The 72,089-nt window shown below is 43.4% G+C and overlaps 2 protein-coding genes and 1 pseudogene across 2 annotated transcripts; 2 read left to right on the forward strand and 1 right to left on the reverse strand.

Moving 5' to 3' along the window:
* Positions 1-3,877: 3,877 nt before the first annotated feature.
* On the reverse strand, positions 3,878-54,052 carry C10H20orf78 (chromosome 10 C20orf78 homolog). The gene is given in 6 exon segments (XM_025398151.1): positions 3,878-4,362; positions 28,972-29,656; positions 29,658-29,736; positions 43,366-43,389; positions 49,323-49,381; positions 54,020-54,052. Coding segments are annotated over 6 exon segments (1,365 nt in total).
* SCP2D1 (SCP2 sterol binding domain containing 1) lies at positions 33,345-34,003 on the forward strand. Its single transcript, XM_025399869.1, has one exon. It carries the CDS (start codon positions 33,428-33,430, stop codon positions 33,896-33,898), a length of 471 nt encoding a protein of 156 aa, XP_025255654.1. The 5' UTR covers positions 33,345-33,427; the 3' UTR covers positions 33,899-34,003.
* Positions 54,053-60,567: 6,515 nt separating the features above from the next.
* Positions 60,568-61,739, forward strand: LOC112633469 (annotated as a pseudogene).
* Positions 61,740-72,089: the final 10,350 nt, after the last annotated feature.

Genomic DNA, 72,089 nt, shown 5'->3' on the forward strand with positions numbered 1-72,089 from the left:
CTCAAGGAAATGGTCAGTGGGGATTGCTTGGTGCATGAAGTGGGAAACTTTATGCCCCAGAGCTCAGCATGACCAGAACCAGGTCTGGCTTCCATCCTGTGCAAGTTACTAGAGGCCTGACCCTTTCAAGTCATTTGACCTCTGCATCTCTCATATTTGTACGGCAGCCCTGCCTCCCTCATTAGGTTGCTGTGAGGCTTCAAGACAATAATTCCTGTGAACAGGAACAGTGAGATACCAGCTGCTTCGCTGACGCTGTCACAGTGGAGGGAAGCAGGGGGCTGGAAGTGGACGACTGTGCTCGCTATGGCTGTGTTCTCTCCAAACCCTTGACTCCAGATATGGGTTTCACTAGCCATGGGCTGAGGTCAGATCAGGAGTGAGAGAGCATGAGAGGGGCCTGCTGGGACTCCCTGGCTATGCGACTCTATTCAGTTTTTGGTTTTCTTTCTGGCACACATCGATGCAAGTGTTGCTGCTCAACAAGGAAACAGAAATGCCTCGTGGAGAACTCGTGGCAAATAATGTTCTCGTGGCAAATAATGCTCTCCCCACATTTCCAAATAATGTTCTCGTGGCAAATAATGTTCTCATGGCACATTTCCTACTACTTCCTGAAGAGGGCTGCTTCTGCATGAGGACATGGAAAGAGGAAGCCCTCCCTGCCTAAAGGTGGATCCCAGAGGGAGCCAAGCAGTGGCTGTGCTTTGATTGGAGAGTGACGATCCTGGGCATAATCATGATCCCCCCAACTCCGGCACCCATTTGGCTCCACCTAGAGTGGGGTCAGTTTCCTTACACAGGCTGCTTCAGATGCCCCTCTCTCCTCAAGGTGATGATCGCCCATTTTAGCAAACTCACCACTCTGAAAATCAGTCTGTATTAACAAGAATAACAGACTGGATTTTGGCATTTTGGGGTCAACAATATGGAGAAGATTAAAAATAAGGAGAAAAATCTCTGGATATCTAGGAATGTAGGATTACAAACTACTATGATAAATGACTCAAAAGTTTACTTTAAAGCTTTTCATTTGAAAACAATTTCGAACTTGCAGAAAAGTTTCAAGAATAGTACAAAATATATCCCATGTACTTTATTCAGATTTACCTGTTGCTAACATTTTCCTCCATTTGTTATTTCTTTCCACCCCCTTTGCATATATACATTTTTTCCTGAACCCATTCAAGGATAAATTACCTTCATACTTGAGAGTAATTTACATATCTAATGGTTACTCACCTCTAAATACCTTAATGTGTATTTCCTAAGATTAGGGACCTCTTTTTACTTAACTACTGCATGATTGTCAACTTTAGGAAGTTCTGTTCTGTAATTTATTGTCTATAAGGTGTGTAAGAACAGTAAAGTGTGTGTGTGTGTGGTTTTTTTTTTGGTTTTTTTTTTTTTTAGTAAAAGGTTATATGAAGGCATGGGAATGTAAATTTTTGCTGAGGCTTAAAGGATTGTTTTAAGTTAGATAAAGCTTAAGGTTCAAAAAAGTTGTGGAAAAATAGTGAAAATTAAATTTGCAGAAGAGGTTCTCTGTGAGAATATGTTGACTAAATTCAAAAAGGTTATAAGGGTTTTGCTTCTTTAAAATTTCTGAGTCATGATTTTGGCAAAAAAAAATAACTTGTGGTCATCTGGAATTCTCAAAATCAAACTTCAGTTTCAAAATTGTCTTCCCCGGCACCTGACTTTTCAAATACTTCAGAAGGCCCCTGAAATGTCCAGAAAAGAGAGGTAAACAGGATTGACATGTTTAGGTACCTGGGACTGCCAAAATGATGCTCAATCTTCTTTAGGTTACATTTTTGTGAATAACACTAATATATATTCTGAAATTTTATAGGATTTCTAAAATTCTAATGTCTAAGTATATGTTACCAATCACAATTATAGTTACGTTAGTTATTGTAAACCACAGAAATAACCAAAGGGCGTACGCCGTATATGACTTTGTAACTTTACTTCATCCTCTTCATTTACATAGGGTGTGCCCCAAGTAGAGGGTATGTAAACTCACAAAAGCTCTGTAACAGGGCCTTTGAGCCCCTGCGCTCAGGCCTGCTCCCACACTGTGGAGTGTACTTTCATTTTTAATAAAACCCTTCATTCCTTCCTTTCTTTGTTTGTGCATTGTGTCCAATTCTTTGTTGAAGATGCCAAGAACCTGGACATCCTCCACCATTAACATATTGACTGTTTCTTGCAGCTGGAGTCCATTTCCACTCCAGTTTGCCCTGCACAATGCATATACACACCCCAGCCCTGCACATGATGCTGCCGCCGCTACCAGTGTTTCATAGCTGCTGTGTCCTGTGCTCCATTTCTTTCCTCATCAATTGATTGGCTAATTTAGTGGCTTAAAATACAACCATTAATTATTTCTCACATTTCTGTGGGTTGGCAATCTTGGTAGTTTCTCTGCTGGTCTCATCTGGGTACACACACATGACTGTTATCATCTTATGATTAAGCTAGGCTGAAGAGTCCAAGATGCCCTCACTCACACATCTGGCTGTTTGCAGGACACCTCAGTTCTCTAAATGGCCTCTAATCGTCCGGGAGGCCAGCATGGGCTTCCTCACAGCATGGCGGTCTCAGGGTTCCAAGAAGTTGAAGATGGAAGCTGCAACAAGGTCTCTTAAGGCCTAGACTCATGAAACCACACACATCACTTCCACGATATTTTATTGGTTAAAATAATAGACAAAGCCAGCTCATATGCAGGGAGGTACAGAAATAAACTCCAAGGGTGAAGTCTTGATGGGAGGGAGAGCAATGCCACATCGTAAAGGGGCATGGACTCATAAGGGGCCATTATGATAATGATCTACCATACCCCATGATCCGGTGAGCAAGAATTAACCAAAACATACCCCAATAGGAAAAAACAAGGCTCTCTCAACTACAGCACTGGCATGCCAGCGAGTGATCTTTGGTGGCAAACAACAGAAACAGACTGTAGCAACTTAAACAGAACAGCCACCCATGAGACGGGCGTCAGAAAGCTCACAGGCTTGGTGGAGGAGTTTTGCAATGAGACTTCAAGAGCATCAGGAACAGGGCAGCTCTAGGGGTGGGGGGCAGTCTCTGAAGTAGGGATGGATGGACAGTCATTTGAGGGGACTACCATGGGAACCATTTTATTTTTGCTGACTTTGTTGTTGTTGTTGTTGTTCTTTGTGTCATTTGGCTCAAGATTCAGATTTCTTGGGGAGCACTGGCCTGACTTGGGACATGTTCCCAGGGCTTCGGTGGGTAAGTGGGCAGAAACTTGATTGATAGGACCACATGGGGTGGCGAGAAGGGAGCACCCCAAAGGAGAAGATAGACACTGTGGCAAAAAGTGGAGGAGGTGCCAGGCAGGCAACAATGCCCACTGTCCCCTGATGTCCAACTGGTTCCTAGGGGAGCTCACTTGGCTTTCTGGGGTCTGACAGTGATTTAGGAGTGATCACTTAACTCTAACTCAATGCCTCTGCTTTTACCCAATGAATGAAAACAACCATTAAAAAACATTGTTCCCTCCTACATGCAAAATGTAATTTTAGGTTAATTTTGTCACCCTGGACCTTTTTGTCCTCATTCAACACTGTTTTCACGGGTCTCAAAATCCTGTGACAGACGTTTGGTCATATTGATTCTGATTAATAAGAACTGATGTTAAAAACTGATAACTTCAAAAAACTGTCACACACACAAACACAAATGGTCCACAAAACATTCTCCTTTCCTTCTGGAGGTTTTATGATGCATTTATTGTTCACCAGTCTTGTACTGTTAACTTAAATGTCGAATTGAAACAAACAGTTCTAAGACTGTTTCCACCACTGATTAAGACTTGGGTGGCATGTATTAGGGCTAATATTCATTTGGCCTTCTGAGATTTCTGGGCAGACTTGTTGGCCTTGCCAGCTCCTGCAGGCTTCTTGTCCACTGCTTTAATGACATCCACAGCAACTGTCTGTATCACATTGTCAACAGCAAAGGGACCCAGAAGAAGATGGTCAGAGAAGCTTTCTACACACAGAACTATATCAACAAAGGCAACATCACCCGATTTGAAGAATCTGGGTTCATCTTCCACCTTCCCACAAGAATGGTGACCAACCTTCTCCATCAGCTCAGCAAACTTGCAAGCAATATGAGCCATGTGACAATCCAGCATGGAGGCACAGCCAGTACTGATTTGGCCTTGATGGTTCAGGGTAATCACCTGAGCGGTGAAGCCAGCTGCTTCCATTGATGGGTGATTTTTGCTGTCACCAACCAGGTTGCCACAATAAGCATCTTTGACAGACATGTTGTTGACATTGAAGCCCACGTTGTCCCCAGGAAGAGCTCCACTCAAAGCTTAATGGTGCATTTCAGCAGACTTCAGTTGTGATGTTGACTTGAGCAAAGGTGCGGTACCCATTCTAGGCTTGAGAGCACCAGTCTCCATTTGGCCCACAGGGGCAGTATCGATACCACCAATACTGTGGACATCCCTGAGGGGCAGACTCAAGGGCTTGTTAGTTGGACAAGTTGGTGGTAGAATGCAATCCAGAGCTTCCAGCAGTAAGGTTCCACAGGCATGGCCATCTTTACAGGTGATCTTTACAGGTGACTCATCCCTTGAGCCACGGCACGTGAGCATCTGGGTGCAGCCTTCTGTCACCATTCCCACTGATAATTGGCACAAACACTTCTGTGTCTGAGCTGTAGCCAATTTCTTAATGTAGGTGCTGACTTCTAATATAGGTGCTGAAAAATGACCTGAGCCATTTTGCACTCCCACCAGCACTGTAGTTCAAGCTGCTTTGTGTTCTTGCCAGCAGGTACTTTGTCAGCATGTTATTGATGTTGGTAAGAGGAACAATGCAATTAAAAAAATGTTTCAATATCATGGTGTGACTTTGGGTGTGGGGCAAAATAGTAACACACCTTTCTATTCCTCTATCACTATTTTTACTATTAAAAAGAGCACACTTAATTTCAGCCTAATGCCTCCCATTTGTTGACCCATATAGTCACAAGTGGAGAATTTGGGGAAGTCTACCCCTTGAAATATTGTTTCATTGAAACCAGAGAAATGTCTGAAAATGTATAGACACAGCTTCTCCAATTGTTCCTGTCCTCTCTGCAGGGTGTGAGTGCATGGTGGGCAGAGCTGTCCCACCACTGGTCCAGGGTAAATCGCTTCATCTCCCTGGGTTGTCCTATGAATGGGAAGGAGACTACGAATAAAGTGAATCAGGTATAGCAGTTCAGCTTCAGGATCAGTCTGGAATTTAGTTGTCATTTTCATGTTGGATTAGGAAGCACATTCAAAGACAAGAGGCATATGGTTAGTAGCTAATTAATGGCCTTGATAGAATTCTTAACAATTCAGGATTTTGTGCTGATAAGATGTGCTCTGTGCCCCCTCATCTCTGACTCCCAGAGTCTGCTGCAGAGTTAGATAAGGATTTTAGCCTGCATGCCCATCAGGACCCAACTTGCTGGGGCTGGATCTGATCTCAGGATCCCCAACTTCAGTTTTTCATCTACAGGAAGTTTTTCTTGTCTTACCTTCCACGGCAATTATCTCAGCACATGATCCCTGACATCCAGAGAAATCCTTGTTATCAGTGTCAGGGTCTTTTAATAAGAGACTGGGCCCAATTTGTGCTCACTGGTGTGTGAGAAGAAGACAGAGAGCAAGGTGGGTGGAGGGGAGGCAGTAGAGCGGTGGTGAGCTCACTCATTCCAAAGAACCAAATAAATGATTCTGGATAATCCACCCTTTCAGTATTACCTTTTCTCCCCTCTTTGGTGCAGATGGCATGGGACTGTACTGATCAGGTGGTGGGAGCAGGACAAGTACCTGCTGAGCTGCTCAGGCTGAAACATCTCATCCCCTCTGCCTCTTTAAAAGTAAACCTAGGAATTGCATTCACTCTATTGTAATCCATTTTTGAAGCTTCTAGAAATATGAAATTTGTTGCCAAGCCTCAGTGGAAGTAATTCCTTTCCCTAACAATCAGGAAGGAATTAAAACAACATGCAATGGGGCTGGTGAAGTGTGTCCTTGTAAAATATTAGACTCGGCTTGTTGTCTGTTTTTAACTAATAAGCCAAACTATAGGTGTGGATATAACTTATTCCTGAATTCCGTCATGGTCATTTTATTGCATGTTTTCTCATTTGTGTATCTGAATTCCGAAGTGACAGAGACTCAATTTCCCTTTGATTCTCCTCCCCACCCAAGGTTTGACCCAGTGTATCAGTTAGCTTCTGCTATGTAATGAGCCACTCCAAAAGTCAGTAGCTTAGAATGACATACATTTTTAAAAATAGACTTTATTTTTTAGAGAAGTTTTAAGTTCATGGAAAAATAGTGCAGAAAGTAAAAAGAGCTCTTACACATCCTCTACCCCAACACATATGCAGCCTCCCTGACTAACATCCAACACCAAAGTCATACATTTGTTACGATTGATAAACCTACGTTGATACACCAAGATCAACCAAGATCTACAGTTTACCATAGGGCTCACTCTTGGTGTCCTATATTCTATGTGGTTGGGGCAAATGTACAATGACTTGTATTCACCATTATAGTATCATGTAGATTGGTTCACTGCCCTAAAATTCCTCTGCTCTCCCTGTTCATCCTTCCCTCTTTCTAACCCCTGATAGCCACTGATGATTTTACTTGTCCCCCAATTTTGTCTCTTACAGAATATCATATATTTGGAATCCTACAGTATGTAGCCTTTTCAGACTGGTTTCTTTCACTTAGTAATATGCAGTTAAGGTTCTTCCATAGCTTGACAGCTCATTTTTTTTAAGCATTGAATATTCCATTATCTGAATGTACCATGATTTATCCACCTACTGAAGGATATCTTGGTTGCTTCCAGGTTTGGCAATTATGAATAAAGCTGTATTAGTCCATTTTCATGTTGCTGATAAAGAAAGACATACCCAAGACTGGGCAATTTACAAAAGAAAGAGGTTTAACCGGACTTACAGTTCCACATGGCTGGAGAGGCCTCACAATCATGGCGGAAGGCAGGAGGAGCAAGTCACATGTTAGATGAATGGTGGCAGGCAAAATAAAAGAGTTTGTGCAGAGAAACTCCTGTTTTTAAAACCATCAGATCTCATGAGACTCATTCACTATCACGAGAACAGCATGGGAAAGACCCATCCCCATGACTCAATAATCTCCTACTGGGTACCTCCCACATGTGAACAAGATGAGATTTGGGTGGGGAAACAGAGTCAAACCATATCATTCTACCCCGCCCCCTCCCAAATCTCATATCTTCACATTTCAAAACCAATCATGCCTTCCCAACAGTCCCCCAAAGTCTCAACTCATTTCATCATTAACTCAAAAGTCCACAGTTCAACGTCTCACCTGAGACAAGGCAAGTCCCTTCTGCCTATGAACCCGTAAAATCAAAACCAAGTTAGTTACTTCCTAGATACAATGGGGGTACAGGCATTAGGTAAATACAGCCATTCCAAATGGGAGAAATTGGCCAAAACAAAGGGGCTACAGGCCCCATGCAAGTCCAAAATCCAACAGGGCAGTCAAATCTTAAAGTTCCAAAATGATCTCCTTTGACTCCATGTCTCACATGCAGGTCATGCTGAGGTAAGAGGTGAATTTCCATGGTTTTGGGTAGCTTTGCCCCTGTGGCTTTGCAGGGTACAGCCTCCCTTCTGGTTGCTTTTATGGGCTGGTGCTGAGTGTCTGCATCTTTTCCAGGTGCATGGTGCAAGCTGTTGGTGGATCTACCATTCCGGAATCTGGAGGACGGTGGCCCTCTTCTCACAGTTCCACTAGGCAGTTCCCCAGTGGGGACTCTGTGTGGGAGCCGCCACCCTACATTTCCCTTCTGCACTGTCCTAGCAGAGGTTTTCCATGGGTACCTCACCCTGTAGCAGACTCCTGACTGGACATCCAGGCATTTCCATACATCTTCTGAAACCTAGGTGGAGGTTCCCAAACCTCAATTCTTGACTTCTCTACACTCACAGGTTCAACACCATGTGGAAGCTGCCAAGGCTTGGGGCTTGCACCCTCTGAAGCCATGGCTGGAACGGCTGAGAGGCAGGGCACCAAGTCCTTAGGCTGCACACAGAATGGGAACCCTGGGCCTGGCCCAGGAAACCATTTTTTTCCTCCTAGGCCTCTGGGCCTTTGCTGGAAGAAGCTGCTGTGAAGACCTCTGACATGCCCTGGAGACATTTTCCCCATTGTCTTGGGGATTAACATTTGGCTCCTCGTTTATTAGGCAAATTTCTGGAGCTGGCTTGAATTTTTCCGTAGAAAATGGGATTTTATTTTCTATTGCATTGCCAGACTGTAAATTTCTCAAACTTTTATGCTGTTTCTCTTTTGAAACTGAGTGCCTTTAACAGCACACAAGTCACCTCGTGAATGCTTTGCTGCTTAGAAATTTCCTCCGCCAGATACCCTAAATCATCTCTCTCAAGTTCAAAGTTCCACAAATCTCTAGGGCAGGAGCAAAATGCTGCCAGTCTCTTTTTCTAAAACATAACAAGAATCACCTTTACTCCAGTTCCCAAGAAGTTCCTCATCTCCATCTGGGACCACCTCAGCCTGGTCCTTATTGTTCATATCACTATCAGCAGTTTGGGCAAAGCCGTTCAACAGGTCTCTAGGAAGTTCCAAACTTTCCCACATTTTCCTGTCTTCTTCTGAGCCCTCCAAACTGTTCCAACCTCTGCCTGTTACCCAGTTCCAAAGTTACTTCCACATTTTTGAGGATATTTTCAGCAACACCCCACTCTACTGGTACCAATTTACTGTGTTAGTCCATATTTATGCTGCTGATAAAGACATATCCAAGACTGGGCAATTTACAAAATAAAGAGATTTAATTGGATTTACAGTTCCACATGGTTGGGGAGGCCTCACAATCATGGTAGAAGGCAAGGAGGAGCAAGTCACATCTTATGTGGATGGCAGCAGGCAAAATAAAAGAGCTTGTGCAGAGAAATTCCTGTCCTTTAAAACCATCAGATCTCGTGAGACCCACTCACTATCACAAGAACAGCATGGGAAAGACCCACCCCCATGATTCAATCGTCTCCCACCAGGTCCCTCCCACAACATGTGGGAATTATGGGAGCTACAAGATGAGATTTCTGTGGGGACACAGAACTAAACCATATCAAAAGCTGCTATAAATATCCACGTGCAGGTTTTTGTGTGTACATAAGTTTTCAACTCTTTTGGGTAAGTGCTAAGGAGAAAAATTTCTAGATCTTATAATAATAGTATATTTAGTGTTGTAAGAAACAGCCAAACTGTTTTCCAAAGTAGCTGCACTATTTTGCATTTTCATCTTCAGTAAGTGAGAGTTCCTGTTGCTCCACATCCTCACCAGCATTTGTTGTTGTCAGTGTCTTAGATTTCTGCCATTCTAATAGATGTGTAGTGGTAACACTCATTTTTTACTTTTTAAGATTCTGTGGGCTGTTCAAGTGGCCCTCCTCATCTGAACTTCTCAGGTGGGATGCCATGGTCTTGGATGATCTTAATTCTATTACTGGGGCTTTGGCTGGAATGGTTGTGGCCTCACTCCATGCGATCTCTTATCCTCCAGCAGGCTAGACCAGGCTTCTTCACATGACGGTGGAAGGGTTCCCTATAGCAAAAGGGTATGTCCAAGTAGAAAGCATTTTTCAAGCTGCTTTTTGGCTTGTTTGCTACATGAAAAAAAAAATGCAAGTCACATGTCTAGGCCCAAATTGAAGAGAGGGAGAAGAGCTGGATTTTATTTCTTCATAGAAGGATTTGCTCTATTTTCCCCTTCGATAGCAATTGGTGACTGTGATGTCTAATTCAGCACAGAGATAACCTCTGACATTACATCAAATCACTCTAAATCCCCATCTAAGGGGGCACCCATAACATTAGAGATTACTTGGTGGGTACAACGTATGATACTTAAGTGATGGGTACACTGACAACCCTGACTTCACCACTATGCAGTCCATGCATGTAACAAAATTACACTTGTATCCCATAAATTCATACAAATACAAATTAAAATAGATAAATAAAAACAGCTTCATTAGTTAGTACAGGGAAATATTATAGAAAGGAGATTAATTAATTTTGCTTTTCTATTTATTCAGTTGGTCTTGTTCCAAGGAGGCAGTCATCATCCCCTAAATCCCCAGCTGTAGGAGCTCACAACCTTTGGTCTTAATGTTCCATAAAATAAAAGCAATACATTTACTCTTGCCTGCATTCCTTAACTGCTAAACAAGAAGTTTTTGAGGTTTAAGGGGTGACAATTAATTGTACTTCTTTGCCTTCCATCTTTAGAATCAGTTGAGAAATAGATACAAGCGATGGGAGTTTAACATCAAAATCATACCTCTATTGCTGACAGCATTGGTCCAGAGAATGCAGCTTGGGGTACAGCCAGACGGGGCTCCTGCTTCTTCCCATAAGGACAGACTTGGGGTGCTCCTTGGGAGAAGAGCCTGGGTCTCCAGAGCAGGTCCACTGGCCTGGCCAGACAAAAGGAAAGCTGTTGCTTCTCACCTTCCAGATTATGGCAGTCAAGACAGAGGGATCAGGGAAGGGCTCAGGAACAGGGAGAAAAGGGGCCACTAGGCTGTGTCTGAGTATGGCTCCTTCTCCCACCTCATCACCAGTCAGCTACAGCCCTGCCCTTTCCAGGGGAGGAGTGAGGAGTGAAAGGATGAAAAATTAGATGGAAGTTTTTCCCAAATACTTTCTATTTTGGCTTTTGGGGCAATTTTTCCATAGGCATATTGTGTTAACTTCTTGTTGAAGCAAAAGATGTACACAGAGGAGAGCGCTCAACAAGAGCAGACAACTCAGCACATTTTCACAAATGGAGGACACTTGTGTAACCAGAACCCGGGTCAACAATGGGGCATTACCAGCCCCTACAAGCTGTATGGGTTCTTTTTGTGTCTGACTTCTTTTGCTCAAAATGATGATGGTGAGGTTCACCCATGTTGTGTGTAGATGTGAACTGTTAATTCTCGTTCCTGTATAGTATTTCATTCTGTGAATACAATTGCCATTCTACTGTTGATGGGTAAACTGCATCAACAGTAGAGTGGAGTGCTCTGAGAATACATCTAGAAACCGGGTCTAATTTCTAGATTTGACTGATTAAAACATTCTGCTATGTGTCTTTTGTGAAAATATGCAGGTATTTCTGTTAGGCATATTCCTAGAACTATCCTTTAGAACCCAGAGGCTCCTCTTACACAGATATATTCATAAAAGATGCTTAGAAATTTTAGACACTAAAAACTGTTTTCCAAAGTGGAACCATGTGGCACTCCCACTGGCAGCATTATGAAAATTCCACATGCCCACCTCCTTGCCTCCCAATATTTTGAAAAGGGCAGAAGTTCTTGTTCTATAGATAAGTAAAATACCGAGAGAAAGAGAAAATAAGTCCCATTATAATTGAAAAGGGAAAGATTTTCCAAATAATTTTTAAAAAGAAATTTAAAAAATGCATCAATCCATCTTATTTTCTGATGCAGTTCAAAATAAGTTGCAGACAATTATTAATAACAGACAGGGTCTTTTTAGGTGCAATACCTCCTTACAAGCAGAAAGGTGATTTATGATCTAACTTTAGAAGCTTGGGATGCTCTCAAAATCTCATCCAGCTCTGTGGAGGAAGGATTCTGCAGACAAGATGTTCCCTCCACAGAAATTGTGATAAAGCACCAGTTAGTGACTACAGCAAAGAAGTGGGAGTGTTTAACCTTTTGGGTGCACCAACAATGTGCTCCTTAATTTGAAAATATGGTACAAAGTGTTAGCAAGTAAAGAAGAGTAATTGTTCATCACTCAACTTGACATATCTCCTTTGCAGCAGAGGCAGGAGAAGGGATCCTCTCTGCTCCATTTATTTTGGCTTTCGTCTAACTTCTCTGAGAAAGGACCAGATGCTCTAATGAGCGGTACCAGACACTGAAACTATCTGGAGATCAGGATAAAACATGCTGACAGCTTTCACCTTGAGAAGCCTACCTTTCCTCCGAGCTCCTTAGAGCATTTTATATGCATTACCCAGCAGCAAGTCTTATTATCCTTTTTTTGCAACTGGTAGAAAAGCGATGCAGGGAGGCTGAGCTGAAAAAGCTCACTCGAGGATACCAGGGAAGCCAAATGTTCAGCTCAAAATAGAAACCGAGAGCTCTGGGAAACTCAGACAGCCTGAGAGCGTTCTCTCATCTCTGGACACTTCTGTATCTTTTCAGACAATGAGCCTTTCCCTGAAAGAATTTTCCCCCCCTAATGACAGGGCTGCCAACTCTCCCTCCAGGATGTTGTAAAAAGGTGACATTTAACTGAGGAAATGGAAACTCTAATTGACTTCTCCTAAAGCAGAAAAATAAGTGGTCTGTATTCCTTCTCTTGGCCAGATGTTTGTAATTGTTCCCTTGGGATTCTACCTTGGGGGAAGCTTTCAGCCTCTTTCAGAGGCAAAACAAAATAGTCCACTTGAATTGGTCTACTTACACACACAAGAATTGTTTCTACTTCACGGTGGAAGATGTGGAGAGCCCATCCAAGAAGACAGTAGTTTCAGGAAGAGAATTCCAGCTCATGTCGCTAGCTGACAGCCCCAGAATATCTTGCAGAGATAAATAAGGAGCTTGAGGCGAACCCTCAATTTTTAGATCTGGATATATGGAGGCATGTGCTTATTTGGATCAGTTGTGTTCCTTGCTTTGGATAATGGAATTTTAGCAGAGATGATGTGAGCAAAGTCTTGAAATGTGCTTGTGTAGGATGTCTTGCCCTCTTGTGTTGCAGTCATCACCATGAGAAGAACATGCCTCAGGGAGTCTGTGAGTCCAAGGAGGATGGACCAGCTGAACCCAGCTTACATGGGCCAACCACTAGCCACTCTGAAAACATGTAAGCAAGAAATAATTGTTTATTTTTGTGAGCCACTGAGTTTTGTGGTGGTCTGTTATGCAGCACATTATGTTATAATGGACAAATATAGGGCTATTAAGAGTAGAATAAGTAGAGGAGGATTCTTAGCATGCTGTGGACAATGCTTGCAAAAGTGCTCGGCTTAGGGTAGTCACATAGCAAGTACCTGGTAACTATGAGAGAAATGGAGCTCAACAGGTTGATTGTATATCATATAATTTAAAGATTAGAGTGAATCACATTAAATATTCTGAATGTCTGGACTGTCTGTTGATATCTTCCTATTAATTGACAGTAACTTTTCTCTCTTCTTTTTTCTTTTGAGACAGAGTCTCACTCTGTTGCCCAGGCTGGAGTGCAGTGGCACCATCTCAGCTCACTGCAAGCTCCGCCTCCCAGGTTCACACCATTCTCCTGCCTCAGCCTCCCGAGTAGCTGGGACCACAGGCACCTGCCACCACGCCAGGCTAATTTTTTGTGTTTTTTTTTAAGTAGAGACGGGATTTCACCTTGTTATCCAGGATGGCATCGATCTCCTGAGCTTGTGATCTGCCTGCCTTGGGCTCCCAAAGTGCTGGGATTACAAGCGTGAGCCACTGCATCCGGCCACTTTTCTCTCTTTTTTTGTATCCTTTTCCCATGACTTCTTTACTGTCTCTTCCCCAATCAGTATTTCGGTATCTATCTATGACTGTCTGTCTGTAACATCCATCTATCTATGGCTCAATCCTGGGCTGAACTATATACTCACCACATAGATTCTGCAATTAATATTCTGCTGTATTTGTTTTTTGTATATGTCTATCTACGCTTGTATACATCCATCGATCCATCTTATTTTTTGATGCTTTTCAAATAAGTGGCAGGCATCAGTACTCTTCACCTCTACGGTGAATTTTGACAAATGCGTACAATCATTATCCCTGAAGGTGTCCTTAGGCCCCTTCCCAGTTAAGTCTACCCCCAACCCCCAAGGTGAACACTATTCTGATTTTTTCCCACCATAGATTAGTTTTGCCTGTTTTAGAACTTCATATAAATGAAATTGTACACGGTGTAATCTTTTGTGTTCAGCTTCTTTCATTAGCAAAATATTTTCGAGCACCTGTGTTGTTGTAAGGGTCCTCATTTTAAAACTAATAAGTTGACAAGATCTTTGCAAACTGATCTTTACCTTAAAAAGTTGGACTTCTCTGATGTGTACATAAATATAGTAACCACTTTTAAATTAAATAGCCTAAATACAGTAGCCACTTGAACTAAGCCTCTGAAACAGACATCTCTTTCATGTGTCTGTCAGACTTTGTCTTTTTGTTTTCATGCTCCCCACATCCCCCCTACCTTGTTTAGCATTGATAAATATTTCAAAACTGCAGAGGAAATTTATCGTATTTGTCTCATGGGCACAGAGCTTTTGATTTACTGTGTTCAGTAAGATGTAGGGGGCCAACCAAGCTCTTAGAATTAACTGCATCTGACTGTCCTTCAAAAGGTCATCAGCAGTACATCCTTAGTAGGCCTCACAATAATGTGTCCACACTACAGGTTAGTGGGAGTGATTGAAAGGCTTGACGAGTTGTCCTTCTGGGTTTGCTCTGGTGGGGCGATCAGAGTCCATAGCACTGGGTGGGAAAACATGAAAGAAAATAAGTGAAACTGACGTATTCCTCCAGAATAGCTAAAGGTCAGCGCTCACCCCATTCAGCCACTGTATTCCCTAGACTTAGCATGACGCGGTTGTTTCTAAAAATCAAAGCCACACTTAGCATGGTAGTGTGGCTTTGTACTGTGGCAACCTAGCTAAGCCGGAACTACGTTTCCCAGAATTCCCTTGCCTGTAGGTTTCCGGGGTTAGCACAGGCCACGTGACCTGATGCGTGCTTTGTGAGGCGGAAGTGATGCAGCGTTGTCGTCTCGTAGGCTTGAAAGGTGGGTGCCGGAGGTTGCAGCGCAGCGAATTGTCCCCGTCTGCTGGCTCACCTTGTGGGCGTGGAGCCCCTCTAACTTTCCGAACTCCCTGGCGGCCCGTGTGCCTGTGGCAGATTCAGCTCCCAGAACTCCACCTTTGGCTTTTTCCACTTCAGGGCCAGGCTGTGCTGCCACTGTCAGGCCCCCCACCAGACACGGAAGCAACAGCTGTCCCTAAGTGTTCAACTCGCTCCTTCCCGCAAATGTAGAAGCTCAAATCCCTATAGCAAATTCCATATTCTATGTAATTTTTTTTTTTTTTTTTTTTTGAGACGGAGTCTCGCTTTGTCGCCCAGGCTGGAGTGCAGTGGCCGGATCTCAGCTCACTGCAAGCTCCGCCTCCCGGGTTTATGCCATTCTCCTGCCTCAGCCTCCCTAGTAGCTAGGACTACAGGCACCCGCCACCTCGCCCAGCAAGTTTTTTGTGTTTTTTTTTGGTAGAGACGGGGGTTTCACTGGGTTAGCCTGGATGGTCTCGATCTCCTGACCTCGTGATCCGCCCGTCTTGGCCTCCCAAAGTGGTGGGATTACAGGCTTGAGCCACTGCGCCCAGCCTCTATGTCATTCTTTTTTTTGAGACGGAGTCTCGCGCTGTGTCACCCAGGCTGGAGTGCAGTGGCGCGATCTCGGCTCACTGCAAGCTCCGCCTCCCAGGTTCAGGCCATTCTCCTGCCTCAGCCTCCGAGTAGCTGGGACTACAGGCGCCCGCCACCACGCCCGGCTAGTTTTTTGTATTTTTAGTAGAGACGGGGTGTCACCATGTTAGCCAGGATGGTCTCGATCTCCTGACCTCGTGATCCGCCCGTCTCGGCCTCCCAAAGTGCTGGGATTACAGGCTTGAGCCACCGCGCCCGGCCTATGTCATTCTTAATGCTTCCGTCTCTCTGGTTGAATCTAGAATGGATACAATCAGTGATGCACATTTACCAGACAGAGGATGTGCAGCGTTTACTGTTGATTTATCTCTTTTCCTCCCTTTCATCTCAGTTTGGTTCCAGGATCTACACTCCTCCACCATAGCCAGGAGATTCAGGAAAAGCTGGCAGGGTTCAGCTTTCAAGTTGACCCTTGAGGAACCATGGCCAATCCTGCTAAGAGTCATGAAAGCCAATCCTAACCAATGAGACGAAGGAGAAATCACTGAAGAACTTGTGGAAAACGGGCCCTGTGGATAAAGAGAAAAGTGTGGGGAAAAATGATTTTTTAAATGTTATTCTGGATGTTTCCCAAAAGTACTGCTGCTGCCTTGCGTTTCTGACAGACACTGGCTTTGGATGACATGCCGCAAGAAGGAAGGACGGATCTGGGGTTTTTGAAGACTCACTGAGATGCGCAAGGAACCAACCCTGAAGTAGCCAACTCATTCCTGTTTGCATGTGTTGACTGAAAAGAATCAAAATAAACAAAATATAACTTTACTTCTAAGAGGTTACAACTTGCAGGCAGGAAGCAGGCCTCTACCTGAGGCCATAAAGCATACTTCTAAGGAGAAAAGGTAGGTATTTATGCTAGGTGGAGAGGTAGGATATACGTATTCTGTAGCATACAGGAGAAGCCTATGAAAATTCGTGGAGGGAACTTGTTAGACACATGCCACTGGGCTTACGTATGAGGAATATCTGAAAGTGGACGACCTATGTTCACTTTGGGGTGAAGATTTAACATTTAGATGTATTATAATTAGGCCATAAATGCAAAAAGGTGAAACACAGGGCACAAGTTCATGATCTGTGCGATCTCCAGAGACCAGTCTTATCTAGCCCGCAGCCGGCAGTCATCTGTCAAGAAAGGGCTCTTTGTAGCCCAGAGTAGCTGTCAGGTTGGAACTATAAAACCAAAAGGAGGGCATCAGCGGTCAGATGAAGAGAAGTCTTTTGGCCTTTTGTCCTCTTGAAGTCAGCTTTGATAAGATCTGGTAACAATAAGGGGATGGGGATGGCTGCAGGTGGGACATGTCTGTTCTCTGTCCTGTCACAGCTGAGAGCTAGGAACTTTAGAGTCTTTCAGCCATACAGGGTCCTGTCATCCATTGAAGGGATCAGTCCATTGGGATTTTGCCAGTTTTAGCATTGATCCTGTGTCCTGGGAAACCCCTCAATACTTGTCATACCAGAAGGTCAGCCACTCTAGCCCTACCTCAGGACCTCTTTTATGGGAAAGAATAATTCCCTTAACTGCTGGAATCATTTGAGTTGTGGCTGCTTTTGGCACTTGTAATTGAAAGCATCCTGAATGTTCTGGGACAGTAAAAGAATGTGCCTTTGTTTCTGACAGCAATTATAAAATCAATTATATGGTTATATTCTAAAAAATGTTTTGAGTAATCATTGGAAAAGTGCATCACTTAGAAAATGTATCTGTGTCCCGGGACCTGTTGTGGGGTGGGAGGAGGGGGAAGGGATAGCATTAGGAGATGTACCTAATGTAAATGACAGTTCACAGGTGCAGCACACCAAGATGGCACATGTATACATATGTAACAAACCTGCACGTTGTGCACATGTACCCTAGAACTTAAAGTATAATAATAATAATACTAAAAGAAAAAGCTAAAAATAAATAAAAATACAAGAAGAAAAAAAAAGAAAATGTATCTGTGTGTCAATTTTGTTTGTTCAAAATCAGTTTCATTAATTTATGGGAAGATACACCTCGTACATTTTAATTAAAAAAAAATCTTGCCAGTTGAGGATACCCGTGATATATTCAAAGATAAACAAACTTTTTCAATTTTAGATTTTCATATGTCTTTGGGCCTTTGTTTAGTTTTGTCCTAAAATAGGATTGCTTTTATGTGGGCCAGATTCCTGCAGCGATGCCATCTGGGAAGGAAGGGAGGGCATGATCTTTGTTCTACATGTTTAAAAGTCTCAAATGAGTTACTGGGATTTAAAAAATATATTCGCACTTGAGTTTGGTACAGTTCAGTGATTTTTTTTTTGAAAGAAAGGTTTCCAGGGCTTGACACTGTCCTGTGGGTGTGGTCGATTAATTGCATTATTGGTCCCAACTCTTTACACCTACCCTTTGCCGTGTAGCCTGCTAGTGGCCTCTCACTATGACACTAGGATTTCCCATGTGATGTTCTTTGGCCAATAGGTGCAAGCAAAGGCTTGAAGAGCACTGGGGAGTTGAGATTGTTTGCTCGTATCTCTGCTTTCGTGATGACAGTGTGCCTCAGTTAGCCTGGGGAGAATGAGTGTCGCATGGTCCAAGCACCACTATTGCCACAGCTGATGATAAGTCAGATAACTGCCATATTTAAGTGGGCCCAGAGGAGACAAGAAGAATCACCCAGCTGAACCCAGCCTAAATTGCTGACACATTAACTCATGAGCTAAATAAATGCTTATTGTTTTAAGCCACTAAGTTCCAGGGAGGCTTGCTGTGTAGCGTTTTTGTGTTATTTCATAACCAAGACATTTTTAAGCATTAGGGACATTTTGGGAAAGGCTGTAAGAGTTAAATATGTTGGCTTTATAGGCAGTTGTACCTTATACAGTTTAACTCAGAAGTTACTCAGTAATCACCCACTTATGCATGTGTGTGTCCTATTCAAAGATGAGTGCAACAGTACCATTTTAAGTATATATGTGTGTCTTTAGGCCTTTTGCCTTGCCCCAAAATGGGAGTGCCCTCAGATGGATCACATCCCACTGATGGGAACTGGTTTCTGTTTCACATGTGTAATAGTTGTTGGGGGTTTTAGGAATGGGTTTTTCTGTGTTTGGTGTAATTAAGTGATTAAAGACTAAAGACTACATCCACCAGATTCCTGTGTAACTTCCTTACAGTAGTTTATGACCATGTTGGGGTTGTTTCCTACAATTCTGATGGGAAATCATATATGACTAAATTTAAGTTAATTATAATTAAATAAAATTAAGAATTCCATTTATCATTTGCACCAGCCATGTGTGAAGTGCTCAGTAGCCACATACAGCTAGTGGCCACTGCTTTAGCCAGCACAGATACAGAACACTTTTGTTACCTCAGGAAATTCTATCCAGCAGTGTTGGTGTCAATGCTTGTGTTCACGTTTTTTATTTACAGACTCTTTTCTGCCTAAACTTCTAGTTTCTGCTGACCAGTTGCTTATGACAGATCCTCACTCTGGACCTCCCAGGAAAAATATTATTGTTCCCTAGTTTATTATATAAAACTCAAGCTAACCTGTTTTGACACCTACACCACTGAATGTTCTCTTAGTTTACAGGTCACAGAGCTAGCCATTAAAGGGGAGTTTTTATTTTACAGAGGGAGTTTCCATTCTGCCAGGGCAGAGTGAGGCTGTGGGAGGGAGTGATGGCCCCTGAGGAAACCCCCAGCTTGAGTTGTGAAAGCCCCAGCAAAAGCTGAGGGGAGAAAAGGAGAAGAAACCAAGGCACAGAAAAGGAATTTTGGGCAAAATCAGGAAATGCCCAGGTATCACTGGACAAGGTTCCCTTATATTTATCCTCCCACGTCCACCCCACTTTAGCTATGATTTACAGGGGATGACCTGTCTCTGCTTTCTGGTTTCCTCAAAGGATTTTCCTCCAGTTTCTCTCCAAGCTTACTCAGATGGGGTGACCTTTCTGGATGATGAATCTAGGGAGTATAAACTAAACTCCTCAATGTCTGGAACTTTCCCTGATTGGACCCTTCACTACCAGCCTTATGTTCAGAGGCCTCCCAAAGAGGGTGACTGATGGGTGGGTGGGCACTCTGCCTTGTATTGTGGGGTTTAGTTGCAGGCCCATTGGGCCCTCATGTTGAGTCTTTTCTTTCAACAATGCTTCTGTCAGGGATAAAGGCAAAATTTTGGTTTCCATCTGCCATTTTTTTTTTTTTTTTGGTCTTATTGCCTTGATTTCTTTGAAATTCAAGTAGGGAAGAAAGATGCTGTTCGTTGGATGTTCCTGCAGACCTCAAAGTCTTGGTAAAACGTGTTCTGAGGCTGCTGTATGCTTGCCTTGGGCTGCATTTGTTCCCAGTTTAGCTTGTGTCTGACCCTCGTAGTCTGAAGTGTATCCAGGTCTATGTTCTTGTGGATTCTGCTGCATGGTGGTGGAAGGGCTTGATAAAGACTGATGGCATTTAACTGAGGTTTGAAGGAAGGACACAGTTTGGGTAAAGATAGAGGACAGGATGCAAAAAACCTAGAGGCAGGAAGCTCAAGGAGTGTTCAAAAGGGGAGTGTGAAGCCATCTGGGTTGGACTGAAAGACTCCTGCAGGCACATGATAAGAGAAAGGTCTGGAGAGATCAGGATCATCAGCTGGTGATATTTTTCTTCACCTCAAAATCATTCAACATCTTTGCTCATTGTCCTTTCTAGACAGGAATAGGAGTCCTCCACACTCCTTCAAGGTCTACCTTCCTATTCCCTGCCACCTCCTCCAGCATCTTGTTCCCTTTAGTGCACCATTTTATGAGAAGGGTTAACCTTACTGAGCATTTATCTGTGTTGGAGACTTTCTATGGATTATCTTATTTTATCTTTAGAGCAACAACCTGTGACACAGGTAATATGGTCCTCTCTTTGTAGGTGCAGCGTCAGAGGCACCAAGTGGATAGGCAGCCTGTCCAAAGTCACACTGCTGGGGTTTAAACCAAGGCCAGGGTGAAGCTCTTAACTACACTACAGCTTCTTCCTATTTCTCTTGTAATTTCTTTCTTGTTTTACGCTCCCCTTCTGCATATAAAGATGTTCATATGTCCTTTCTCCTAAGAAACAACAACTTCTTTTAGTTGTCCCATCTCCTCAAGCTTTCCTCTGCCTCTCTCCTTCCTATTCCTGCCAAATTCCTTGAGGAGTCTGCATAGAGACACTTCTTCCTCACCATCATCTCCATTTTGCTGCTGGAAGGTGTGGCATTCAGTGATGGCTTTCTCTTTATTCTCTTTTGCAGTTGTCCTGTAGATTTGACTGTTTTGACCATTTGTCTTCTTTCTATCCTTCTTTCCTCTTGGCTTTCTTTAAACTCAAACTTTCAGGTCTTTCTCTCTGCCTGATCATTCTACCTGTTCTGAAAGCCTCCCTTGCTCCTCCTACTTCCCTATCAATGTCTCACCTAGGGCTTTTAATGCATCAGAGAGCCAAGTCCTGATAGGTCCTTAAAGGCTGAGCACAAATGTCCTCCAAGAAACATCCTTTGATTCACCTCCCTCTTCCTGAACTCTCTGGCAATGTGTGTATTTTGTATCTGTTATCTATTGCTTCTAACAAGTTACCCCCACACTCATCAGCTTACACATCAAACACTTATTATCTCACAGTTTCCATGAATCATACATTTTGGAGAAGCTTAGCTTGGTGGCTCTGTATTAGGGTCTTGATTGAGGTAGCAATTGAGATGTTGGCCGCAGTCATCTGAAGGTTTGACTGGGGCTGGAGGATTGTGTTCCGAGATGGCTCCCTCCATGACTGTTGGCAGGAGGCCTCAGTTCCTCACCACATGGAAGTCTCCAAGGAGGTGCTGCTTGGGAATCCTTAAACATGGCTTTTGGTTTCACCTAGAGTGAGTGATTCAAGAAGAAGCAAATAGGAAACCACAGTACTTTTTATGTCCTAATCTTAGGGGTTATATACCCTCACTTCTGCTACTCTATTTGTTAGAAATAAATCACTAAGTACAGCCTACCTTTAAGGAAGAGGAATTAGGCTCCACCTTTTGAAGGTAGAAGTATGGAGGAATTTGTGAACATATTTTAGAGCCACCATATGTATTCCTCTCATGGCACTTATAATTGGTTGCCTTCTGTCTTAGACGTTTATGTATATGTTTTTCTCAATTCTGCTAGCTATAAGCTGCTTCTTAAACATATTTACTTTTCTTTGTATATTCTTTTTTATTGTGATAAATATATGTATATATATGCCATTGAAACAATTTTTAAGTGTACAATTCATTGGCATTAAGTACATTCACATTGTTCTACCGCCACCACCACAGTCCATCTCCAGAACGTTTTCATCTACCCAGACTAAAACTCTGTACCCATTAAACAACAACTCGACATTCTCTACTCCCTGCGTCCCCTGGCAAGCACCATTCTACTTTCTATCTCTATGAATTTGACTACTCCAGGTACCTCACATAAGTAGAGTCTTAGAGGTTGTGTCCTTTGTGAATGGCTTATTTCATCTAGTCTTCAAGGTTCGTTCACGTTGTAGTGTGTATCAAAATTTCGTTCTGTTTTAAGGCTGAAAAAATCCATTGTACCTAATGTAGTTGACGGGTTGATGGGTGCAGCAAACCACCATGGCACATGTATACCTATGTAATAAACTTGCACATTCTGTACATGTATCCCAGAATATAAAGTATATATTAAAAAATTCCATTGTATGTACAGACCACATTTTGTTTATCAAGTCATATGTTGATAAACTCTTGGGTTGTTTCCACCTTTTGGCTATTGTGAGAAATGCTGCTATGAACATGAGTGTACAAGTATTGGAGTCTGCTTTCAGTTCTTTGGGTATATGCCCAGAAGTAGAATTGCTGGATCACGTAGCAATTCTATGTTTAATTTTTAAAGGAGGTACTACACTGTTTCCCATAACAGCTGCACCATTTTACATTCCCACAAATAGTGCAATTTCTCTGCATCTTTGCCAATAGTTGTTGCCTTCTTCTTCTTCTTTTTTTTTTTTTTTAAGACAGAGTCTTGGTCTGTTGCCCAAGCTGGAGTGCAGTGTGGCCATCACTGCTCACTGTAACCTTGACCGCCCAGGCTCAAGCAGTCCTCCCACTTCAGCCTCTCCAGTAGTGGGGACTACAGGAGTGAGACACCATACTCAACTAATTAAAACAAATTTTTTCTGTATAGACAGGGCCTCATTATGTTGCCCAAACTGGTCTTGAACTCCTGGGTTCAAGTGGTCCTTCCGTCTCAGCCTCCCAAAGTGTTGGGATCACGTGAGCCACAGTGCCCAGCCGCCTTTTGTTTTTGTGTGTATTCCCAGCCCAGTGCTTTCCACACAGTAGGTGCTTAGTAAAGATTTGTTAGATGAATGCATATGAAGGCATACTGCATATTGTCCAAATTCTTGTGGGATTTCTGGTGGAATGTAGTGAAGAAAAGATATCGGGAGTTCTGGCACATTTCCTCTGTATACTTGACTTTTGGAAAGGGGTCACTGGGGTCAGGCAGGTTATGACTAGGAGCTGTTGGAGTGGGAGCCACTGCCTGCCTGAAGCAAGCAGCAACTTTATTTTCAAAGCTGGCTAATTGTCACCAGATAAAGGTGCAGATCCTTCCAGTGTAAGAAAAGCCAGAAATCTGGATCTTAAAATTTGACATCTCTCCCTTTTTACACGCCAGTAGCTATGGCAGATTGCATTTTCAGTCCCAGTTTTGTTCCCCTTGCTGCCTGTCACCTAGTTATGGCTTCATCGTGGACACAGAGTGTGTCCCAAATCTTTGACTTTAAGCCTGGCTCTGAGTTTTGCTTTTGCCATTGGTGCATGGGCAAAATGGCTGTGAGCCAGTGCTGGGCCTTAAGAGGTCATGTGTGTTTCCGCTGCTGCTCTTATGCTGCTGTCATCATCATGGGAAGAACACACCTGGCTGTCCCAGAGAATAAACGAGTGACACATGTGTCCTAGAAGCGCTGCCTAGTCAGTCTCAGCCCAGGTCTGTATTTCCGACAGACCTGTGAGAAATAAACAGTGAATGTTACATGCTGCTGAAATTTTGTGGTGGTTTGTTTCGCTTCATAATGTAGCAAGAGTTAACTGATGTAAGAAGGAACTAAAAAGCTAACATTTATGCATCATAATGCAATAATAGCAATTGGTACTAATATGGAAACTAATTAAAAAAATAAAAATCCAGTATTCTAGAGTTGGCTGTGACCTCTGCTTTAGAAAGAGCTCAGACCAGTAGCAATGCAAATCTGCCCACACATCTTTTTGCTTTTCGAGTCAGGTTTATTGAGGTATACTTTACATATTTAATTAAATCTTTCCAAGTGCAGTTCTGAGTTTTGACAAATGTAAAACTGTTGTGTAACCACTGCCACAATCAGGACAGAGTAAAGTCCCATCACCACCTCTGCTTAAAAAAACCCCAACAAAACTCTGTGCCCCTTTGCAAATAAAATCACTGTCTACCCCCAATGCCTGCAAACTACTGGTCACTTATTTTTGTTTCTGTAATTTGCCATTTTTAGACTGTCTTAAATGGAATCATATAGTGTGTTGGAGAATCTAGCTTTTCTCACTCAGCATAATATATCTGAGATTCACCCCTGTTGTTGAGTGAATCAATTGCTCATTCCTGTTTATTGCCATGTAGTATTCTATTCCATGATTACACCACAATTTGTTGATACAATTTCCTGTTGAAGAACAGAAGACGAAGAACCGAAGATTTGGGGCTGGGTGTGGCAGCTCACACCTGTAATCCCAGCACTTTGGGAGGCCGAGGTGGGTGGATCGCCTGAGGTCAGGAGTTCGAGATCAGCCTGGCCAACATGGTAAAACCCTGTCTTTACTAAAAATACAAAAAACTAGCCAGGTGTGGTGACACGCATCTGTAATCCCAGCAACCGGGGAGGCTGAGGCAGGAGAATTGCTTGAACCCAGGAGGCAGAGGTTGCAGTGAGCCCAGATTGTGCCACTGCACTCCAGCCTGAGTGACAGAGTGAGACCCTGTCTCAAAAAAAAAAAAAAAAAAAAAAAAAAAGATTTGGATCATCTCCAGTGTTTTGCTTTAATGAGTAATGCTGCTGAGAACACTCATTGTATGTCTTTCTGTAGACATGCATATTTCTCTTGCATAAATAACTAAGAGTAGAAACAACAGATTGTATGGTAAGTCCGTATTTAATTATGTAACAATACCAAGCCGTCAGCTTCAGAAGCAGCATCATTTTGCACTCTTATTAAAAGAGCACAGAGTTCCAGTTGCTCCATCTCCTCACCAACATCTGACATTGCCAGTTTTTCCAATTTTAGCCATTTTAGTGGGTGTGAAGAGGAATTTTATTATAGTTTTAATTCAAATTTCCCTAATGACTAATGATGTTGAGCACCTTTGCATGTGCTTCTTGGCCAGTTGCATTGGATTCCTCTAATTGTAGAAATACCTACCTGTAAGAGAGACACTCACGAAGGGGGTGGAAACCTCTTTCTTTAAAGATACATTTTATTTCTTAATACGTAATAACAATTCAACAACAAACATTATTCCAGAAGGATCAGGTGAAACAAAAATTATGGTTTTGAAATGTCAAAACTCATAAACTCTTGGGTTCAAAGTAATTAGCTATGTGTCTTTGGACAAGCTACCCAGCCTCTCAATTTCCTCATTTCTAAGGTGAGAACAATGTTAGTAACTACCCCAGAATGTTATGAGATTTAAAGGACTTTACTACAGTGCTTGGAGGATTGTTATTGCTCAGTAAATGTTAACAACAATAATAATAATATCAATAATTGGCTCAGTTGTTACGTACTTCGATATTTAAAAAAACCTATAAAATAGCATAAGCTTCTGTCCACACAGAATTTTGCACACAAGTGTTTATAGCAGCTTTTTAAATAGCTGACAAAAGCTGGAAGTTACCAAGATGTTCTTCGGTAGGTGAATAGATAAACTGTGTTGTAGCCATATGATATGATTTAGCAATGAAAAGAAATGAGCTATCAAGATATGAGAAGACATGGAGAAACCTTAAATGCATATTGCTAAGTGAAAGAAGCCAATCTGAAAAGGCCACATCCTGTATGATTCCACTATATGACATTCTGGAAAGGACAAATCTTTAGATGGTGAAAAGATAAGTGATTGCCAGAGGTTAGGGAGGAGGGAAGGATGAATAGACAGAACTCGGAGGATTTTTAGGGCAGTAAAGCTGCTCTGTATGATACTGGAGTGGTGGATACATGACATTATGCATTTGGCAAAGCCCATGTAATGCACCTCACTAAATGTGAACCTTAATGTGAACTGTGGACCTTAATTAAAAATAATGTATCAATATGGGCTCATCAGTTGTAACAAATACACCACACCGAGGCAAGATATTAAAAATAGGGGAAACTAAGCAGGGGAGCAGGGAGATGAAGTGTTTCAGAGCTTTCTGTACTTCTCAAATGTTCTATAAACCTAAAACTGCTCTAAAGAATAGTCTATTAATAAAAAAGCAAGTGAAGAAAAAAAAACATTTTTACTTGAAAATGTTTAAATTAAATGTTTCTTCTTAGTTTGAATCATGTTTTTCCCGTGTGTGTGTGTGTGTGTGCGTGTGTGTCGTAAACTTTAACCTAAAGACAAATTATGAGATAGTTTTTATTTTCAAACCAGCGAGAATGCAACAGGTATGTGGGTGATCATATTTATATCTATATCATCTATAACTGTCTATATCTATATCTATCATCTATATCTAATCTCTCTATCTTCGTGCTGTAGTTCAGTATAGCCCACATTTTAATGAGCAGAGGAGTCATTGGGCATCCTGTTAAAATGTGGACACCGATTAAGCAGGTCTGGGTGGGGTCTGAGATTCCGTATTTCTAACGAGCTCTCAGGGATGCCACTGATGCTGGTCCACAAACATTTTAAGTAGCAAGTGTGTAGACAAAAGCAACTGAGTGTGTGGAGCCTGACTCAGGTAGGGAACGTTATGTCATCATCTCAGCCAAGCCCTAGCACTGAATGTGTCTGTTTGTCTGCTGTGTGGAAAGACTGCAGGCTGTAACTTCAGTAAGATTTGTCTAAGTACCGAAGACTTTGCCCATAAGAACAGGTTTGCACGCCCAGCTATTACCTTTTTTGGACCTTACCACAGTCAGTTAGGGCCACAGTAATGCTGAGTAACAAACCACTTAAAAACTCAGAGGATTAAAATGAGCAGAATTTATTCTCATGGGTCTACATGGTAATTTCCTGCTTGGCTGATTTAGGTCAGCTCCACGCGTGTCTCATCCTCCCTGGACCAGCAGCTCCCTAGGGCATGATCTTGTCATGGCCATGGCAGAAGCACAAGCATGAAAGCCCCACTGCACAAGGACATTTCAAGCCTCTGCTCACGTCATGTCCGATAACATCCCGCTGGCCAAAGCAAACCCCATGGACACAGCCACCTTCATAAGGGTAGGGAATTTTGCTCCACTTACAGTGAAGCCATGGAAAGGTTATGGATGAATAATCCTACTACAGGTGTAATGGATTAAGACCTGTAATTTGACCTATCAGTCTTTGCATCAACAGAGTAAGAGGTGAAATTCTACTTCGATAAGAGCCTCACCCACAGTAATACATGCCATTCCCTGAAGCCATATGAAATACAAAAAAATTATTCACCACTGCCTCTGAACAGGTTTCCTGTTGCTGCTGTCACTGCAGTCAAGCTACAGGACATTCCCATTATACTAGAAAGTCCCTGAAAATCCCCCAACCCTCCGTCCCAGGCAACCTTGAATCTGCCTTCTGCCTTCTATCATTATAGATTAGTTTGCTTCTTCTAGAACTTCATATAAATGGAAGCAAATGGTATGTAGTCTTTTGTGTCTTCCTGTTATATGCTGTTTGAGTCCATTTATTTTCTGATGTAATGGGGCCAGAGACATGCCATCCTAAAGCAGATTTTGGTGATCCTTGGGTATGGCAGGCATTACTGATGCACTACCCATACCCTGCCCCCAACACAGTGGTGCCTACAGCCTGGTTGCCAGCTGGCTGCACTTGCCCCGGGGCTTTCTCTGGCCATTGACACCTGCCTTGTTCCCATCTCTGCATGCTGGAATTAATGTCCTGGGAGCAGTGGCTGATGGAATGGGTGGATAAGTCCCAGCTCCTCTGTCCCTCATGGGAGTGGGGTTAACTTGTCTTACATGAGTTTCCTAGAGTTTTCCTGCAAGATTAAACTCCAGTGGCCCAGGGTAACTTCTTGAGTACACATCCTCCATTGGCTGGTTTCCCTTCTCCATCTCACTTCTGCATTCCTCCAACTTTATCTCACAAATAAACTACTTTGAATGCATATCTCAGGTTCTCTGTCTGGGGGCAGACAAAAAAGATTCCAGGAAATGATGTAAGTTTCAGACAGGAGGCTGCTGGCTGTTGAGTGTGCAGAATGGGGATCCTGACATGCTACCTCACTGTCTTCTTCCCTAAGCAGTTATTATCATCTCTTCTCATAGTTGGATTTTTAAACTTGTGTGCATCTTCTCTTGCCCATGTTCTGAGTTTCTGGGAGCAGGGATCATGTATCTGCCCTTCTCTGTATCCCATGCAGGCTCCAGCTCATTATGTTGGGCAGGATTGGTACTTACCAACCCGCAATTGAACCATCAATCCTGTGAGTATTTCTGGGACCCAGGCCAGACCCCAGCATTGTTAAAAATGTGGCTGGACTCAGCAGGGGCCAGGGAAGTGGGTGATGGTCCTACTGGAAACCAGATGGCCCACAGAACAAAGATTTTAGCCTTCAGAGGTGTTCATAAAAATTGATTTCCCATCTTTGTCGACGCGCAGAAGGTGTGATGTCTTCTCCATGTGGAGATCCTGGTTTATGCCTCTGGTCTTTGGGTCTTTGACAGAGACACTTTCAGGCCTTCCTCCAGGGACTCATGGTGACAGCCCCATGCTGCCAGGAAGCAGCCTTCCACCTGACGAGTGAAGAAGAAACCCCACCTCCTGCTTGTTCATGCTTCTCCACACACTGCAGACGGCTCCATGCTCAAGGCAACTGGGGGCTGTGGGCCACATGGCGTTCAGATACTTAGTACTAAAATGTGCTATATTCAGGTGTGTGCATTGGTCCACTCTCAGCAAATGTACACTTAAGATTTGTGCATTGCTTTGTGTGTAAATTTTATATTAAAAGCTAAACAAATATTGAACTGTAGTAAATGCTTTGCATGCTCAAGTGTTTGGGGTCTACTGATACCTTTAATTTACTTTGAAACATAAAAATAAGATAAAAATAAGATGGAGAGCTTCAAACAAGTGCAATATAATGCAACGATAAGATATTGGTGAATATTTGAGTGTTCACTGTAGAAATCTTTCAACTTTGCAAAATGTGCCTAAAACTTTTGGAAAAATTGTATTCAATTAAAAAACCACAGAGTGAGTGCATGCTCATTACAAACAAAAGCAGAATACATAAAGTAAAAGGTGAAAGTCCTTTCCTTCTCCCCTCACTGCATCTGACAACCAGGTGCAGGCACCTTGTCTGAGGCCCCAGGGCAAGGGTAAACTTGGTAACGTAGATTTGTTCCCATTCAGGGGATGGGGTTGCGTGACACTTCTTAATCCCATTCCCCATTCTGTTAGACCCATCTGCCAGCCTGACACCTGTGAGTGAATACAACTGCCCAGGTGCTGGGTTGGCAGGTGGGAGATGGATCTGTAAACTTTCAGAAAGAAAGCCCCCAGGCACATTTTGTTGCCAATGAGGAGGTTGGCAAAAGGGGAAATGACCTTTGATTATTGAAATGTAATGACACCAAAGCTCTCTAAAATGATGGGGTTTCTCCTTGTGGCCTTCCGAGGAGCAAGGGAAGAGGCTGTGGGTACCTGTGGTGGGCATTTGTCGCTGTGTAACACCCTTTTCTTTCCTGTTACCCCAACTCCAATTCTGTCCAAGGGATGGGGAGCCCTGCCCAGGGGTGTGAATCTTGATGGGCATGTGATTCAGTCCTTGCCAATGAGACCAGTGGAGGCCTTGGTACCTTTTCTTTCTGGTAAGCGATAGATCCAAGGAGAGGCCTTTTTTTGTCCCTTTGGCTTAGGATGCTGTCTTGTGAGGATGTGATGGAAGGAGCCATGGCAGCCCAGCAGATGTGAAGTGACAAGCTGGGGACCAAAGGCAACACACTGAGGACGGTAGAATGCAAGAGTGGACACAGCACAGAGATCTTGGCTGACCTCTCCAAGCCACTGAAAAACCCAATATTCAGACCTTGGAGGGCTTGTTATAACTCTGATTTTTGGCATGATGGTTCACTTTATGTGTCAACTTGACTGGGCCACGGGATCCCCAGACCAGGGGTAAAACATTATTTCAGAGAGTGTCCATGGAAGTATTTCTAGAAAGAGGGGACCACATTTGAATTGGTGAACTGAGTAAGGCCGATGGCCCTCCCCAATGTGGGAGGCATCATCCCATCTACTGAGGGTCTTCATAGGATCAAAAGTCAGGGAAGGTGGAACTCACCCTCTCTACAGGCCTGATACGTGGATTTTCTCCTGCCTTTGGACATCTGGGCTCCTGGTCTTCAGGACTTACACCAACCCCCATCGTCCTCCAGTCCAGGCCTTCGGACCTGGAATGAATTACACCCCCTGGCTGTGTCCCTCGTTTGCATGTGGGACTTCTTGACCTCCAAAACCATGTGACCCAGTTCCTATAATAACTCCTTTTATCTCTCTCTCTCTCTCTATGTCATATTGGTTCTTTTTTCTTTGGAGACTCCTGATGAATACAGCAGGGTCCCATCCCCAGAGTTTTTGATTCAGCAGATCTGGTGTGGGGCCTGAGAATGTGCATTTCCAAAGAATCCCTAGGTGGAGTTGATGCCACAGGCTTGGGGACCCCACTCTGGGACCACTGAATTGAACCATCATTAATTTTTATGGTAGTGGTTGTTACTTGAAGCTAAGAGCAGCCTACTTAATAAAATGGCTTTGCAAGTTTTTATTTTTAAATTTTAATTTATTTGTATTTTTTAGGGAACAGATCTCTACACCTCTCACATTCCTTTAAAGCATTTGAAGAATTCAGAAACGAAAAGCTACAAATCTGCCAGGACCAGATTCTTGGGTCTGAATGGCAACCGAAGGGGAAAGAATCTCAACAAGGCAGAGGAAGTTTGTGTCCACTTAGAGGTGGCGTGTTTTCAAGATGCCAATGGTGTGGCAGTCAAGGTAGGAGAAGCAGCCTGCCACGGTGCAGATAACAAGGCAGCGGTACCTGTTGAGAATTTAAATAATAAAACTGACTAGACATTGTGTCTACTTTTATGATTTCTGTTGGAGGACAATTCTAAACAATGTCATTGGGGAAGTGCTCCCTCGAGTCCTGGTGTGTTTTGGATTTCTTATGTATGAGCTGTGGAACTGCGTTCCCCTCTGACACACTGTGGCAGGAGAATGAAAGCCCCATTGGGGACCTGCCTGAGTAATTTAGAGGGGACAACGCTGTCCTTGAGGAAAACGAGATATGGGCAGTGCTGGGGCTCAGTTCTCTGTTGGCTGCTTATAGTGAACTTGCTAGGGAACTCTTGCCCTCCTCATTTTAAAATCGCTGTGCTGATGTTGTCCATACCTGGTGACCTCATGGCAAGAACATGGTTTTGGAAGACAGGGCTTTGTTTAACTGCTCGACATTGATAACACCAGCTCATCCATCTTTGCAAATGTACTTTGAAGCCTTTTTCATTCTTCTGCTCATTCCCAGAAAGGACAAAGTTTCCAGCAACTCCATATAATGGAACTTTGCTTACACGTAAGAGCAGTTTGGTGTAGGAAAGATACAGGCTCCAACTTGATGAAGCTCCCTATGGCCAAATCTGAGACAATTTAGCAAGAAAATAAACAATGATAATAATAGATAACGACCCTCAGAATAAACAAATACCCACAAATTCATGCTGAGATAAATAAATGATTGAACAAATAAAGAAACGGGAGAGAAGAGGGTGTTTTCCCTTAGAGCAGAATTCCAGTTATTAAACCTCAAGGGAGTAAGAAACAGAAAACGACTGCTAGGCCTACATCACACTGATTGCTGCAGGGGTGGGCCATGGATGGATGCGACAGAAGTGGGCCAGAGGATGATGCAAAACAGGCCATTTGCAAGGTCTCGAGGCTCCTCCCCCAAAGATGCTAATCACAAAGGGAAAAACAGCAACTCTGCAGTACAGAAGCCTGAAGGAGCCGCTTTAACCAAGTGATCAAGGACGACATCGGCAGAAATGGGACGTAACATCATGAACCTCTGCTATGGCACAGTGGGAAGAGCACAGGTCACCTCTGTGGTATTCTTGTCCCAAAGGCATAACCTCCACCTAACCAGGAGAAAGCATCAGGTAGTCTTCAAAGAAGGGACATTTTGGAGAATAACTGGCCAGTATTCAAGTGTCAAGGTAACGATAGACAAAGACCGAAGAGCCGTCCCAGACTGCAAGGCACTAGGGAGACCTGAAACCAGATGGATATGGCCTCATATGGTCTGTAGATTAGTTAGTAGTCATGAACCAATGTGAATTTCTCAGATTAGGTCACTGTATTGTGGTTATAGAAGATGTTAGTTTTTGGGAAAGCTGGGAGCAGGTTAAACAGGTACTATTTTTGCAAACTTTTTATAAGGCTGAAATTATTTCAGAATAAAAGGTAAGGAAATAAACAGGTGGACTTTGGAGTCATTCTGCCTCTCTTCAAATCTGGCTACACTACTTGCTAACTGTATGACATTGGGCAAGTTACTTCATTTCTCTCCTCAGTTTCCTTATTTGTAAAATGAGGATAAAAAGAATACCTATCTGGGAGGTCGAGGCAGGTGGATCACTTTAGCCCAGGAGTTTGAGACCAGCCTGGGCAACATGGTGAAACCCCATTTCTACAAAAAGTACAAAAATTAGCGAGGTGTGGTGGTGCTTGCCTGTATTCCCAGCTACTTGGGAGACTGAGGTGGGAGGATCAAATGAGCCCAGAAGGCGGAGGCTGCAGTGAGCAGAGATCACATCACTGTCATGCAGCCTGGGTGACCGAGCGAGACCTTGTCTCAAAAAAAAAAAAAGTTACCTATCATAGGGGGTTGTAATGAGAGTTAAATGTGTTAATACATGTGCAGTACTTAGAACTCTGCACCTTGGCCCAGCGTAAGGGCTATACTATTATGTGCAGTTATCAGAGGAGACTGGCAGCATCTTCTGATCTTAGGGACATTTACTCTCTCTGTGTGTGTCTCACTGTGCTTCTGGAAAGTTTCTGATGCAGGCCCCTGGGCTGATTCCTTCTCCAATTGATTACTCTGGCCTAAAAGCATTTCCCTTTCTACCAGCAGCCAGATAAAGCCAAATTCAGTGTCAGGATCTGTAGTATTACCTTAACTTAAGTATTACCCACTTAATGGGACTTAAGTATTACCCACTTTTAGAGGAATAAGAATAACTTCTGTCTCACTTAGGGTTTCACCGAGGAGATGTCTGCATTGGAAAGACAGAGTTCATGTCACCAAAGAAGCTTCTGGGGCCAGTTTCCCTTATCCCCATTGCAGGGGGCAGACCTTTTGGGCTTGCAGGACCAACATCCCTGATTGGTTTGGGAGGGGGGTGTGTGTGTGGATCTGCCTCACAATGGCCTGTCTGAGCCCTTATCTGATGTCACACGTTAGCATTTGTTTGGCCAATAAGATGCTAGCACACATACCAGCTTCAGTCCCCACTTGGCCTTACCTTTGACGTCACAATCTGACCTGTGGGTATTAATCTGGTCACAGCTGCTCACGGACCAGATGGCAAGGTCCGGGGACTAGCACAGGAAGATGTGGAAGAGAAGTGGCCATCAATCCAAGATCAAAGCAGAGGATGGACCTCTGGCTGGCCAGTTCGAGGTTCTGGGTTCAGTTCCAGAACCTGCCATGCCACATCCTCTAGAGCTGTCAGAACTCGAGAGCTTCTCGGTGTTTGAGGACATTAGGCTTCACATCAGGGAAGTGGGAGCTCAATTGGTCAAGAAAGTCAATGCCATCTTTCAGCTGGACATCACCAAAGATGGGAAGATCATTCTGCAGTGGACCATTGATCTGAAGAATGGTTCTGGGGACATGTATCCGGGACCTGCCAGGCTCCCAGCAGACACTGTCTTTACAATCCCGGAGCCCGTCTTTATGGAGCTGGTTTTGGGCAAAATGAACCCACAGAAGGCTTTCCTTGCTGGCAAGTTCAAAGTGAGTGGCAAGGTTCTGCTTAGCCAGAAGCTGGAAAGGGTTTTCAAAGACTGGGCTAAATTTTAAGCATGCAAAAATACCAAGGAAGAACTTCTCTTCGATGATAATGTCGAGTGGAAATCATGCTTAATCTGAAGATTAAAGTAAAAAGTATCCAATATTTTTACTCAATTCTTCCTATTCAAGTTTAATTGATTTTCCTGCAGATGGGTAAATTTTCAGGGAGGGTTCTGAAGCAGTAAAAAGTGTTGCAGTGCATCAATTAGAATCTTTGTCTTTTTCTTTCTTTCTTTCTTTCTTTCTTTTTTTTTAAGCTTCATTTATACCCTTTATGCTCCATTTATGCCAGGGTGAAAGCCACATGTAGAGAAATGGGTGATTATGATCATTGGAGTTAAATACTCCAATGATGGTGTTCTTGAGACATTTTCCCCTTTTTAAAAAAAAGTTTGATGTTTTGGGGAAAGAAGTGATAACCATCATTGCGCAGGTGTGCATTCCGCATGGTAACTTGATTCCATGAGGAAACTTTACTATGAGATTGCGGGGAGCTAAGCAAATTGGGCACCCCGGGTCTGTGGGTGGAACCCAGGCAATAGAGGGGATGGTGCTCTTGGTGTATTATAACTTCTGATGGTTTCAATTCCAGGAGACTTGAAGGGCTTGGGAGGTGTTCTAGGCCAGTGTTTCTTAACTGGAGCATGCATCAGAATCGCCTGGAAGGTTGGTTAAAGTCTGGATTGATGGGCTCCATCTCAGAGCTTCTACTCAGGAGATCTGGGCTGGAGAGAATGCACATTTCTAACAAGTTCCCAGGTGACGCTGATGGCACCACCCTTAGAGAATTCCAGCTCTGCTTCACTTCATGCCAAAGCCCTCAGTATTGACTCTAACTATTCTATTCTAAGCCAATGAGATGGTGCCATTAGTTAAAGGATCTCCCAGAGCCAGATTCCACAGCCCTGTGTGAGCCATCTCTAAAGTATCCATGCTGTCAGGAGCTTGTGTGTTGAACATTTTACAAAATCAGAGGGCAGCCTGGGAGATTTCCCCTCCGGAAGCCCCCTTCACATGTTGTCTGGGAGAACAGAATGAAGTCCGATGCAGCTGATGCAACTCCTTGTGGGTGAGCGTGTGTGTGTTCTTGGCTCACATGTGGTTTGTGTGTACTTTTAACTTGTGGGCTAAATATACACAGCGCGGACACTCCAAAACCTAGAGGAATGTTTCATCACAACTGCCATGCTCAAACACCTACACAGTGTGGACGCTCTGAAACCTGGGTGGAAGTTTCATCACAACTGCCGTGCTCAAATACATGCCTACCAAATGATCCCGCCATTCTGTTCTTGGGTATCTTGTCAAGAGATAAGAAAGCATATGTACAAGCATAAAATAAACACTGGCATGCATGTGACTGTTCATGGCAGCTGTGTTGGGAGTAGTCCTAAACTGGAAACAAGCCACATGTTCATCAACAGGTGAATGGGTGGACAAATTGTGCGGTGTCATACCATGGAATATTACTTAACCACGAAAAGGAAGAAATGATTGGCGTACACACAAAAAACATTGTCGATAAATGACAAAATAATTATGCTGAGTGAAAGAAGCCAGAGAAGACTGAGCACATACCATACGATTCGATTTAGATTAAATACTAGAAAATGTAAACTGTAGTGACAGAAAAAAAAAAAAGATTAGTGGTTGCCAAGAGACAAGAGCATGGGGAAATGGGGAAGGATTATGACAAATGTCATGAGGAAACTTGGGGGTAGTGGGTATATTCATTATCTTAATTGTGGTGATGTTTTCCCAGGTCAAAGCATCATCTTGTGCACTGCATATAAACACATGCAGTTTATTATGTGTCATATAAGCTAATTGCGTTGTTTTTAAGAACCTGCCACCCTCCCTTAGAAATAAGGCTTTTGTGTGGCTGTGTTCCTGAAGAGGAAGGATCCTCAACTCTCCCCTTCTCTCAGCAAGATGAGCCCTCTCACCTCGTCTTGGTTTAGTGTTCAGCTCCTGACTGATTTGGATAGTTCTGCAGAGGCCTTCCTCCATTTCATATTAGACAAAGGCAGAGTGAGAACTTGTTGCTTACCAAATATCATCCTGTCTGTGGGAAAGGAAGAGACCATTTGTCCTGAGAGTGCTCTACTCCAGGGTTAGACATTGCTAAGGGGATGGGCATGGACTTAGTGCACATCCTGGCTTCTTCTCTCACGTGCGTCATTAAAGGGGTGATCTGCATCTTGTTCCTGTCAGTGCCCCCAGCCTGTGAATGTCTCAGAGGCTTCCAGTGGATTCTGAGCTCTGTTGTGAGCACTCAGCTCCACTGGCCCAGGCCTCTCCCATTCAACCATGTTTGAGTGTCAGACATGGGGCCGGCAGGTGTTTGGGGTGCCATTGTGCCACATTCCTTTTCTCTTCTTCTTTTGTTTTTTGTGACAAAGTCTCTCTCTTGTGCCCCAGGCTGGAGTGCAATGGCATAACCTCTGCTCACTGCAACCTCCATCTCCCAAGTTTAAGCAATTCTCCTGCCTCAGCCTCCCTAGTAACTGGGATTACAGGCGCCAGCCATCAAACCCAGCTAATTTTTGTGTTTTTAGTAGAGACGCGGTTTCACCATGTTGGCCAAGCTGGTCTTGAACTCCTGACCTCAGGTGATCCCCTCGTCTCAGCTTCCCAAAATGTTGGGATTACAGGCTTGAGCCGTCGTGCCCGGCCGTGCCACATTCCTTTTTAAGAGAAATGGCTCACCTAAGCCCCTACTACCTGGAAGTCTTGCTCATACCATGTGTTAATCGTAGCCTCTGCTGTTTGGTCCTGAGATGGAGGTTGCTTAGAGGCAGGAGAGTGGGCAGAGGGGTCATGCAGGCTCATGCCTGGGCTGGCATCTGACCTAGGACCTATTCTGACTTGGGACAAAAAAAGTGACCTGAACTAACTCAATTCCTTCCTCAAGAATTTGGAACTGGGAAAGTGAGAGCCTGAGCTACAAGCAAGCAGTGAGAATGGAATCGGAGAGGCTGGGATGCAGGGGGTGAGGAAGGGCTGTGGGGAAGGGCAGCCATGGGGCAGGGGCTGGAGAGATGGAGGTGCAGGAGCCTGGAGTAGGGAGAGAAAGGTGGTCAACCAGTGAGGAGTGGGAAACCCAGGCCTCAGAAACGTGACCGCAAACCCCTTTCAATCTCAAGAAAACGCTCGATGCTGGATGCCACGGGAAGCTGCTGGAAGGACTCTGATTCTGGAATCAGAAGTGGAATTTTGAGCCCAGCATCACTATTTTACACCTGTCTGACCACTGGTGGGCACTGAACCGCCTCTTGCCCAAGCTTCTTCATCTGTAAATGGGACCAGGAGCCCTCTTGACAGTGGATTGCTGGGGAGCCCTCACTTGGGCAACCCGACAGAGCCCCTGGCTGGAAGTCGGCTTCCCATGCATGTGAGTCTCTTCTCCACTGGCTGAGAGGAAGGGGCAGGCACTTAGACTGGCTCCCCACCGCCTCTAAGGACTTTCCTGCTTTTTCTCCTCTACTCGACTGGTGCCCTGGAAGGTCACATGTGTCTCAAAACACACATCTGTGTTTTGTTTGGTCTATACAAGGTGGACCAACACAGTGTTAGTAAAGTTTGAATTAGGACAATGTATATAAAAAATTGGATTTCTGTATTCTCTTTAAAAATTGGGTCATCTGGATACACTGAAACTGTATTCCTGCCAGGCAACAGCTGCGGGTGTGGAGCGAGTGGGTTCTCCAGATAGACCCAGGCCCCACTCCTTCCCGCTTGGCCTCCCTGGCTCTGAGGCTGAGAGTTGGTGGCTGCAGTTTCCTTGGGCTGGGCCAGTCTTGCAGGGCCCCTGTGGGTATTTGGGCTCATGACTATGGCTTCCTACCATACATGGTCTTACTCTTCGCCTGTCAGTGTTCTATGGCTGTGTAACAGATTACCACACATTAAGCGGCTTGAAACAATACCCATTCATTAGCTCGCAGCTTCTGGAAGCCAGAATTCCAGGCAGTCTGGGCTGTAGTCTCAGCTCCCATGGCTGACCTCAAGGTGTTGGCCACTCTGGGCTCTTCTCTGGGGGCTTGAGGGGAGAATCTTCTCCAAGCTCATTCAGGTTGTAGCAGAATTCACCATCCTGTGGTGATAGGACTGTTTGCTATCAGCCGAGAATGCTCTCAGCAACTTGAGGCTGGCCACGTGGCTCCTCCATCCGCAAAGCCAGCAACGGTGTGTTGAGCTTTTCTCAGGCTTTGAATCTCTTTGAATTCTTCTGTCTTCATCTTCTGCCTCTTCATGAAAGGACTCATGTGATTATACTGGGCCACTCAGATAATTCACGGTAAGCTCCCTATTTTAACGTGAATGAATTAATAACCTTAATTATGTCTGCAAAATTCCTTCTGCCATGTAAGGTAATGCTGTGGAGTGAATGTGTCACCCCAGATTCATATGCCAAAGCCTTGAACCCCAATGTGATGGTATTTGGAGGTGGCGCCTTTGGGAAGTAATTGGGTTAGATGAAGTCACAAAAGTGATTCCCCCATGACAAGATTAGCGTCTGTATTAGTCTGTTGTCACATTGCTATATGAAACACCTGAGACTGGGTCATTTATAAAGAAAGAGGTTTAATTGGCTCATGGTTCTGCAGGCTGTCTAGGAAGCATGATGCTGGCATCTGCTCCGCTTCTGAGGAGGTCTCAGGAAACTTACAATCATGGCAGAAGGTAAAGGGGGAGTAGCACTTCACATGGCCAAAGAAGGAGCAAGACTTGGGCAGGGGAGGTTTTACACACTTTAACACAACCAGATCTTGTGAGATCCCCATCAAAAGAACAGCACCAAGAGGATGGCGCTAAGCCATTCATGAAGGAGCCACTCCCATGACCCAATCACCTCCCACCAGTCCCCACCTCCAACACTGGGGATTCCAGTTTCACATGAGATTTAGTGAGGACACAGAACCAAACCATATCAGTGTTTTTATAAGAGGAAGAGACCAGAGCGCTCGTTCTCTCTCTCTCCTCTCTCTCTCCATCCCCTGTCCGCTTTCTTACTCTCTCTGCCATATGAGGATGTAGCAAGTAGGTGGCCATCTGTACACCAGGAAGAGGGCCTTCACCAGACTGGCACCCTGATCTTGGACTTGCCAGCTTCCTATGATGAGAAATAAACGTCTGTTGTTTAAGCCGCCTGTCTATACTTTGTGATAGAGCCCACACTAAGACAAATAATGTATTCATGGGTGTGATATCTCATCCTAGCCACAGTCCTGAAGACTGAGGTGTAGGATTTTCTTGGAGGCCACAATCCTACCAACTCCCCCACCTCCACCATCTACATTCCATGCGTGTCCTCAAGGTTGTCCTCCAGGAAACTGCCTTGATTGAGCTGTTGTCTTTCTCTCCCACAATTTGTGTTCTGCCTTTGTATGGGTGTGGTTTTTTCCCAGCTCAGTGTTCTGCCTTTGTATAGGTGTGGTTCTATTTGGGCCACACAAATGCCCTGGCTTGTCTAAGACATTCCCAGTTTGCCCTGCAGTCTTGATGCTCAGTTAGTGGAATCTCCTTCTTCAGAAGAGGCGCAGTTTGGATGACAGGTGACATGGCTCCCTCTGACCTCTCAAGACCTGTGAGTCTTGAGGGCAGAGATCAGTCAGGACCCTTGCCTGTTGCCTGCTTTCACTTTGCTTCGTTCTCTCAATCCCTGGCACCTACACTAGATTCTCAAAATGTTTGTTGAATGAATAGACAAAAGCCTGAAATTAGAAAAAATGCACGTGGAAAAAAAATCAAAATAATAGAAAAGGGTATACAGAGAAAAATCAGTTCTTTATACTTCTCCTGACTGCTTTCCCCAATTTTCTTCCCCAAAGACACATACAGCTACCAGCTTCTTGTGTTTTCTTGCAGATATGTGCACACAAGCATCACTGTACATGTTGTACATGCCCTACCTCCATTTGTGGTTTTTTATCTTTTCACAGGGATGGAAGCCAACCCCAGATATGATTCTCCACCTTGTGTTTTGAACATAGATCTCTCCTTCAAGTAATGCCCTCCTGAAGAGTAAGAGGTTGACTTGACTTGCCCAACTGAAACTTTTCTCACATTTGGCCATGCTCTGTAGGAAAAATCTCACAAGGGGCAACTTTACAATTGAAGGATGCAACATGAACCCCTCTTCCTTGGAGGCAGGATTTATTCTTCCTCATTGTGTGAGCAAGCAGTCCTGCCTGTCTTCAGTATTCCAGGAGCCAGGAGCTAAGCTGGGATACTGATGGGACAGGAGAAGGTGGGGGTCGGAGTGCCTGAGCCCATTGCTTCTTCTGACTCTCCTGTCCTTGCAGGCTTCTATCTGCCCATGGCCCGGCAGAGAGTGCTATGATGTGAGGGGCCCCAGACCGTGACAGGCATGAGGTTCTTTCCCTCTGGGACACTAAGAGTTGCCTGATCTGGGACAGAGTCCTAGCTCTAAATTGGGACTCAACAGAGAGAACTACAAAATTAGTTCTTTCTGCCACCATCAGAAATTGGGATAGGAGAGTGGAAGGCTCACAGTGGGGTCCTAGGTCTCCTAACAAGAATCTTGAGTTTATCTACAACCAGGAATATTCCATTCATTGCTTGAAGGAGACAGAAAACCTACTCTGATGAAGGATTTGTATCACTTTTCTGTTAGAGGTTAAGGAAACTCTTTTCTGGGAAACCGTCACCCCCCGAGCCCCCGCCGGTTTTATGTAGGTGTTAATAAAACCCATAAAACCGACACTTACCTGTCTTTCTGTTTCTCTGCCAAAGGGTGGGAGGAGGGAAATCAGGCCCAGGTGATGACCATGGACACCTGGTGCTGAAGTGAAGGGCTCCTTCCAGGGACAGCTCGGAGGTGAGAGTGTGTCAGCCTATATGCTGGACATCCCTGGAAAGTAGCCCTTCATTCTCTGTTTGCAACCTGCTTCACACCTTCCAAAGGACCTGCATCGCTCAGTCAGTGGGTGGTACATGGGAAGCTCTCACTGAGCACAAGACCTGGGCACTGTAAGAACCTAATGCCATCTAGAATTGAAATGTTATCATTTCATTGGTTGAACAGTTCATTCATTTAGCTGTTGATTGTGCATCTTCTATGAGCCAGGCTCTGTGCTAAGCATTGGGATGCAATGGTGAATGGAGCCCTTTCCCTCCACCCAAGAAGATGACCACTGGAAGATAATCCTGACAGCAGGAATCTGAGGTTCAGAGATTAAAGGCACGTCTAGGCAAGGCTACTAGAAGGGGTTACTGGCAGAGGTTGGGCTAAAAGAGCTCTACCAGAGATCCCACCTCTTTTGTCTCTGAACAGGGTTTGATGCACACTGTGCCCTAGGAAGGATGGAGCAAATGGCTCACGGCCGCTGTGGGAGTCTCAGTGAGGTGAGCCTGGCTGCATGGAGACCAGACTGAGATTCTGGATCCTAGGGCAACTCTTAGGGACCTCACGATTTTGCAGGTGATTTTTTCCATTCTCCAAACAAGAAACAGGGAAGTAGGACTGTCTCAGCTCCCATGGGTGGATCTGTTCACGTGTGTTTTGGCACAAGAACCAGGACAGCACCACCAAAGACGGCAAGGTTTTTATTCAGGTTTTAAGTTAGAGAAGATCTTGGATTTTTAGTCATGAATTGCTAGTTTCATCTGTTCACTGACTGACTGAGCAATTAATCTATTTGTCTAAAAAATATTTTTTGAGCACTGATGATGTTTTAGGAGTGAATTACTTTTGGCAGGGCTGATAGTAAGCTGGGATATATGAGGCCAGGATTGGTTCTGATTGGTCAAACACCATTCCGGTTTTTCAGTGACCCATTCTGATGGATTTTTTTCCTTTGCCATATGGTTATGAAACATTTTGGAAATCACTCCTGGTTTGAGGAGCTGGTGGCAAGCAAGCTGAGGTTTCTCTTCTCCTGAAGCTTGTCTTTCCAGATGAGGGTTGTGGGTGGGTTGTGGGGAAACAAGCAATAGACAGCAAACAAATAACCAGAGAAGACACTTGAGAAAGGAAGAGAATGTGGCTAAAGGGACCTGGGTGGCCAGGGAAGGCCTCTCTGAGAAGGGGCTTCCTGAACCTCACGCTCCAGTGGCAGGCCCTGGGGCAAATATGCAACTGCCAGCTGTGGATTTGTGAGGTGATTCCAGGAAATACCCCTTGGGGAGTGGGGCAGTGGGACAGGGAGGGAAAGGAAGGTGATACAGGGCATATTATTGAGCACGTCATTGTTGAGGGGCTCAACCCCACAGAGCAGTTCAGGGAGACAGGGCAGAACACCACTCAGTGTTATCCAGCCCAAGGAAAGAGGGAGTTGCAGAATTTTTAAACTAAATCCCATCAGTGTTTGGTTGAGTGCTTGTGATGGTAAATACTGAGTGTCAACTTGATTGGATTGAGGGATACAAAGTATTAATCCTGTAAATTCCTGGACACATACACTCTCCCAAGACTAAACCAGGAAGAAGTTGAATCCCTGAATAGACTAATAATAGGCTCTGAAATTGAGGCAATAATTAATAGCCTACCCCCAAAAAAGTCCAGGACCAGACGGATTCACAGTTGAATTCTACCAGAGGTACAAGGAGGAGTTGGTACCATTCCTTCTGAAACTATTCCAATCAATAGAAAAAGAGGTAATCCTCCCTAACTCATTTTATGAGGCCAACATCATCCTGATACCAAAACCTGGCAGAGACACAACAACAAAAAAGAGAATTTTAGATCAATATTCCTGATGAACATCAATGCAAAAATCCTCAATAAAATACTGGCAAACTGAATCCAGCAGCAAATCAAAAAGCTTATCCACCATGATAAAGTTGGCTTCATCCCTGGGATGCAAGGCTGGTTCAACATACACAAATCAATAAACATAATCCAGCATATAAACAGAACCAAAGACAAAATGCACATGATTATCTCAATAGATGCAGAAAAGGCCTTTGACAAAATTCAACAGCCCTTCATGCTAAAAACTCTCAATAAATTTGGTATTGATGGAACATATCTCAAAATAATAAGAGCTATTTATGACAAACCCACAGCCAGTATCATACTGAATGGGCAAAAACTGGAAGCATTCCCTTTGAAAACTTATGCAGCCAACAGACACATGAAAAGGCACAAGACAGGGATGCCCTCTCTCACCACTCCTATTTAACATAGTGTTGGAAGTTCTGGCCAGGGCAATCAGGCAGAAGAAAGAAATAAAAGGTATTCAGTTAGGAAAAGAGGAAGTCAAATTGTCCCTGTTTGCAGATGACATGATTGTATGTTTAGAAAACCCCATCATCTCAGCCCAAAATCTCCTGAAGCTGATAAGCAGCTTCAGCAAAGTCTCAGGATATAAAATCAATGTGCAAAAATCACAAGCATTCTTATACACCAATAACAGACAGAGAGACAAACAATGAGTGAACTCCCATTCACAATTGCTTCAAAGAGAATAAAATACCTAGGAATCCAATTTACAAGGGATGTGAAGGACCTCTTCAAAGGACCTTTGTGAGAACTACAAACCACTGCTCAATGAAATAAAAGAGGACACAAACAAATGGAAGAACATTCCATGCTCATGGATAGGAAGAATCAATAACGTGAAAATGGCCATACTGCCCAAGGTAATTTATAGATTCAACACTATCCCCATTAAACTACCAATGACTTTCTTCACAGAACTGGAAAAAACTACTTTAAAGTTCATATGGAACCAAAAAAGAACCCGCATTGCCAAGACAATCCTAAGCAAAAAGAACAAAGCTGGAGGCATCACACTACCTGACTTCAAACTATACTACAAGGCTACAGTAGCCAAAACATCATGATACTGGTACTGAAACAGAGATATAGACCAATGGAACAGAACAGAGCCCTCAGAAATAATATCACAGATCTACAACCATCTGATCTTTGACAAACCTGACAAAAACAAGAAATGGGGAAAGGATTCCCTATTTAATAAATGGTGCTGGGGAAACTGGCTAGCCACAGGTAGAAAGCTGAAACTGGATCCCTTCCTTATACCTTATACAAAAATTAATTCAAGGTGGATTAGAGACTCAAATGTTAGATCTAAAACCATAAAAACCGTAGAAGGAAACCTAAGCAATACCACTCAGGACATAGGCATGGGCAAGGACTTCATGTCTAAAACACCAAAAGCAATGGCAACAAAAGCCAAAATTGACAAATGGGATCTAATTAAACTAAAGAGCTTCTGCACAGCAAAAGAAACTACCATCAGAGTGAACAGGCAACCTACAGAATGGGAGAAAATTTTTGCAATCTACTCATCTGACAAAGGGCTAATATTCAGAACCTACAAAGAACTCAAACAAATTTACAAGAAAAAAACAACCCCATCCAAAAGTGGTCGAAGGATATGAACAGACACTTCTCAAAAGAAGACATTTATGCAGCCAACAGACACGTGAAAAAATGCTCAGCATCACTGGCCATCAGAGTAATGCAAATCAAAACCACAATGAGATACCATCTCACACCAGTTAGAATGACGATCATTAAAAAGTCAGGAAACAACAGGTGCTGGAGAGGATGTGGGGAAATAGGAACACTTTTACACTGCTGGTGAGACTGTAAACTAGTTCAACCATCATGGAAGACAGTGTGGCAATTCCTTGAGGACCTAGAACTAGAAATACCACTTGACCCAGCCATCCCATTACTGGGTATATACCCAAAGGATTATAAATCATGCTGCTATAAAGACACATGCACATGTATGTTTATTGCGACACTATTCACAATAGCAAAGACTTGGAACCAACCCAAATGTCCATCAATGACAGAATGGATTAAGAAAATGTGGCACATATACACCATGGAATACTATGCAACCGTATAAAAGGATGAGTTCATGTCATTTGTAGGGACATGGATGCAGCTGGAAACCATCATTCTCAGCAAACTATTGCAAGAACAGAAAACCAAACACCAAATGTTCTCACTCATAGGTGGGAACTGAACAATGAGAACACCTGGACACAGGAAGGGGAACATCACACACCAGGGCCTGTTGTAGGGTGGGGGGAGAGGGGAGGGATAGCATGAGGAGATATACCTAATGTAAATGACAAGTTAATGGGTGCAGCACACCAACATGGCATATGTATACATATGTAACAAACCTGCACGTTGTGCACATGTACCCTAGAACTTAAAGTATATATACAAAAAAATTAATCCTGGGTGTGTCTGTGAGGGTGTTGCTAAAAGAGATTAACATTTGAGTCAGTGGGCTGGGGAAGGCAGATCCACTCTTAATCTGGTGAGCAAAATCTAATCAGCTTCCAGCAAATATAAAGGAGACAGAAAAACATGAAAAGGCAAGACGGGCCTAGCCTCCCAGCCTACATCTTTCTCCCTTGTTGGATGCTTCCTGCCTTCAAACATCTTACTCCAAGTTCTTCAGTTTTGGGACTCTGACTGGCTCTCCTTGCTTTGCAGCTTGTGGGACCTTGTAATCAGGTAAGTTAATACTTAGTAAACTCCTAAAAATATATAGTTTTGTCCCTCTAAGAGAACTCTCACTAATACAGGGCTGCTCCTGGGACAGGGGTTTTTGATTCCCTGGCTTCTTTGGTCTGCCTCTTATGCAAGCAAGTGGGGTCTGGGCATTTGAGAGAAAGCTCTCCAGCAGTTGGAAGTCAGGTGCAGCAACTCTGTTGATGAGGTCCAGAGAAGGATCAGAGCAAGTGCTGAGTACTGGCGACCTCCAGCAGCGCTTGCATTTGAAGGGGCACCAGGACACGGCAGTTAGAACTCGAACTTTGGAAGTAGACTGCTTGGGGCTGGATCTTGCCCCATTGGGCAAGTTGCTTTTATTTACTTTATTGTTTTATTTATTTTTATTTTATTTTGAGATGGAGTCTTGCTCTGTCACCCAGGGTGGAGTGCAGCGGCACGATCTCAACTCATTGCCACCTCCACCTCACCTGCCTCAGCCTTCTAAAGAACTACAGGTGTGCACCACCACATCCAGCTAATTTTTGTATTTTTAGTAGAGACTGGGTTTTGCCATGTTGGCCAGGGTGGTCCCGAACTCCTGACCTCAGGTGAGCCACCCACCTCGCCTCCCAAAGTGCTGGGATTACAGGTGTGAGACACCGCACCCGACCTATTTACTTATTTTTAAATGCATTTTTTAAATTGAAGAATAACATCATAGGAAGAAGTCTACACATTCTAAGTGTGCAGCTCACAAACTTCCCCAGATGGAACACACCCGTGTAACCAACACAACATCTGGTTCATGAAATAGGGTGTGACTGGCGCCCCAGGAATCCTCACTCACACGCCGTTCTAGTTACTATTGCCTCCAGGATAACCACTATTTTGACTCTAACGCCATAGACTTTAGTTTTGTCTACTTTTGTGCTTTATATAAATGGGACCGTGCAGTGCACACTCCGCTGTGTCTGGAGCCTTCCACTCAGAATTCAGTGTCTGAGATTCATCCACACTGTTGTGCACAGTTACTATTCGTTTGTTTTATTGCTGAGCAGTGTTCCATTGTATTTGATTGTTTCCAGTTTAGGGTGATTTTAAACAGTGTTGCTGTGAGCCCTCTTGTATACCTGTGGGAACAGAAGTCTCATTTTGTCACTTAATATTAGTTAGTGTCTTATCTAAGTTTGCAGTGGCAGCTACAGAGTGGTGTCTTGCACACAGCTGGTGCTTTATAAATGTTTGTGGCATGAATCAAGAGGCAGGGCAAGTCCAGAGGTAGATAAACAACCCTTGCTGGGATTTGGCGTCTGGGTCACTGGTTCACCTGCTCCATGATCCTGGACTTTGGGCCCCACTTGCTGGGTTTCAGAGGGAAGCTGACAGCCACAGGGCAGAGGAGACAAAAACGAAGTCTCCCAGGTGTGCCGTTAACAAGCACAGCGCTTAACCATGTCGGGAACTATCCCCAAATGACAGCTGAGAATCCTCACTGACTTTTCTTTGAAGGAAAAAAAAAAAAATTCTTCCAGACCTGTAACTAGGCTAATCACAAGAAACATCTGTGACCTCCTAAAAATATCTGCTTGGTACCATTTTGTAGAGCATAATATTTATACAGCCCAGCAGTGTAATTAAATTGATGTTTAGTTAACTCTTGGAAACAGCTGAAGGCTCCCAAAGCCCAGGATGAGATCTGGAAGGGGCTGGAAAGGGGCCCTGGGAGGTGTTCCCGCAGGCTCTTGGTGGGGTATCCTGGAGTGGCCACAGAGATGGGGGGGCATGAGAAACTGAGGAACATGCTGTGTTGAGGGACTGCGTGGCTTCCTCAGGGGCAGTTGGATTATAGTTGTTTCTATGCTTCTGTCCAGCAGCCTCTGGAACGTCATTTCCTGCTGAGGAAAGGTTTTCCCTTAAAGGGCTAATCAGAAAGTGGCCCGTCTCAAAGCGCCTTTGCTGTTGTTTTGTAGCCTGAGGAGATGAAGTGGGACAATGGTGGGTTTTTCTGCAGGGTTTCATGCTTGTTCCTGGAGAACTGCTCGTATTGGCGGGGATCTCAGCTGGCAGGGAGTAGAGCCCGTGCTTTCTCTTTCTCCTCATCAATAAAGAAAAGAGCAAAGCTGAAGCAAGTTTTTTCTTTTTTGGAAAAAACAAAATTCAACTTTTATCTTAGATTCAGATGTGCAAGTTTGTTACCTGGGCATATTGCGTGATGCTGAGGCTGTGGATGACTGATCCCGTCCCCAGGGACTAAGCATAGTTTTTAGGCAAAGGGGCTCCATAGCTTTTCAGCTGGGCGTTTCTCACTGGAGCCCCCCGAGGCCTGCAAAGCAGGACTGGAGCCTACTGCGGGCAGGGCCTGGTGTGGGGTCTCCTCTGAAGTCTTGAGATGACACAAAAACATCAGGCCTTTACAGGGGTGCCTCCAGAGTGCGGTTATGGGTGGGATTCAGAAGGGTCTTCGGGGAGCTTGAGAAGTCTGGAGTTGGGAAGGCAGTCCAGGGACAGTACCTCCTGCTTTGGCCATCCCCTTTTTGTGGAATTCTGCTCTTTGCATGAGGAAAAGGGAAAACACATTGATGTTTTGAGCCCACAAGCATTCCTTTATTCATTCATTCTGTGGCAATTACCAAGCAACTACTACCTAATGTACCTTCTTGGCCCTGTGCTGAGAGTAAGGGATGAAAGACTGAGCAAAATGGACACCTCCTGATATGGTTTGGCTGTGTCCCCACCCAAATCTCATCTTGAATTGTAGTTCCCATAATCCCCACATGTGGTGGGAGGGACCTTGTGAGAGGTAACCGAATCATGGGGATGGGTTCTCCATGCTATCTTCATGATAGTGAGTAAGTTCTCGTGAGATCTGATGGTTTTGTAAGGGGCTTCCCCCTTCACTTGGCTCTCATTCTTCTCCTTCATGCTGCCATGTGAAGAAGGACATGTTTGCTGTCCCTTCTGCCATTGTTTTGTTTCCTGAGGCCTTGCCAGCCCTGTGGAACTGTGAGTCAATTAAACCTCTTTCCTTTTTAAACTACTGAGTCCCAGGTAGTTCTTTCTAACAGCATGAGAATGGATTAATACACTTCCCATCCTCAGGGAACTCCCAGTGTAGTGCCTAGCTACTCACACAGTGAGGGCTCAGGAGGGAAAGCTGAGGGACTCTTCATAGACTTGTAGGGGCTTAGGACAGACTTCCTGAGGAACAAGATCAGAGGAATGAGTGAGGGGTCCCTGAGATAGGGCAGAGATGAGACCATTCCAGGCAGAGGAAAGAGCATGTGCAAATGCCCTGTGGCTCACAGAGCATGATGAGTTCCAGGAACAGAACAAGACCAGTGAAGATGGAGAAAGGGGGTCAGTAGCAGAAGGCCGGAGACTGGGGCCAGGCTTTGTAGACTGAAGCCAGAACTCTGGTGGTCATCCTTACATGTTCTGAGACCTGGAACCACCTGCTATGGGGTGGACTCCATGCTGGCCCTATTTTATTCTGGAAAAGAAGGTTGGGTGGAAAATGGCACTCTTAAGGCTGGAGTTGCCAGAAAGATTTAGGGTTTCTCCCCATCTTGAAGTGTGTAACCCCAGACTCCTCCAAACCCTGATGGTGACCATCAAGATGGAGGTGGCTCCATGACATCAATGAAGGGACAGTGAACAAGGACCTAAAAACAAACCCTGATCCATGGAATTGAGGGCTTCATCTCAGTGTCTGTCCAAGCCACAGCCTAATAGGTCCTTAAACAGACTCAAAGGGAGAAACGGCCCAGGGAAGAAGGAAAGCCACCATTTGCATTTCCCAGTGGCACCGCTTTTTATTCCAAGTCTAAAGTTATCCCAAGGCCACACATATGTGGATAAGGGATGGTGTGCTTGGGTGGGCTTGTGGTGGTGTGCCATGGGAAGCGGTTTGGAGGATAAGAGAATGTGGTGCCCAGATCCGCAATGCCATCCTTGCCTCTCCAAAGGTTCTTGGGGTACCCTTCCCCAATATAGGGATGAGTCCAGATGGTCTCTGTTTCCCTTGGATATTTATAATCCTAAAAACAGATCAGTATTTAAAAGTTAACGAAGAAAAGGAAAGTTAGCTCAGTGACAACAATAAAAGGCGCTCAGGGCTTAACATGTATTATCTTATTTCTTGTCACTACTACTTCTGAAATTAGCTCCATTTCCATGGGGAGGGTGAAAACCTGCTGAGGTTTTGGCCTTAGAAAGGTGGTGGTGCTTCCCCCTACTTCCAACCCATGTAATTAAAAACTTAAAAAGTAAAACTATGCTAAACCATAAATCAAGTGCAAGATAGATGAATCAAGTTCTGGGTGTTTCTCCACAATGACTAGTTTGATGTGTATTTTTCAACATTATTATACATAACTGTGGTTATTTTTATGTAAATTCAAATTACGTGATTCTGAAATAGTTTAATATAAAATAAAAATAAAGTCTCACTTTACAACCCAAATATGAAATAGAATACCAAGAGATTAAAGAGAGTTGGGAATCTCATCATTTCAAAAGCATTAAGATAGACTGGTCTGTGAACTTTGCTGAAACTTGTCCAAGATGGGGCTGTTCTCAGCTGGTAAAAGGGAAACCCACCATGCTTTGTGTCGTTACTATGGAAAGGTTGGCCTGGACTTAAGTGAGCTGGGATTTACATGAGGTATTCAGGAAAGTATCTCTCTAATAAATATAACTGCCATATAGCAAATTATGCTGGAAAAAAATCCCTTGGTACCTTTGAATTATGTGTGGACACAGTAGGTACTTTCTCTGCCTCCTGGGTCACTTAGGGGAAGAGAAGTTAAGTGACTTGCATAACAGCACAAGGTCATGGTGGAGCTGAGGTGGAAATGGGTCTGCTTGGTTCCAGGTGTCTTGTTGAGAGAGGTTTAGTGTTCCTGCCCTCCTCTTTAAATTACTTTAAAAAAAAAAAAGAAAAAAAAATCAAAGAGCTAGACAGGGCTTTGAAACTCATTTAATCCAGGGCATGCATTTTAGAGATGAATGAACTGAAATCCAGAGAAGAAAAACTGAATGACGCAAAGCCATGGTTGCTGTGCTTTGGTTGGCTTCACCAGTTTTCCAGGGAAGCTCTTGAAAGAGGCCTGAGCTCTACTTCAAGCTGGTTCTTAGCCTCGCTGTGTGGTCACCAGGAGACGACTTGCCCTCTCTTGGTTCAAGCCCCGCCTCTCAGGGAAGCAGGTGGGTTGGATGAGGTGTCCTCTCACATTCCTTCAAGCTTAAAAGCTCTCTATGTCTGATTCCAGCCTCTTCTCATTGATTACTTCCCATTGTTTCTTGGGGATAAAATTGGGGTGGTGGTAAGGGGAGGCCCCATAAGAAATGGGGTGGAATAAATGAGCCAAGAATGTAGAGGCAATAATTTTTCCAAGGAAAATTTAGTAAAGAGAAAATAAAATTTCTTTCCTTTTTATTTTAAAGAAGTAGCCGGTATCAGAGTTCAAGATGACTGACCAGTGTGCAATGAATTTCCATTTTTCTTTATTACAAAGAATCATTCAGAGATGCTCTCCCATTTTCATACCCACACAACACATAAAGCTCAATACACACTTGCACACACCTGCACATCAAACATGCCCTGGGAATGAAGCATCACAATGAGCTGAATGAATGAGTTGTTCAAGGCAGACAGCCCTGGGCAGGACTTGGTTATAGCTTTGGTGGGAGTCTCTTTGGAGAAGTCCATTTGGTGGAGTGCATAGGCACAGAACCTTGAAAAACTTTCTGAGATGTCACTGACCAGTTTGGCCGGTATCTAAAATTGTCTCCTGTTTATATTTTCTTCATCTTGAATAACTCTGTGACATACGATTAGTTATAAGGTTTCTCATATCTCCCAATATTTTCTCTGAAGTTGGATTCCAATGTCTTTTTTTGAGTGGCAGTGTCCAAATTACTTAGAGCCACAAAAACACTGAGTCACAAGCTATCTCAAAGCTCTGCAACTTAACTGATTTATACTCATGGACCTGCGGTGTGACTGAGGATCTGCTAATTCAGGCTGGCTGGGCCCTGCCCCTCCAGTCTCCCATCTCCTTTCCCTCCCTGCTATGGTTTGAATGTATCCCCCAAATTTCATGTGTTGGATACTCAATCCCCAATGTGGCAGTATTGAGAGGTGGGGCCTTTAAGAGGTGATTGGGGCTCTTCTCTTTACAAATAGATTAGCTCATTCATAGGTTGATGAATTGATGAATTGATGGGTTATTATAGAAGTGGAACTGGTGGCTTTAAAAGCAGAGGAAGAGAGGCCTGAGCTAGCATGCTCAGCTCCCTCACCACGTAATGTCCTGTACGGTCTCGAGACTCTTCAGAGAGTCCCCACTGGCAAGAAGGATTTCACCAGACGTGACCCCTGACTTCCCAGCCTCCAGAACTGTAAGACATAAATTTCACTTCTTATAAATTACCCTGTTTCAGATATTCTGTTATAAGCAACAGAAAATGAACTGAGACACTCCCCTTCAGACCAGTGGCATGGTCCAGGCACATTTTCCCCATGGTGATGGCAGAGGGGAAACACATCATTGGGCTAACATCCCACAGGCCAGAGCAAGTGACATGGCCAAACTCAGAAGTAGGAAATATGGCATTAAAGTGCACATCAGAAGTGAAGGAAGACAGTGGAAATGTGAAGACAGTCATCGTGGTCAATATCCTCTGTGACAAACTTATCAGTTGTGGTGGTTTTAAACATTTGCAAATTCTTTGTTACTCCTCCCATCAAGAGGTGGGATCCAGGTCCCCTCCTTCTGAGCTGAGGTGGGCCATTTTGGCCGCCTCGATGAACACAATGTGGCAGAAGTGACACTGCATGACTTTCTAGGCTTCTGCTGGTTTCTTGCAGACTTCTGCCCCTTGTGAGAAGTTCTGATACCCCGAGGTCCCCATGTGGGGAGACCAGAGAGAGATGCTCGGGGATGCCGGGACTCCCAGCGAGGAATCTCTGGAGAGGGCCACAGACACTGCATGTCTCTGGAAACACATGGGAGTCCCTGAGCAAGAACTGCCCAGTGGAACCCAGTTAACCCCCAGATCCATGAGCAAATCATTGTTCTGGTTTTATGCCACTGTTTTGGGGTGCCTCATTATGCAATATTAGATAACTGGAAAATCAAGGCTACAATTTCTAGCAAGGAATGGTGCATAGGGGTGAACTGCAGCTCCCCTGTTTGCCACCCAGTTGTAACCTTGGATAAGTGCTCTGATGTCCCTGAATCTCAGTTTTTCATCTGTAAAAATGGGGATCGTGTTCCCTGCCTCCTATGATTGCTGCCAGATTAAACACCCAGCACGGGGCCTGGGTGGAGGCAGGTGCTCAGTCAGTATTGATGGAGTAAATAACTGCTTACTGCTCAGTGGGGCTCATAGGGTGAATTCTGGCTGGGTAGAGCTTGGAGGCCACAAAATGGGCAGACGGGATGACTGAAATAGTGCTGTGGTTCAGCCCAGGCTACAAATTATGGCCGTTAGAGGCTGTTGAGTGTGTGTGTGCATGCTTTCAAATCTTCCTTTAATAAGGAAGTGGAGACTTTTTGCTTGTTTTTTTTTTTTTTTTTGGTTTTTTGTGTTTTGTTTATCTATCTATCTATCTATCTATCTATCTATCTATCTATCTATCTATCTATTTATTTTGAGATGGAGTCTCTCTCTGTTGCCCAGGCTAGAGTACAGTGGCACGATCTTGGCTCACTGCCACCTCTGCCTCCCAGGTTCAAGCAATTCTCCTGCCTCAGCCTGGGATTATAGGCAAAAGTTACACGCCCAGGTAATTTTTGTATTATGAGTAGAGATGGCCAGGCTGGTCTCAGGCTCCAGGCCTCAGGTGATCCGCCTGCCTTGGCCTCCCAAAGTGCTGGGATTACAGGTATGAGCCACCACGCCTAGCCCCTTTTGCAGTCTTGATTGATGTGCGTGAAACCCATTTCCTGGAGCTCTCAGGGGAACACGTTTTTATGTACGGATCCCTATTTCATGAAGTTGCAGGGACATAGAATATATAATTTGTTTGGGGCATTGCTTTGAGCAGGCTGATAAAAGTGGAAGCTAAAAAATTAATGTAGTCCCCTCCCTCAGATCCTGTAGCCAGCCTGTTTGGGTTTCTTCCCCATCTCTGCAACTCAAATGGAAGGATCTTCCTTTTTTTGCCTCATATGATCCACAGGAAAGATCTTCCTTTTGACAAACTTCTTGACAGCACCCATACTGCAGAAGGTGCATGCATCCTGTGTTCATCTTGAGGAAGTTTCGTAAACTACAGGCACCCGTATTTTCATAAACCAACTTCCAGATCCAGAAACAGAATCCCTTCCAGCACCCCAGATGTCCCTTCTCCCCTTTCTCATCAATACTTAGTCCCCGAACCCAGGGAAACCACAATTCGACTTAAAAATAACATCCTTTAGTTTCCCCAGTTTTTGTTCTTCCTGTAAACAAAATCATGCACTCTGATTTTGTGTCGGGATTCTTCGGCTCCACGCTGTCTCTGTAACACTCATGCATTTCTTTTGGCTCATTCATCTTCTTAGTTGTATCATATTTTATTTTATGAATATACCATAATTTATTTATCTGTTCTACTGTTGATGGGTAGTTTCTAGATTTGTGTCCCATCTTCCTATCTCCCCAGCATGAGGCTTATCTCTTACCTCCCCAGCATGTGGCTTAAATACCTGGAACATTTGCTTGGAACATGAAGGAAGGAAGGCAGATTCTTTATAAATTCAAATCCATCTTGTCCGGTTGCCCACATTGTGCTGAGTGTCCTCATTGGCTGCTCCAGCCTCCCACCCACATGGCTAGACTTCAAGGAGTGGAGGGTGAGAACCCTCTCCCTTGTCTGTTCCAATGACCAGTGCCCGAAATCCCACCTTGGGAGGGCCCTTCCTTTCCCACTGTTAAAATACGACACCCCCTCCACCCGGAAGGCATGTTCTCCAAAGTGAGCCTTCTAGGTCACTTGTCCCCAAAAAGAAGAAAAGAACAAGACTTCCTGAGAACTGATCTGGGCCAGGAATGCAGCAGCGCTTGATGTCTGAGGGAAGCGGTTTTTCATTCAAGAGGGAAGGAAGAGGAACATGCCCCAAAGCGAGGTGGGGACTTTGACTACAAACTCAGTGGGGCTCAGCATTCTGCCTGTCTCTGGCTCATTTTCCTGGGCACTGCGACTGAAGCAGGAGATTAGACTGGGGGCCTTTAACTCAACCTAATCCCAAATGCACCTTTATTTTATGTCTCACTAAGGAAGAACTAACATTGAAATGGAAAACGACGGCATCCTGCTTTCTTTAGAATTTTATTTTTAACTTATTTGAAGGGGCTTTACATTTAATTAGGTAAAAATTTTTATAATATAGTACTTGGGTGACTATAAAAAGAAAAATATGAGCAAAATAAAATTGGTTAATATAGTCTAAATTTCTTAACATTGACCTGGTTTTTCTGATTCACTTTTGACTCCCAAATTGTTGTTGCCTGTGGTCTCCTCACTCCTCTGGCAATGCCATCCTGAGTGCCATGAAGAGTCTTGGTAATACAGTAATTCTGTTCTTTAATTTTATCTTTCACTAACAAATAATGATTGCATATATTAATGAGGTATAATGTGATATTTTGGTATGTGTTTACATTGTAGAATGATAAAATCAAGTAAATTATTATATCTATCACCTTATGTACTTATGAATTTTTGTGATAAGAATATTTAAAACCCAATCTTTAAGCAATTTTGAAATATACAATGCTATGATTAATTATACTCATCATGCTGTACAATAGATCACTAAAGCTTTGACCCTCTGCCTGGCTGAACGTTGTACGTTTTAATCAACATCTCTCTTTTCTCCATCCACCCCCATCCCTGAGCCTTTGATAAACACCATCCTACTCTCTCCTTCTATGAGTTTGCCTTTTATCATCCAAGCATGAACTGAAAGCGTTGGCTCTGGGTTCTGAAGCTGGTTTTGCAGCCTGCTTCTGATTCCTGCTTTGGGGAGGGCTCCTGAAGGGAAATTTTCCCTTCTCACTCCCAGACCAATTAGGAGAGGCTCCAGGATTTCCATGCACATGGCGGATACCACTCTCCAGGGTTTGATGCTGGTGCTTTTGATATTCATGCATGTAATAGTCCGGGGCAACTATGTGGCATGACTACTTCTTAGAGGAAGTGGTTGTAAGGAAGCTTTGATATATACTAAGATGCATCCCAACTTCAGAACTGCTAAGATACAGAAAAAAGTATAAGTTAGAATCAATGCAAAAATCGCAGCCCCATCCCTGCCTGCTGCTCAGCTCTGCCATGCCCCAGAATCACGGCCTCCCAGAAGCCTGCAGCCTCGTCGTGAGTCACAACCTGTGTCTGAACACTCGATTTATCTTCATCTTTCTTGAAAGACTGTATGTAAACTGATCACATTGCTCTACTCCCCACTTCCCTCCAAACTAAACCAAATAACACAATTCAGTGGCTTTTCTGGAGCAAGAGGACAGAGAGTGATACCAGCGTTCAGACCCAGGAGTGCTGTGGGTATGTTCGTTATCTAGGCATAAAACAGCTCGGCATCAAAGCATCCCTGGGAAAGGTCAATATCCAGGCTCTCTTCTGCTTCTGCTCCTGATCTCCATCACACCTACCTCTTTGCAGGGTGTGCTGCGGGTCTGGACTGGTGAGAACTGAGCCTGGGAGAGGAGACCAAGCAAAGGCTTAATTTTCTGCTCTGTTTTCCCCAGTTTGCCCGGGGATCATCTTTAGCGGTGGCAGATGGGAGGCTTTGTTCTTCATTGCTCCTCCGTTAAAGTGCTGTCCCTGAGATCCCTAGAAAGAGTTTGTTTTATTTGTTTTTTGGCCAGTGGTGCATTCAGTAAAAGGCCCAGGCAACTCCCCAGAGGAACTTTATTCTTTATTTTAGTGGCTCAGGAGCCTGGAGATATTAATCTTTTTCCACTTCAGAGCTTGCTGAGAAAGGGTTTGGGAGCTTGAAAGGGGATGGCTTACTTTTCTTTTGGTTCAGCATGATAACAGCCACAGACTCTGTGAGGGGACTCTGTCTGTTCTACATGAGGTTTTGAACAGATTACTTTTCTCAGCCAGCTTCCTGGGGAGAGACTCACTTTCATTGAGAAGATGGCCTGAGCTTTGTAGAATAAAACAATGCTTCAGGCCGGATGAAAGAGACACCGTTCTGTAGAGGCCAGGGAAGCCTTTTCTTGACGTTCTAGAGAGAAGCAAAGTGGAAGAGAGAAAGGAGAGGGGGGCTGGGGACTGGCAAGAGGCCTCACTGTGGGAGCTCAGATCATTAATGTTAATTCTCCCACACCCCTGCCATGGCCCCAGACGTGGGGGAAGGGGAGGAGGTGTTTTCCTCTGACTTTACCTTTGGCTGTGTGACTTGTTTTGGTCAGTGGGATGTCAGCAGATATCACATGGGTAGAGGCTTGAAAGGCTCTTGGGTGGGGATTTTGCTCTGTTGCACTCCTGACTTTTATCATAGCAAGAACATGCCTTGGGTATTTGTAGGACCAGGAACAAGAAGAAACACATGGAACAGACCTAGGCCCAACCCACAGCTTGTGCCAAGCCCACCCAAGTCCAGACTATTAGCCAAACCCCAGCCAACCCACAGATATGTGATCAGAGAATAAATTCTCATTGTTGTGTACTACTGTGCTTTGGGATTATTTGCTATGCAGCACATTGTGGCAATAGCTGACTAATACAGAACTCTTTCTTTACTCTCTCAAATCATTAATAAAGTCAATAAATTCATGAAATGCTTGGGATAAATGATGTTTTAAAAATGGGAACCAATGAGGGATTGTGTGTGAATTGTAAGGCCGTTTTGAAGGAGAAGGAAGCATTTGGAAGAAAGTTCCAGATGGAGACAGTCTGTAGGGACAGCTTTAGAGCCCCATAAGGCCATGGAAATCGGGGCTGGGCTAAGTTTTACTGGCTCTCTGAGAGACATAGATCACTCAGTGGATAGTCGCTTAAATAAGAAAGGATACAAGATAGACACCAAGAATACAGGTCCATTAGTCAAAGTTTTCCAGAGAAACAAAACCAATAGGACTTGTGTGTGTGTTTTTATGCATATATATATATACATTTTAAATTTATGTTTTACAAGAATTGGCTCAAATGATTATGGAGGCTGACAAGTCCAAATTCTGCAGGGTGGGCTGGCAAGCTGGAGACCCAGGGAAGAGTCATTGTGGTAGTTTGAGCCTGAAGGTAGTCTGCCACGGAGCCAGGAAGAGCCAACGCCACAGAACAAGTCTGAAGGCCTTCTCATGGTTGATTGCTTCTTGCTCAAGGGAGGTAAGTATTTTGTTCTATTTCAAGTCTTCAACTGACTGGACGAGGCTCACATTATGCAGGATGATGCTTTACTTCGCCAATTTAAATGTTTATCTCATTCAAAACCACCCTCACAGAAACATCAAAATAATGTTTGAGCACGTATCTGGGCAATGTGGCCCAGCCAATTTGACACATGAAATTAACCAACAGTTGGCTTTAATCTTTCTCTAGCTCTACAAAAAGAAACCCATTTTCTCCATATTAGCAAGTTATAAGTTACCAAGGAGAGAGCCAGCATCCAACTCAAATCACATCCCAAAGGACGTGACTTGTGGCTATTGTTGAGAAAATTTTCTACTGGGCCTACTGAATCCACCAAGCTTTGTCAAATATCATTGCTACTATTCTTTAAAAAGTCTTTATTGGGTTATAGCATACACAAGCAGAGTGCACAAGTCATAATGTGCATCTTGATGAATTTTCACAAAGTGAACTAGCACTGGGTCAAAAAACAGAATATTATGAACACCTCCAAGCCCCTTTCACATTCCCTTCTAGTCACTACCTTCTTCCTAAGGGTAACCATTACTTTTCCTTTTAAAACCACAGATTAGTGTTGGCTGCTGTGTACCTTATGGCAGGTGTATTTTCCAAAGACTGCTGCACTAATATATCCCATCCTTCCTTTCCTGAGAATGTGCTGCTGATATTCCTCCATCTCTGCTTCCTCCCTTTGAGTATGTGTGGACCTGGGACTGTAGCAGAAGTAATAGCATGCGACTTCTGGGGCTTAGTTATAAAAGACAATGACTCCCTGATCCTTTTGGGGTGATCACCCTTGGAATCCAGCCACATGCAAGGCCAAGTTGATGTGTTCCAACCACAGCTCCAGTTGAGGTCTCAGCTGACAGCCAGCATTGGCTACCACCCATAGGAGGAGAAGCTTTCAGATGATTCCAGCCCCCTGAATTCCCGTCTTCCCACGTACCTCAGAATGGAACAGAGATGAGTTGTCCTCTACCAAGCCTTGCTCAAATGCAGACTTATAAAAAAAGTTGCTGTGGTTTAAAGCCACTAACTTTTCAGGTCATTTGTTGCACAGCAAGAGATAGCTAGAATGTACTTTATACAAATGGTGTCATCCAGTAGGTGTACTTTCCTGACATTCCACCTTATGTCTGTGAGAGTCTCCATGTTGTTGCATGTAGTCATAGACTGTTTATTCTTTTTGCTTTATAGTATGTGATTATATGAATAAAATACAGCTTATATATTCATTGTGCTACTGACAGACATCATATGTTTCTAGTTGGGGCTATTAATAAAGGCCAAAGATTCTAGTACATGTCTTCTGGTAAATGTCAGTACATGTTTCTATTGGGCATGTACCTAGAATTGGAATTGCTGTGCCTTAGAGTCCATCTGTGGTCCACTTCAGTAGTTACTGCCAAAAAGTTTTCTAATATTCTTTTTTGAACAAAATGTTAAAAGCCATGTCATAGGCTTGTTTATGGAGTGGTGCTCTGAGGTTTGATCCTGTGAGGGAGGGAGGTCGGATCAGAGGTGCCCTAGTCATCTCTAGAAAAGATACTAGGCCAGCACTTGGATTTATTCACTCTGTAACTCCAGGGCCAAGTAGGCTTGCAAAGAATGTGAACTTCAACAGCAACAATTTGTAGACTGGGAGCCTCCTGGTGTTACACGACTGTGGAGTAGCCCTTTCTTATATTCCTCTTTCTGACTTCCCTTTAACAAATTTGTGAAAGCACACACAAAGTCAAAGTGTGGCCTTGTCTTTGGAAACAATCATTGCCACAGTCCAAGGAAGTTTCCAGTAGGTGTTCCATGATTAAGAACATTCATGAACCATGCACCACAGGCCTTACCCTCTAAATCAGATTAGTCTGGAAAGACCCTGACGGAGTAAAGAGACAAGGCTAAATTGCCCTTTTATATGCCTTGGTTTGTATTTTAAATGGAAATTAAACCCAACAGCCACAGAACCTGCAACGTACAACTGAAGTGATGACATAATGAACCATGACTGAGATCATGGCAAAGACAACTGTAGCATTGTTGCTGCCCATCCAACAGCAATTATGAAGATGCCATTTATAATAGCCTTGATTTCAGGTTGGTGAAATATGAAAAAATGTGCTTGTCAGAATGGCCACAACACAACATTTGAATATCATGCCCAGCCACAATCTCTCTCCTTTTGCCTATGTATTTGGATTGTACATGCTGATTGTTACCTCTGTCAGCTTAGATAATTAGAGATAACTTAAATGTGATTCCTGATTCTGTCAGTGGTTTGAAATAAGTATTATACCTTCTCCATGTCCCTATGTCTGAATTTATCAAATGTTCAGGATGGACATTTCCCAAAAGGAAACATTTCTTGTACCTGTCACTAGTGTTGAGGAATGTTTGGGGTACTCCTAGTAGGAACTGTTCCCTTGGAAATGAGATCTTAGATGTCACCATTAGGGCAAACAATGTCTGGGAAGCTGCTGAGTGGTCCATGATGTGGACAAAGGAGAGAGCAGGACAGGGAAGTGAGAGAGAGAAAGACTGAGAAGAGAGAAACAATGAGACAGCAGCAACCAGGAAGGCAGGAAGATGTGGAAGAGGGGAGAAAACTATAGCTGATAGAGATTGGTCAAGGCCTCAGAGGGCCTCCGTGAACTGCTCCCACTTTGGCTATAAAGCACAAAATAATGCACTTGAAGGGTTCTTGTGAGCTTCTTCTACAAAATGGGATGATGTTAATTATGGCAATGGTGATGATCTACATCTACCTCCTTGTGTTATCATGAAGATTTGTGCAGATGATACATACAAGGTCTTTATCTCAGCACCCAGAGGGTAAGTACTTAAGAAATGCAGCAGGCATTTGCTCCCGCTGTTTCTGCTCCTGGGTTAACAATCAAGATGGTACATGCTGAAGCCTTTTCTCGTCCTTTGAGTCGGAATGAAGTTGTTGGTTTAATTTTCCGTTTGACAGTATTTGGTGCAGTGACATACTTTACTATCAAATGGATGGTAGATGCAATTGATCCAACCAGGAAGCAAAAATTAGAAGCTCAGAAACAGGTCACTTGGAGTGATATAGCAGGTTTAGATGATGTCATTACGGATCTGAAAGACACAGTCATCTTACCTATCAAAAAGAAACATTTGCTTGAGAATTCCAGGCTTCTGCAGCCTCCAAAAGGTGTTCTTCTCTATGGGCCTCCAGGCTGTGGTAAAACGTTGATTGCCAAGGCCACTGCCAAAGCAGCAGGCTGTCGATTTATTAACCTTCAGCCTTCGACACTGACCGACAAGTGGTATGGAGAATCTCAAAAATTGGCTGCTGCTGTCTTCTCCCTTGCCATAAAACTACAACCATCCATCATCTTTACAGATGAAATAGACTCCTTTCTACGAAACTGTTCAAGTTCTGACCATGAAGCTACAGCCATGATGAAAGCTCAGTTTATGAGTCTCTGGGATGGATTGGATACTGATCACAGCTGTCAGGTCATAGTAATGGGAGCTACCAATCGTCCTCAGGACCTTGACTCTGCTATAATGAGAAGAACGCCTACAAGATTTCACATCAACCAGCCTGCTTTAAAACAGAGAGAAGCAACCTGAAACTCATCTTGAAAAATGAAAATGTGGATAGGCATGTAGACCTGCTAGAAGTGGCCCAGGAAACTGATGGCTTTTCAGGAAGTGACCTAAAAGAGATGTGTCGAGATGCTGCCCTCCTCTGTGTTAGAGAATATGTTAATTCTACATCAGAAGAAAGCCATGATGAAGATGAAATTCGGCCTGTTCAACAGCAGGACCTGCATCGGGCAATTGAAAAGATGAAGAAATCAAAGGATGCAGCATTTCAGAATGTTTTAACACATGTTTGTTTAGATTAAGAGTAAAGATCATTTGTATAGTTCAGAGATCTAGTTTGGTGTGTCCTCTTATCAGTCAGTGGAAATAGAATGGAAAGAGTGCTCTTTAAACCATGAGGGAACTCAGTGTTTATGGTTTTATACTCTGAATTCTAAGTTATTGAGATATAGTTGTTATGTAAGTGGTATTACTGTTTGTCAAAAATCACAAGGAGGAACAGTTGAATCCAGCCTGAAAATGGGTGCCTGTGTTTGACCTCTTTAGCCATATATTGTACAGCCTTATAGAATCTAAGCTGGTCTTAAAGCCATAAATGATTCATTGGGTCATTAGTGAGAAACGGGGATGTGGTTAGGTGCTGGTTCCTAGACATGTGAGTATGTGTGTGTGTGTATGCGTGTATGTGTGTGTATATTAAATGTATATATCCACACATTTTATATTGACATTCTGTAGATATGTTTGAATACAGAAACATTTTTTACTCCAACTACTGAATCCAGGAGTACCAAATAATATATAGTAAAACTAAGATTTAAGGTTGTGTCAAAAAGGCACAGTGATTCAGCCATTTCCATTTGTCATTTCTTTCAACCTTTTTTAAGTTGAGTGTTTTTCTTTCTGCAGTTGATTAGTTGGATCCTCCACATCTTGCATATATACACGGGCTCAATTATTATGTTTGTCAGGATAATCAAATAAAAATACTAGTTCATGGTCAGCATTGAATGGTTGTTAGGCAGTCATGTGCTCAACACTGATTTCACCTCTTTCTGTAAGTATACTGAGTATAAACTTTTTAAGTTTAAATTGATTTACATGAAAGTGGATTAAAAGACTTTTCAAAAGAAAAGGTTTCAAAAACCTCAGTACCCTTTAATACATGTACATTTCTTTCCTTTCTTCATTTAAAGTACATACGTCTGTTGTAACTATGTTTCTTAAATATTATTTTAAGGTTATGTGTTCTTTAATTATGGTCAAATATAATTTGGTCAACAAAAATGAAATAATAGTTTAAAACAAGTAGTTGTTACTAAGTGTGCTAAAAATACTCATTTTGTAATTAATTTTAGTTTTCTTAGTATATTATAAATTGTGCCCTGGTCAAGTACAAATGTACACATCAAAATGCCCATATAGTATCTATCTGTAGTCATTTAATGTGAATTATATGTAAATTTTTTTTTTCAATATTTTACTAACCAGAATTCTGTTACAGGCACCTAAACACGCAGCATGAGGAAAAGGGCACAACACAATCTTGGGGTGCTTTCTGAATCATCAGATTAAATTATGCTTCATGTTTTTGCTTTTACTGTATTTATTTTAAAACTCTCAATCTTTTTTCATGTGTTACTGGATTAATTTATCTGATAATGTCTCTCACAACAATCTATTAGATCGTTTATTCTTCGGTTGTACTTTGAATGGTGGGGTAGCAGTTTCAGCTGAACATTGGATAACAAAAAGCAAGTTATGGAAGATTGTGAAGAGGATGGAAAAATTGAATACAAGATACCAAAAATGAAAAAAAGTGTCCCATTTTAAATTATTTTATAAATGTGTAATAAAGGGGTCCCTCTTTTTTTTTTTTTTAAAAAAAAGAAATGCAGTGAATGTTAAAATTCTACACAGGTGGTAATCTAGATTGTAAATAACAAACCTTGCCTGATAAAAATCCAGACAATAATCTGGCTATTTTTTTTGTTTTTAGCACATATCAATGACCAGTTTTCTCTTTCTTTTTTTAAAAATTTATTTATTTTTATTTATTTATTATTATTATTATACTTTAAGTTCTAGGGTACATGTGCATAACGTGCAGGTTTGTTACATATGTATACTTGTGCCATGTTGCTGTGCTGCAGCCATCAACTCGTCAGCACCCATCAACTCGTCATTTACATCAGGTATAACTCCCAGTGCAATCCCTCCCCTCTCCTCCCCATGATAGGCCCCGGTGTGTGATGTCCCCCTTCCTGAGTCCAAGTGATCTCATTGTTCAGTTCCCACCTATGAGTGAGAACATGCGGTGTTTGGTTTTCTGTTCTTGTGATAGTTTGCTAAGAATGATGGTTTCCAGCTGCATCCATGTCCCTACAAAGGACACAAACTCATCCTTTTTTATGGCTGCATAGTATTCCATGGTGTATATGTGCCACATTTTCTTAATCCAGTCTGTCACTGATGGACATTTGGGTTGATTCCAAGTCTTTGCTATGGTGAATAGTGCCACAATAAACATACGTGTGCATGTGTCTTTATAGCAGCATGAGTTATAATCCTTTGGGTATATACCCAGTAATGGGATGGCTGGGTCATATGGTACATCTAGTTCTAGATCCTTGAGGAATCGCCATACTGTTTTCCATAATGGTTGAACTAGTTTACAATCCCACCAACAGTGTAAAAGCGTTCCTATTTCTCCACATCCTCTCCAGCACCTGTTGTTTCCTGACTTTTTAATGATCGCCATTCTAACTGGTGTGAGATGGTATCTCATTGTGGTTTTGATTTGCATTTCTCTGATGGCCAGTGATGATGAGCATTTTTTCATGTGTCTATTGGCTGTATGAATGTCTTCTTTTGAGAAATGTCTGTTCATATCCTTTGCCCACTTTTTGATGGGGTTGTTTGTTTTTTTCTTGTAAATTTGTTTGAGTTCTTTGTAGGTTCTGGATATTAGCCCTTTGTCAGATGAGTAGATTGCAAAAATTTTCTCCCATTCTGTAGGTTGCCTGTTCACTTTGATGGTAGTTTCTTTTCCTGTGCAGAAGCTCTTTAGTTTAATTAGATCCCATTTGTCAATTTTGGCTTTTGCTGCCGTTGCTTTTGGTGTTTTAGACATGAAGTCTTTGCCCATGCCTATGTCCTGAATGGTACTACCTAGGTTTTCCTCTAGGGTTTTTATGGTATTAGGTCTAACATTTAAGTCTCTAATCCATCTTGAATTAATTTTCGTATAAGGAGTAAGGAAAGGATCCAGTTTCAGCTTTCTACTTATGGCTAGCCAATTTTCCCAGCACCATTTATTAAATAGGGAATCCTTTCCCCATTTCTTGTTTCTCTCAGGTTTGTCAAAGATCAGATGGCTGTAGATGTGTGGTATTATTTCTGAGGACTCGGTTCTGTTCCATTGGTCTATATCTCTGTTTTGGTACCAGTACCATGCTGTTTTGGTTACTGTAGCCTTGTAGTATAGTTTGAAGTCAGGTAGCGTGATGCCTCCAGCTTTGTTCTTTTGACTTAGGATTGTCTTGGAGATGCGGGCTCTTTTTTGGTTCCATATGAACTTCAATGACCAGTTTTCAAAACAGACTATCATCAGGTAAATGCAACTGAGGCAAATAGAGTGACATGTAAGACACTTTGGAATCGTGCAGAGTCCCAGGAAATCTGCTGGGACCATGCTTTGCCATAGGCAGTAAAGCCTTTTGGGCAGGAGTTTATATACTGCCTGGGTTCAAATCCTGGCTCTGCCATTCACCAGTTTTATGGCCATGGGTGAGTTACCTAACCTCTCTGAGCCTTGAGCCTCAGTTTCTCATCTGTGAAAGGGAAATAGTGATAGTGTCCATTACATAAGGTTGTTGTGAAAGCTTAATATGGTTATGTAGGCAAAAACTTAAATAGGTCTGGGCACACAACAGTCAGTATGGTAGTTCTCTTTATCCATGGTTTCAGTTACCAACGGCAAAAATAGTTGGAAGTGGCTGTGTCTTTCCATGACTGTAGCTCCTGTCTGATCCCTGCCCTCCACCCCACACCTGACCCCTCAAGGCTCTAGCACTTACTGGATTCCAGCTCAGACCTAGGTATGTTAATGATTTCTGAGAACTAAAAATAAAATCCTAAGCCCTGCAACTGACTGAATAGAATCCCTCTTGGCTAAGGGGACCCCAGAGAAACCTAAACAACTGAGTTGCTGGCCATGAGAGGATGGGAGGTCATACATACCTTATTACCCCCTCCCTTTTGCAGTTTAGACACAACTACTAGCATTAATGCTAAAACAGAGATCATACCATTGACAGTACAGGCTCTCTGTGGCAACAAGATACCAAAATAGGACCTAAGGCTGTGCCAGACAAGGGTTAAATCATAGAAGTAAAGAACTACACTAAAAGAATAAACTGTGTTCTACCTGCCACAAGGTTTTTCTTTTTCTCTATCAGCTAAACAAGTACTGGTCTTGAGACAGGCAATATTGAAGCAGTTGCAACTCACCCACCACCAGATGCTGACCTCCACCTACTGTTCCACAAGTCATCACTATAGCTTTGATTGGACAAGAGACTGATTTCTGTAACTTACTCCTAATTAAAGACCATTGACCATGGACTGGCTCTGGCTGGTTTTACAGAGGCTGCACACTTGAGTCCCTTTGTATCCCTGCTTCACTTTTTGACGTATAGGGCCTAATTGTAATACAGTTAATGTTAAGTCTCCACCCCAAGATGAACACAGGTCTTATGTAACATACATGTTTATTCAGTATGCATGTGTTAAAATTCCCCTCTCATGAATATTCATGGAGCATCCTACAACCTGTTGAATATTTATACTTGGCCAACCCGCTCAGTAAAAATTCCTATCTTACCCCTTCCTCCTTCAAAGTGCCTGCTAAAGGTCTTTGTGGGAGGCTATGCTTCCTGGCCTGTCAGGATGGCCACCTTGCAGCCTATAACCCTGTGTAAGGCAGGATAATCACTTGAGCCCAGGAGTTTAAGGTTCCAGTGATCTATGATCATACCCCTGCACTCCAGCCTGGATGACAGAGTAGGATGTCATCTCAAAAGAAAAAGAAAGAAAGAAAGAAAGAAGAAAGAAAGAAAAGAAGAAAGAAAGAAAGAAGAAAGAAAGAAAGAAAGAAAGAAAGAAGGAAAAAAAGAAAGAAAAAAGAAAGAAAGAAAGAATCTTTTCCAAATTTAGAGGTCTCGTGATTAGCTATTTCTAGTCTTTGGGTGCATCAGCATCCCCTCTTTTTGATCTTTTAATCCTTTCCATTTTATTATTATTATTATTTTTGAGACAGGGTCTCACTTTGTTGCCCAGGCTGGAGTGTAGTGGTGTGATCTCTGCTCAATGCAGCCTTGATCTCCTGGGCTCAAGTGATCCTCCCACCTAGGCCTCCCAAGCAACAGGGACTTCAGGTGCACACCACAAGACCTAGCTAATTTTGTTTATTTTTGTAGAGATGGGGTCTCACTTTGCTGCTCAGGCTAGTTTGAACACCTAGGCTCAAATGATCCTTCCACCTCAGCCTCCCAAAGTGCTGAGACTTACAGGTGTGAGCTACTGTGACTGACAATACTTTCCATTTTAGTAAACGTCTTTCTAAAACTACCCAAGGTCATTTGCTGTTTTTGCTGAACCCCTTGAAGCCTTCTCTGCCAAGACTTGGGTTTTGCAATGTTGCTGCTGCTGCTGCAGTTGTTGGTGTTGAGATTGATGTGTCATGATGAAGGAGTTCCTTGAATAGGGAATAGACCTTGGGTGTTCTTTGAGCAAAATTGCTTTATAAAAGATCTTTTGAGTCTGTCTTCATAGCTATGGGACAGTAGATGACTGGGCAAAGAATCCCTGTGGCTGGCTGCAGAAGGTTGCAAAAATGGCCATACTTGTTCATTCCTTGCTGTATGCATCTGTCTTGCAATGTGACTTTGCAGCTCCTCCCGTTGAGAAGGGAGTCTATTTGTACGCCCCCTGAATCTGGCTTTTTTACTTGCTTTAACTAGTAGAATGTAGTAGAAGAGAAGGTAGGTCAATTCTGGGACTGCGCTTCAAGAGGGCTTGCATGTTTCTGCTTGTTTTCTTTGAACTCCTGCCTCTACTGTGAAAATAATCCAGAGTACCCTGCTGGGGGACCAGAGCCAACTAGTCCCAGTTGAGGCCCATACCTGTGAGAAAGCCCAGACAAGACCAACACAGCCAATTTGCAGCTGCAGACATAGGGGGGCAGCCAGCTGAGACCAGTAGAATCGCCAGCTGAGCCTAGCCTAAAGTTCTGACTCACAGAATTGCAAGCTAAAGAAATTGTTTTAGATTAATGTGTTACAGAGCTATGCACAATTGTTATTCTGTCTGTTGGGTGGCCTAGGCTATAACCTCCATTTCCTGGTAACTCAGAGATATCTTCCAAGGGCATGTGGGTAGGTGGGCATTTTGGTCATGCCAGGCTGTTCATACTCCCCTATCGCTAACTTCATTTCTCAAGAGAGGGAACAAAGAAAAACTCTTTTGTTACTGAGCCTGATAAGGGCAAGAGGAAAGAAGCAAAGCAGTTACTTCTGCCTTCCATGTCAATCTCTGAGCTGAGAGCCGAAATTAGTGGTTTGCCACCTACCACTCCGCTCAGCACCGCTTCCCCTGTCCTGACGCCCCTGTTTTTCTATGGAAGCAGCTGCTCCCTGCTTCTGGTATGTCTGTATTTCAAAGCTAATCCTGTTTCACAAAGGCAGACTCCAGAAGCAAAGAATTCTTGTGTCTTGACTGTTCAGCTGGCTTCTGAGCCATTCAGGAAGCAGTGGGAACCTGCCTGCGTAGTGCTCTAAATGGGAAATTAGCAAACACAATATGGTAAATTACCCCGAATTGGAAGGATTAATGTAAAGATGTAAGATGGACGGGAGCAAAAACTGTAATCAGGAACAATGGCGGGCGATGAATGGAGGGAAATGAGAACGTCCTGGCGGCACCCAAAGCCCCGTCTCAACGTTCCTTCCCACTCCATTCTTCTCCTCCAGCCTGGAAGCCAATTTTGTTTGCCAAACCCTTGCCATTGGCTTCCTTGCACCATGTCCCCAGCCACAGGGTGGGGTGAGCACGTCTGTGCCCTGCACGCTGGGCTGCCCAGACTCATGTGTTTCTCAGTAAAAAGATAGTGCAAATGCAGGCTGACCCCTCACTGGCCTCACTTCCTTCCTGCGGACTTGACTGCTCTTGGATTCCATGTCCTGAATCTACAGGATATTCTTTTTTTTTTTTTTTTTTTTTTTTTGAGATGGAGTCTTGCTCTGTCACCCAGGTTGGAGTGTAATGGAACGATCTCGGCTCACTGCAACCTCCGCCTCCCGGGTTCAAGCGATTCTCCTGCCTCAGCCTCCCAAGCAGCTGGGATTACAGATGCCTGCCACCATGCCCAACTAATTTTTGTATTTTTAGTAGAGATGGGGTTTCACCATGTTGGCCAGGCTGGTCTCCCACTCCTGACCTCATGATCCGCCCACGTCGGCCCCCCAAAGTGCTGGGATTACAGGCATGACCCACTGCCCTTGGTCTCTACAGGGTATTCTTAGTGTGGATTCAAGGGTAGGGGAATAACTTAGGTTAGTGTTTCTCAGCCCTTATCGTCTATTAAACTGGTGACTAGCGAACTTGTTTTTAACCTTAACCCTAAGAGAGGAATAGGGGCATCTACAACCAGAAAGCAGTGGAATTGGAAACCAGACTGTGAGGAGTTATCTTTTTGGTGAGTTCCTGTATTTGCAGAGTCCTGAATTGAATGACTTTACAAAGACAGAATTAGATTCCCAAGAGGCAATTACTGATATGCTAGTAGTAACTTTGAGGGGAGGCCTGGAAACCTGGAGGTTTGTCTGACTGACTTTGGGATGACCATCTGACTTTGCTCTCATGACTCAAATGAGCAATCAAGGGGTTTGTAAACACGTAAGGCTTTTGATGTATGCTCAAACTGTTCTCCAGAAAGGTTGACTTGACATCTAGGCATGTGTGAGAGTGCTTTGACCCATCTCTTCATCAGCACCAGGAGTTGTCATGGAAATGGTAGGTGAAAAATATGCCATATTAATTTGTGCTGCTTTATTACCAGAGAGAGAGAGAATAAATATGCTTAATTTGATATTTGTATTTCTTTTGTAAATTGCTCAAATTATTTGTTTTTTTTTTCCTTTGAAGTTTTACAAATTGATTTTTGAAAGTTCATTATGTATGAGCTATTATTTTTATACTTCAGGCCACATCTAATTGGCATTGCCACATTTCTTAGTCCAATATAATAGGAAACTCTGGTTAGGTGAATTATATCTAGTTATTAAGTTTATCAAGCAGTTGTCTTTCCTATATGGCACACTTTTTTTTTTTTCTAGATTGAATTTTGCTTTTAAGTTTGAGTGGATAAGTGTGTTTTTGCCATTCAGAAAACTTAAATTTATTATAATGAGATCAATCTTTTCTTTCAAAGTTTCCTCCTTTTAGTGCATAGAAAAAGCTTCTCCAACCTAGATTACACGGGTCTCTACTAATTCTATTGTCATTTTATCTCTTACATCTAACTCATTCAGGCATCCAAAATTTATTTTTGGGTTCACTGTAAGGTAGAGACCTAACTTACTTTTAGAAAATGGTATTTAGATGCCTTGATGGGCATCTAAATATGCCACAGTTCAAAACCTCCTGGGTAGACGTCAGGAAGAGGCTGTCCCCATGCATGGCTGGCATCTTGAATGAAATTAAACTCTGTGTGGCATGGAGGCAGAGCATACCCTGGGCTAGGGGCCAGATGGATGTTCAGCTATTAACTGACAACATGCTGCCTTCCTAGACCATTTCCCCAGACCAAGACCTCAGGAAAAACTCCAGGCAGGATGGTCATACATTTACCATCCAGCCAGGACACTTTTGAGAGTGAAAAGGACATCATTTATAATTACACAAGGACTACAGGCATAAACTGGGGTTTTCCGCAGGCCAGCTGGAATATTTTGTTATCCCACCCTACAGAAGACTGACTCTCCCTCTTCTAAGGTCTGAGGTTTGACATCTCTCTGTGCAGGGAAAGTTGCCTCTTGGCAGCTCATATTACTAGAGACCAGCTTCTGGGTGAGCAAAAGTTGACTAGCCAGATCCTTGGACAAATAGTATGTCTCTTTCCAGAGAGGAAGCAGGAACAGGAAAGAAGTGAAGAGAAATCTACATGTTTCCATTAGGATGTGCATTATTCCTGAGAGAAGGAGGGACTGAAAACACGTTGCCTTTGCAAGGGATGCTGTTGGGTATCAGTTACATAGGAGATTGATGGGCATTTTAATGGACAATTTGCATATCCATGGATCTCTGCTAGTTCTGAGAACAGTAATTAATTTCCTGGAACAAGAATGACTTCATTTTCTAGGAAAAGGATGGTCTGAATGGTTTTCTGAAGAAACATGACAGTCACAAAGATCTTCCTGTCTCTCCTTTCTCCCCTTTTCAGTGCCAGAGCACAGCAGCCCCAAGTGTAGATACTGGATTGGCTCTTGAAGGAAATTCAAACAATATCACAGTGTGTTGCTGACCTTTAGGCTTGAGGAGCAACATGCCTATTTTACTTGCTCTGCAGAAAGTTTGCTACCAATTGCTTGGATGTGTCATGGTGTCCCCACTACTTCATGAGGGGAAGAAGTGGTGGCAATAACTTATCACCATGACTGGGGTATCTTGAAAACAGAATCATGCTCTGGGAACAGGTTCCTGCTTTGAAAGCAAATCACTTCATCAGGAGATAGTTAAAAGACACCTTTCTGTGACAAATCATCACAGCCTTAGTGACTAAAAGCAACACCTTATAGACTTCCTTTATAGACCCTATGATTACATCTGAATCCACCAGATAATCCAAGATAATCTCCCCATCTATGTTAGTTCATTCTTGCATTGTTATAAAGAAGTACTTGAGACTGGGTAATTTATAAAGAAAAGAGGTTTAATTGGCTCACAGTTCTGCAGGCTGTATAAGAAGGATGGCACTGGAATCTGCTCAGCTTCTGGGGAGGCCTCAGGGAGCTTTCAATAATGGCAGAAGGCAAAGCGGGGCTCTTACTCACATGGGGAGAGTAAGAGCAAGAGAGAGAGTGGAGGAGGTGCCACACTCTTTAAACAACCAGATTTCATGAGAACTCATTATCATAAGGACAGCACTGAACCATGACCCAAACACCTCCTTCCAGGCCCCACTTCCAACATTGGGGATTACAATTCAACATGAGATTTAGAGGGGACAACATCCAAACCATATCACCATCTCAGGGCCCTTAACTTAATCACACCTGCAAAGTCCCTTTCCCATGGAAGGTAACATTCACAGGTTCCAGGGATTAAAATATGGACATACTGGGAGTTCAGCCTACCACTGGGTCACTTGAGATGCCTTTCAGAAAATGAATTCTAAATTCAATCAAGGCCAACGGCTTCACACAAAACACCTCTGTCAGGACAGAGGTGACATCTTTGATTTTGACAGCAAATCCCCCAAGCAGTGTTCCTCACCAGCTTCTAAAATGCCAAGCACTTTCAAATGCCAAGGGACATATTGATGGAGGTGGAGGGCACGTACACAGCAGATGGCATCATGGGGTGACATGTTTGAAAGAATGTTTCCAAAAGCAAACTCCAAAATATCACACCAGCTACAGATCATGGGGAGGCAGTGGAAAAATGAAACACAGTGTCATAGAAGGGAACCAGATGGAGGCTCACAGAGCTAAGGAGGGTGAGGGTTGAGGAAGACTTGCTGC

This window comes from Theropithecus gelada, chromosome 10 (genome assembly GCF_003255815.1).
Source record: "Theropithecus gelada isolate Dixy chromosome 10, Tgel_1.0, whole genome shotgun sequence".
Taxonomy (NCBI): Eukaryota; Metazoa; Chordata; class Mammalia; order Primates; family Cercopithecidae; genus Theropithecus; species Theropithecus gelada.

What these genes read in the sequence shown, in the direction of transcription:
- SCP2D1 (XM_025399869.1), top strand. Translation starts at nt 33,428, where the DNA reads ATGTGGAAGAGAAGTGGCCATCAATCCAAGATCAAAGCAGAGGATGGA.